General features: G+C 40.3%; 2 protein-coding genes across 12 annotated transcripts; one reads left to right on the top strand and one right to left on the bottom strand.

The window, feature by feature from the left end:
- Positions 1-12,068: 12,068 nt before the first annotated feature.
- On the bottom strand, positions 12,069-51,385 carry BOD1L1 (biorientation of chromosomes in cell division 1 like 1). Of its 11 annotated transcripts, none has more exons than XR_005103792.1 (25): positions 49,397-49,939; positions 48,821-48,945; positions 47,325-47,515; positions 45,514-46,125; positions 44,898-45,044; positions 43,510-43,679; positions 42,547-42,670; positions 42,041-42,185; positions 41,286-41,361; positions 34,247-40,397; positions 32,092-32,159; positions 30,476-30,545; positions 27,829-27,872; positions 26,838-26,925; positions 25,645-25,724; positions 24,885-24,969; positions 23,834-23,907; positions 22,410-22,485; positions 22,295-22,329; positions 20,289-20,334; positions 17,313-17,347; positions 17,115-17,199; positions 16,523-16,722; positions 14,634-14,777; positions 12,069-13,459 (listed from the first exon to the last, which is right to left on the bottom strand). XR_005103792.1 is itself a non-coding variant. In XM_037384607.1 (25 exons), exons 1-25 carry the CDS (start codon positions 49,592-49,594, stop codon positions 13,351-13,353), a joined length of 9,105 nt encoding a protein of 3,034 aa, XP_037240504.1. In that variant the 5' UTR covers positions 49,595-49,936; the 3' UTR covers positions 12,069-13,350. The 11 variants fall into 11 exon arrangements, 5 of the variants coding, with proteins under 5 accessions (XP_037240504.1, XP_037240494.1, XP_037240523.1 ...); XM_037384607.1 differs by lacking the exon at positions 17,313-17,347 and adding an exon at positions 20,451-20,458 and having other exon boundaries at positions 16,523-16,676; positions 49,397-49,936; XM_037384597.1 differs by having other exon boundaries at positions 16,523-16,676; positions 49,397-49,936.
- Positions 50,065-51,512, top strand: LOC119146661 (oxysterol-binding protein 1-like). Its single transcript, XM_037384661.1, has 2 exons — positions 50,065-50,512; positions 51,380-51,512. Exons 1-2 carry the CDS (start codon positions 50,133-50,135, stop codon positions 51,480-51,482), a joined length of 483 nt encoding a protein of 160 aa, XP_037240558.1. The 5' UTR covers positions 50,065-50,132; the 3' UTR covers positions 51,483-51,512.
- Positions 51,513-72,089: the final 20,577 nt, after the last annotated feature.

The raw sequence follows: 72,089 nt of genomic DNA, 5'->3' as shown, positions 1-72,089 counted from the left end.
TTTATAGTATTGTCTGTATTTTATGAGAGCCAGTTAAAACCCCCACGCTTTTCTCTATGTACTCTCAGCATTTCAACCCCACATAGGACCATGGCAGACTGCTGCCTGTAGGAAGCATTAAAACCCGGTCTTCAGCCAAATAGTTGCTATCATCCATTCTTCCATATGTCTGGAGGACTTTTGATGTGGCTGTATTTCTTCCACCCAGTGTACACTTTGTGCAGCACTTCTGTGTCCCAGGAACTCCTTTTGAGAAGGGTTGTGCACGGCAATGCGCTATTTTGCATGAGATATGATCCCTCATCAGGACATACAACTCTTAAGAAAAGAAAGTGTTATCCTTCATAGCTCCAAAAAGATGTCTGCAGTATAGTCTTCTGCAAAAGATGCAACAAAGCCCTTGTAGTCCAACCTCCTTGTACTGTTGTAGTGATTGTGTGGTTGACTGAACAACCCCAGCATGAATGGTACACACGCACATCGATGGTTGTGCCTGTTATTCATATCTCTGACTTTACCCATAGTTATCATGGAGGGGAAAAACATCATCCAAGGGCAAAAGACCTTCACATACAATAATATTTCATTCACAGGGTTTAATTTAGCTATTTTAGTGGCTCCTCAAGAACTAACTGTAAGAAACCTCTGCAGCCATAAGGTGTGTTGGCTGTGAAGCCCTGAGAACTGCTGGCGGGCTCTGGAGGAGCAGCAGTGTGCTGGAGAAGAGTTAACATCCCTGTGGTCTACGGGGGCTGTGGAAGAGCTTCTGCTACCTCAGATGCCTTGCTTCTTGATCTGCATGTGTCCAGGTGCACTACTACAGCTCCTAGAGCTGCTTTCTAATACATGGCGACTTCAGAAGCAGGCCTGGGCAGCTCCTGCAGCTGCTCTGGTATAAGGTAACAGCTGCTTTTATGGAGAGCATATTAAATGTCAGAACACCTGGATAATGAGACAGTGAGATCCTTTCAGTGAGGAGGAGACAAGAATACTGGCTGTGGAGCTGAAAAGTAGCCTGTCATCTACAAATCAATGTCACGACAGGAATCTGTGCACTGCGTCATTTCAATAGCCCTGGCTTCTTGGATGTGGTATGCGGTAGTGGTATTTCTCATGAACACCACAGTGCCGGACTCTTGCATGTAATAATCTCCTTTTCAAAAAGTGTTGATTCTAAGCCTCATGGTAAAACCAGCTTATGAAAATACTGGGATGTTACTGGCTGTAGGTAGCTTTGATACACACCCCTTATCACATGCCCTAGCATCTGGGCCCCAGCTGACATAGAGAAATCCCCTGTGCCTTTTCTCCAAGATGCAGAGTGTTTGATGATTTCTTTCAAGAACAGGCTTTATTTTCCCACCTGCTGGCTCAGCTGGTGTTGGATGTTGACTCTGTCCCAGTTCTTGTTTGCTGGGTTCTGGGAGCCTGGAAGTTGATTCCAGTCACATCACAGTTAACTGAAAAAAATGAGGACTAAGGACGGTGAATGAAAAGGGGATTATAATTGCGCTACTCAATATTTTCACAACTTGTCTTGTCAACTTCAACTTTCAGTGGCTAGTAAGACTAAATGTAAAGGCCCCTTAGCCTGTGTCTAACCTGTTTGGATGTCAGCACGTCCATGTACTTCTGCCATCCACAACAGTTCTTGGTCATGGCAAGAAGATTGAAAGGAGGCGAAAATGAAGCTGAAGGAAGGACTTCTGGAGAAATCAAAGGAGGGCAAGGGCAGAGAGAGAGGTCAGGTCTGATCCAGGAGTATGCAACGAGCTGATGAGGGAAAGGAAGGAAAGGAAAAGGAAGAGGGAAGAGGGAGAGCAGATGAAGGGAGAACCAGGAGCTGAGGAGGGACCCTGTGAGGGAACTGGAGCACACGGGATGGGAACAAACAGACATTGAGCAACAACAGATGGGTCAGATAAGAGGTGAGGACGGAGGGAATTAGACTGGAAAAGTGCTAGGAACAAGGAGCTGGAAAATGAGAGAAATGGGAAGGTCAGGGCAAGGAAAATGACTGGAACAGATAGCTTCTATTAAACCTCCGTACCTAACTTGTTACACTTGAGAAAAACATGTTACCTGCATTGCTCCTCAAGAAGTTCGGTGTGCCTATAAACATAGACCCAGGTTATATGGAATTTAATATACATATACTGTACCTGCACCCGTAACACCAGATGGGTTTAGACCTCTACATGGTATATTCATGGATGTAAAGCTGAAAAAAAGGTATTCCTGCTGAAACGGGTGGCACCCTGCCTGCGCGGATCGGCGCGGCGCAGCAGCTCAGGAGGAGCTGGTGGACGGCCAGGTCCAGGCAGCGGTGGTCCCGCAACCACCACATGCCAGCCCCTCCCCAGTCCCCCGCCGAGCCCCCCCTCCCCGCCGCCGAGCCCTTGCGGGTCTGGCCCGAGCTCCCCCGGCTCCGGCAGGGGTGGCCGTGCGGGTCCCCCTGCGCCCTCCCCGCCGCGCTCCCGGCAGGCGCCCGTTGCCATCTAGTGGCTATTTCAGGACTCTCCGTCAGCGGAAAACAATTGTTTTTCAAACCAAACTGCAACCCGACAATTGCTTTTCTAGAGGAGTTTTGCACGATTTGCCCCCAAAAGCTTCCTGAGGGCCTTGCACAGAACCAAAGGGTCTGGTGCACGTCACGGAGAATGGGCTTCCTTTTCTGCAGCATGCACAGTTTGGCCTTGCATTGCAATCAGGTGAATTACCTGCCTTCTAGGTGCAGATTTTGCGGGAGGAGAAGGCTAGGAAAGCCTCAAAACCAGCCAAGTGAGAGCCCAGCCCTGCTGGGAGAAGGCTGGCTCTCTTACTGGCAAAACGGCAACGCTTCCAAGGTGTTCAGCAGCACCACGATCTTCACCCCTTGCTTGTAAGGATTCTGGCCCCTAACAGCTTCGTGGAATATGCCGAAAGTTTTTCTTATTATATTTTAGTATATTCACCCTTGCCAGATCCCAACCAGACCAAGACACAATATTCTAAGTGTTGGGCAAGCACAGAGCAAGTATCAGTCCAATGGACATGTTGCACTTTGGCTCCACACCCTCTCTCTTGCCTGGTCAATGAAAATTGAAGAGCTGGTGCAGATGGACTGTTGCAAGTCTGATGCCCTTGAGCAAAAACAAAAGTAATTGGACTTCTTTCCCCTTTTTAAAAGCTGCCAGTCACTTTCCCATTCTTTCTTTTTTTTACAGAAGAAAAGAGGTGATAAAAGCTGAGAAAATTTGAGAAAGGTGTGAAAAGAGGGAAAAGGAGCGAAGGAATGAGATCTGGGAAGGATGCCCTGTGTACAGTGGTGTCTTTGAACAGTCCCATTATCTCAAGAAATCAAATGGACAAATCCCAAGAGAAGAATTAGGTGAACTTAGGAAATAAATAAATACAAAAATTTTAAACAGAGACCACTATGAAGGAATGGAAGACCTTTATTTCTCCATCTCATAGCATGCCTCAGTACAACGCATCCCCACATCCAGTAACGTGATAGTGTTTCCTTGTCTTTGTGTTCACTTGTGATGGATTATTCCATTTTGGATTAATGCCATTGTGGTATATAATTATAGTAGCAAATATTATCCAATAGTACTTTAAGGGCTTAGCACTTACACCCTGAGCCTATTGCTGTTTTCATGAAGTAAAACTTACCCAATTCTGAAAATACAATAAAATTGTATGAACATCTATTACAAAATTATAATGGTAATTGGACAGTGTTTTGTTCATGCAAGAAAAATGAAGCTAGTTAGCTATATGTCTCTAACAGTGAAGCTTTGTGAATGCGTTATATGGCACAGCTGCCTTTCTCCTTTCTTGGCTGCACTTGAGGAGGCTCCTTGGTCTGTTAGCTCCAGGCTAAGGCAAACTAATGTATACCTGCAAAACTTGACTTCAGGGCAAAAATCTGAAGCCTTTGTATGAAAAAAAATCATAGATGTCTTAACATTGGACACCCCTCCCCCCTATTTTTTTAATGCAGAACACTTTCCTTGTTGTATATGTTGATTTCAAAACAGAAAAACCCCTTTGCCTTTTACTTCTTTCTAAACTGAGGCTTTCAGGCTGTTCAGTCTTTTTTTTCTTCAGTGGGGAAAGAAAGTATATGAGACACTGAAAGCTGAGATCAAAAACGGTTTTGATTTTTGAAAACAGAAAAGCAAAAAAACTAGATTAAGCAAAATGCGAGTCTGCAAGGGGCTAGCACCTTGCTGGGAAGAGATACAGTCATACAGGAAATAAAAGGCATAAATTGCAATAGAGAATTTCAGGTTAGCAAATTGTTTTAAATCTAGTCAGCAACAAGAGTTAGGTGACACGGGGATTGCCAGCACTGGAGGTCTATAGGATCTGGTTAGAAATCACGTATTTGGAATAACCTGGAGCAACCTGCCCACCAGCTCGGCCAGTCTTTACCTCCTCCCATGAGAGCACCTCCCTGCAGCTGGCTTCCAGGGCTGCTGGTGCTGGAGTTGCACAAAGAAACGAACCAACTAATTACAGCCTCCAGCTGCCTCTGTGGCAGTCCCATCACACCTACTGCTGCAGGGAGCAGGGAAGGGTGCAACCTCCCAGCACCTCCCCTGGGCTCAGCAGCCCTTCCATGAGTACGTATCCCTGGTGGCTTCTCTCTTCCACTGTCACGTCTGGTCTCTTGTCACTCAGCCCTCTGCTCAGCCAGAAAAGGAGGTGGCATCTCACCGGGAGCACACCCAGGAGTGCGAGAGTCCCGTTTCATTAAAGCTTCCCCAAAAGGATATTTCCTGTGCTTGAAGGCCGAATGGAGTTCTAAGTTCAAGATTAGTTGAAAGAAGTTTTATCATCTGTTTAATTTCTTTTTTTTAAGTGGCCTTATATTGCCTATTTACTTAGCCTGAAAAATCCTGGCTGAATAGAGTTAAATAAGCACTATATTACTGATCAGTTCTTAACTCTTGTTTATATAAAAAGAGTAGAGTGAACTTACTGTCTGAACAAAAAGCCACATTCCAGATCTCTGCTTGCTTTGGGTACCAAAGCAGGGACAACTATTTAATATTAACATTTTTTCATTTATACACTGAAACTGGTGCTGGAGTATCATGAATGTGATCACTGAGCATTTTTCTCTCATATATTTCTCTTTATTCATTCATCTTAATATATGTTGACTTATATAAATCATTGCATTGTATGGGTGAACATGTAACAGAGGGGTAAGTTGTCCAGCTGGCAGTAAGACTGATAGCTTTGACGTTCCTCTGTTATTCTCAATTACATCCCCAGTACATGCACAGATGCCTTTGCTGTCCGCCTGTGTGATCAGCAAAGGAACCATGTTTAACAATATGGCTCAGCTTTGGTCCATTCATGTGGTTTCCTAGTGAGGGAGGGCCCAGACTATTCTGAAATACATTGTAGAGGTTTTTATACTTTAGCTCTATTCCCACTGGCTGATTAAGCCAGGTAAGAGCTGCACCTTGTGTGTGGCTTAGCTGGAGCCAGGTCTAAACATCTTTCCATGAGGAAAAGCCCAGACAGAGCTCACCATGACTGCAGAGTGTATGTAATCTCCAAACTGAACTCGTGACTGACAGAAAGGTTTATATTTCCCCAGTGGAAATTGTACTTATTTTCCATGTCTTTGGTGGCATTAGAAATCAGGGCACTCAGACAGCTTTTCCACATGACAGAGTACCTTAGCTTGCTGGTAAGGTATGCTGATGGTGAGGGCAGAGTTGCACACCCACAGGACACCTGTGTCTTAACAGTCACTGTTAACTCTCAGCAGTTATGCTAGTGCCTGTGAATACTCAATAAATAAAAACCAAGCTAAGCTAACAGCAAGCACGAGGGTGACATTACAGCCATCAGTCCCAGTAAAGTACTTTTAATAATTTTTCAGTACTAGCTTTTCACCTGTATTTTCTAGTCTGCTATACCCATCCTATCTTGCATAGTAGAAGTTTTTTACGTTGTACTAATACAGTTCTAGATCTTAGTGCTAGCAGGGATCAGTAAAGTAACCCAGTCTGTCCTGCATGGACCAGGTCATTGGTTGCCTCTTTTGTCCTTTTGACATCACACCCACAACTGAGGTTGCAAGTTTCACAAGCAGTGGTTGTGAGATGTTGAATAAAGTAGTACATCAAAAAGCCAGTGACATCTCCCCCTGCTGCTCCCACTTTGCCTTTCAAGTGCCAGTATATCTTGCTGCCAACCCCAAACAAACAGAGAAAATAAGCAATAAACGGTCATTGTTGGTGATGCTTTCTTTTTTTTTCTATGAAGTTTTTTTTTTTTTCCAAATAATCTTCGCATAAGCTGTTTCCAGTGTGGGAAAACATTGCCCTGACCTAGACTGTATCTCTAGAAATCAGCAAAAGAAGAATTTCCACAATGCTGAGGCCACAGAGAAACAAGAGGCCTGTGATTATAAGAGGATTTACATTAATAATAGTTAATATTGTAATATCTTCCTTGGAGGCAGATACCCATTGGGTGTCATACCACCTCAGCAGGAATCCTGCGGTGTCTGGGGAAGCAGGCAGGCAAACCAGGTGCCCCATGAGATGTCTGAGCTGGACAAACGACCCTTCAAAGTCTCTTTTAACACCTAACTTGGGGTGGAAGGAGATGCCTCGTCCTGTTCAGCAACCACAGGCATGATGCGTACCTTGGAATTAAAAACATTTCTTCTTGACAAACATTAAATGAGATGGTGGCACACGTATGCCCGTAATAACCATTTCCTCAATATGCTATGGAGTGGAACAGTCATCTGGAATGTGAACAGTGAGACTCAGTCCCCAGCTCTTTTGCTTCAGCAAGTAGGACATGTCATGGAATGTGAAATATCTCAACAGCAGAGAAAGTAGTATCCACCTTTGGATACCCTACAGCCTTGCCTTCCTGAGACATGTAGGTTCCAGTCCCACCATGCTCTAACCACAGCATAAAAAAGCGCCTTCTTTCTTTATGTCTTTGGAAGAAAGGCCAACAAAGGTCCATCCTTGGTGAAAGCTAAGCAGAGAGTAGATGTCATCTTCCAGGACTACATGCTTGTCCTTGAGGAGCTCATCCTAGATGTTTCTTACAGGCCACTGCTGTCAGCTTCCAGGACAGCTTGCTCAACTTTGTGGATTGCATCTGAAGATCTAAGTCTCCTAATACAAGGACATTTGATGCTTCATTTGGATTCCTAACTTCTTCAGTGAGCCAGCTGGCTTAAATTCAGATGTTTAAACATTAGATCCAGTTTCACGTTTGAGCACAGCCCCAATCTTTACATCAATTTTATAAATGGCACATACAGTTCCTAAGAAACCCTGAAAAATCGTGTCCTGTGTTAGAATTTAAAGCAAGCCACCAGGGGAGAACCCATCGCACCCCTGCAAGTCATTTCACTGTGAAGTGGCACGGTGCATTACAGTTAGTCTAAATTTGTCTGGTTTCAGCTTTCAAAAACCGGATGATCTCTTCCTGGTACACGGCACACAGCAAGGATCCCTGACTAGCTGGACAATCCGAGCTTCTTGCAAGCAGCCTTCTTGTTTTGTCACTAGGAAGAGAAAACCCCCACAGATTAGCTCCCTGTTGATTTATACACAAATTAGTTGGTACAGAGGTACCATACATGCATGTGAGAGCTAATGGTGCACCTGGATGACCAGCTTCAGTGTATCCAAATCCATAGTGCAATGGAAGGGTGTCCTGGTTTCCCTTGGGATAGAGTTAATTTTCTTCTTTGTAGCTGGTGCAGCGCTGTGTTTTGGATTTGGTGTGAGAACCATGCTGATGGCACACTGATGGTTTTAGCTGTTGCTGGGTGATGTTTATACCAAGTCAAGGACTTTTCAGCTTCTCAGGCCCTGCCAGCGAGAGGGGGCACGGGGAGCTGGGAGGGGACACAGCCAGGACAGGTGACCCAAACTGGCCAAAGCAATATTCCATACCATATGATGCCATGCTGTGTATATATAGGCTGGGAAAAGAAGGAGGAATGGGGGGACGCTTGGCGTGATGGTGTTTGTCTTCCCAAGTCACGGTTACCCGTGCTGGAGCCCTGCTCTCCTGGGGGTGACTGAACCTGCCTGCCGGTGGGAAGGGGGGAATGAATCCCTTGTTTTGCTTTGCTCGTGTGCGTGGCTTTTGCTTTACCTGTTAAACTGTTTGTATCTCAGCCTACGAGTTTTCTCACTTTTACCCTTCCAATCCTCTCCCCATCCCACTGTGGGGGCAGCGAGTGAGTGGCTCTGTGGGGCTCGGTTGCCAGCTGGGGCTACACCACAACAAAGGGTGGTTCCACATCCCCTCTCTGCCACATGGCCGTCTTCTTTGTGTGGGCAGCAGTATTTGCACAGCCCCATCAACAGCTTGTTTAGTGACCAGACTACTTTGAACACTAATCTGCAGTTTTGTTTTGCAGAGGAATTTCCAAGCTTCCTGGTCCGGCAGTCCGTGGCTGTACAACTTGGCACCGGCATGGAGGAAGGCACCGGCCAAGGGGCAGGAGAGGGAAGGTGAAAGGTGCCTTGCAGTTGCAGCCTGGCCACGAACCCCCACCCGAGGCTAATTAATTGCATAGTCAGTGCCAAAAATCTATTCCTGCCTTACTAAGTTACGGCCATTTCAAACCATATTTTTCTTCCCCAGTTGTTTGGCAAGAGTGTTATGTTCCTAGCTTTAAATACGGCTATCTAGGGACTCTCGGAGAGACATTTATTTTTATCGTGTTTTTCTTTTGGACTTTATTCACAAAGCCAGCAAGGATAACAGCTAAAAAGCTGAGATTTGAAAGAAGAAGGGAGTTTAAATCAGAAATAGCCTTTCAAGGAATTTTGGTGAAACATCAGAATCTGGAAACAAAGACTAGAATGTAGATAGAATTTCCTTGGTGTTTAAACTTTCATGTTTTAGTAGAAAAAAACCACCCTGCTTGAAACAGGCCCAGGATTTTTGAGAAGCTGATGGAAGTAATGGAGTGTGACGTACATAGCTGGGACAAGGAATCTACTGGAAGAAGCAAGCACGGTATCTTTAAGAAGTTGCCAAAACCTGCAGAAGGCTGACATGGGCAATTTCCTCTGGACTGAAGCTATAAGCAAATGATATAGATGTAAGGCTGTTGAAGTCGTGAAGGTAAGAGTCGTCTGAGCTGGTATATGCAATCACTGAGCAGGCAATGTTGAGAATGCCTAAGTTATCTAGAGCTTGGAGTAAGCGTTTGCTACACAAATGCATAGTTACCTTTGTTATGATGTTCACATTAAATCTGAAAACCAAAAACATTTCACATGGAATGGCTTCAATGGGAAGAGAACAAAAATCTGCCAGTGAAATTCACTCTTTACAGTACAAACAGGTACAGCTTCAAGGAAATAAAACCGCTCTGGAAGGACATGTAGGAGTCACTCAGCACATCCCAGCTTCAGAGCAGCAATTATCTTCAGACCACTGACTGTCAGCACCAGAAAGATCCCACTACCTCTCCCAAAAGCAAGGAGCGACAAAAGTCTGTGGTGGCAAATTATCTTTTCCCACTGCAGAGCTTGATACAGGTGTCAGACTGACCACTTTAACTATTGACACCTCAGCCTGTATGGGAGCTGCATCACAGTGGGTGTCTGTTGATAGTCACTATGACCAGGAGCACTTGCTGCTCTTGGTTCCCAAGTTTTATGGGACAATTTTTTACTGAGTTTCTGGACAGATGAAGGGAGCTCAGGACAGTACGCAGCCTCTGAAGGATCAGAGCCAGAGGTTGTTCTGTACGTGATGCTCTCACAACACAGGCTGAGAGACAAGAAACAGTGGATGTGTGTATTTGGGATGGATGTCACAGACTGACAAAAAAAACCCCAAAACCCAACTGAGAAGTGGATGTGTTACTAGAGAAGCTGTTGGAATAGGAAATTGAGGCAGAGATCTGCCAGCATCAGCAAAAACTTTGCCCCAGTTGCTGACTGCACCTACTGACTTTGGACCAGGTTCTAGAGGGATGTTTCACCAGTTTACAAGCTTTCCAGAACCCATAAAAAATGAAAACTGCAAATGAACTTTTACTGATGACCCTTTAGGTGGTTTAAAAAAAGCACTGCTACAACCCTCCCCCCCCCCCCCCCAATTAAAATTAATTTGTGATTTAAAAGATAACCCCACAGTACTTTAGGTTGAAGACAGGAAACAAGTGTAAATAACCTTTAAGTAGAATGCACTAGAAAATAGGAAAAGATACTGACAGCTAGCCCCCAGTCAGCTGGTAACACTGGTAGCCAAGGTACAGCAAGCAGGACACAAGTTCTTGTTCTGTAACACTCAGCAGGGGGGAACCTGAACTCCATCCTCCACCACAGCATCTCTGGTTCACTCAGTATTTTAATATTCAGAAAAATGAAGCAGTTCCAATAGAAGGAACTGGAATAAAACCAGCCAAGTGGTTTAGAAAGTTATTTGGGTAGCAGGGTAGCCATGTTCTTGCACTAAAGGTGGCAACAAACTGCTTTGAACAAATCTCTCCATGGAACACTTCCAAGACATTGTTTCATCACATTGCAGAAGTTGTTTTTTTTTTTTTTTTTTTTTTTTTTTTTTCCCTCTGAACTCTCTAAGCTCACACAGGGTAGGAAAGTGCAGTTGCTTTATATGGATGTCAAGGTTCAAGTTGAACTACAAACCTGATTTCTGAACAAGATGGATGGGGCCCTTGCTGCACCCAAGGGAACAATGGGATTCCTCTGCACTCCCTCTTCCCCCAGGAAGGGCTCTGGGAGACAGAGCACACAAAACACGTGGAAGCTGTGAATATTCAATGCCCAAGTCATGCCCAAATACAGCAGACCACTACTGTACCTGTAAAATACAATAGTAATTTTGGTGACAGGCACTTGAAACTACTAAGCAAAGAAAAAACCCCACCATTCCAAACATGCATCGACGGTGATGTGGCCTGGCAGGATTGAAGGAACAAGGAGCTGGTGTCCTCATACATCACGCAGCAAGTGAAGCATGCTTAAGTTAAAGGTTTGTGGAATTATCACTTTTTCCCCCCACTACTTGTAAGTAAAAGTGTCTCTTGGTGAAGGATAAAGCCTTTAATGCCTTCATATTATGGAATAATTTAATGAATGATCAAAGATACAGTCTACAGATAAGACGATTTTCCTAAATGCTATTCCTAAATGTTATCCGTCACACTAAGGGGAAGGACAGATGGCGGCCTTCCAGGAGGTTAGCTCTGCAAGACTGTCATTGATCTTCAGGGCTGTATTTCTGTACTGGTCACGAGACCACAGTCAAGAGGATCTGACAAGCAGGAGCTTTGGCAATCACTGTAATCCATCAGGATGTGTCTGTGAAACTGGCAAAGATAAACTGCACTGCAGCAGGAGAGGCACGGCCAGCGGCGGGAAGATGAAATGGTAATACCATACAGTGCGCTGGGGGGCTTCCTTAGCACCTCCTGAACAATCTCACAACTGCATTCAGGTGCACGGAAACGACACTGGAGACAGGGAAGGATTCCAAATATGATCAAGTCTAGAAAGCACTAACTGAAAAACAAACAGTTCAGCTTGTTTACCTTTACAGAACAAAGGCTGAGAAGAAATCTATGATTTTGGTCTATGCATACTGCAGGGGGCAAAGGGGGAAAAAAGGTAAAAAAACCCCAAAACAACTCAACTTATCCTGCACCTGTGTATGAAGCAGTGCATAAACATCAGAGTTAGTAATATATAGGTAAATATCAGCAGCATGTTAGCAAGGTACATATTAGTATGGCAGCAGAGTTAAGGTAGAGATCAAAAGGAGATAATTTTCAGAGCAAAGAGGTTTTCTTTTTTTAGACTCAAGTTTAGTTAGGAAACTAATCATGTGTGCACCTGCTTTTACCCAGCTGTACTAAGCCAGGTAAGTAAATATTTAGGTCCTTTCCCTGCTGTTTGTATCACTAAAATATAAGCACCTGTAAACATTTAAAGACACTGATCAGGTAAAGCTTATAGATATGGCTCCAGCCCAATACATTTGTAACAAGCTCCACAGCAATACAATGAAAGGATAATAAAATATGGCAACTCAGATTTTTGGCAAACATTTTATAATTTTTATATAAAAATCTCAGTAAGAAACCAAGCAGAATATCTGACGGAAACATCTGCCTTACAACAAGTTGAAAAAACCTCACAAAAGAAAAAGAGAGAAAAAAAAAAAAGAAAGTAAAATTCCACCCCCCCAGAATGCTTTATAATTATAAACCAGAATATCAACAAAACACTTAAAATAATCTCAGATTGTTTGGCAACTCATCACACCATAACAAGAGACACATTTGATCATAAGAAAAGTTTAACTTTATATACAACGTCACTTGAACATTTGCTCTTACCAGAGTTAATATACATTAAAAAAAAGATTCTGGCAATAATACCAGGTTCTATTTTTAATACCTGTGTATAAAATGTAACATAAAATGCTGAAGCTCTATAGTTAGGAGTAGTGAAATTCGATTTCAATGGGTCCCTCTTTGTTGAAAAAGACAAATACTGAAAGAACAGATGTTTAGTTGCAAAATAAAACTGTTTCATTTCAGGGTGGTGTTGGCTGACTGTGAATAAATCTAACCTAATACTATTTGTTTCTTGAGATTGGTAGTAAACTCACAAGTGAAAATATAATCTAGTAAGATTACATTTTAAATGTTATACTTTGTCACAAATGTGGACAGAAAGGAGCCAAGTCCCTTTCACTATGCTAAACTACTTTAATGCATGCGAGAAAAATACTTTACTGACTGTCTGAGCATATTTTAGAGAACTTCAGGTTTTAGACAGCCCTGGGGGAGTGGAGGGGAAGTTTCCTACGGACATCTGCATAGAATGTAAAATATATAATTAAAAAAACCTAAGGTATATACTAAAGTTTACAGACCAATGCTTTCCATATAATAAATAAAATGTCCATCATCGATTAGATTCATACACAGAGTAAAATACAACCTATTTTTACAAGTTTATATACAAAGTGTCTTAGTAGGCCCAGGGGTGCCTCATGGGTTGGAAGCATCTGCATTAGCATGTCACATTGGGAAACTCCAACTTTCCAAGTCAGTGATAAAATATATAACTACTTTGTTTTTCATTCAGATACAAAGTAAACTTATTTTTCATCTGAAATAAATGTACATAATATTCTGTATAAACAATAGTTTATAAAGCTGTTTAAAATGTAACTTAAAAGTACTGCATTGATTAACTTAGAGCTCTGAAACAAGCACGTGCAAATCCCTTTGCTTTAAAAAAAAAATAGAAGCACAAATGTTTTTATTCTTTTGACTCTTCCATGAACAGTACTAGCTGGTAAAGATTATCGTTTTGCTTTCTTTAGTGGCGTTTCCTCTGTTTTCTGCTGGCCTTTTCTCCGTACTACTGTTGGGCTGTCTTCCCTCTTACGCTTGGTAGACTGCACCTTTAACCTGAAAAGCAGGATTAATAATTATTTTAACAGAAAGGGTCATCAGGCACAATCCTGTTTAGAAGATGGAACTTAGCTGTCTATCTCTGATGAATTATAAGGATATATTTTTTAAAAGCTTACTACTAAAACATTTCACACAAGCACAGACCATAGGGAACCCTTGCACGCTGCCATCACATCTTAGCAGGATACTGCATACTCATTCTGTATGTTGGAGAGTGCTTCTGATGTAGAATATGGGGCTAGACCTCTCCTCCTCCCTCCTCTTTCTTTTGGAAAGACTTGTGGATTATAACAGAATATAAGGAACTACATTATCTCATACCCTCTCTCACGGGAGAATAGCAATGGTGACTTCAGTCCTGCATACACAAGGGGGAGTAAAGGGCAGACATCATGTACCTTTACCTCTAGTTAAGCATCCATATATAAGCCTGCCACAGTTCTGCTGCAACTAATTATAAGTGTGGCTTAAACTCTTGGCTATTCATTACCATGCAGTAATTAACATGAGGCGAACTGTGACAGCCGATCAGTGCATGATACACATGTTCTTGAGGTTCAGTTGGAAGATATTGCAACATTTCAGAGTGGATGAAAACTAAATTTGGCATATAACTAATTTTACGGGTAAACTAGCAACTGTGCATCCCATTTATTACTCCCTTGGGATTCTACACTGTGACCTCAAATTTAAAAATTAGAAAGTGTACCAGGGAAGGAGGGAAAAGGAAATATTTTCAAAACTTGACATAAGGACTCTCAGTTTCTTCTCTTTTATCAGCTGATCTTAGCAAGACCTTCGAAGCATCAGAATCATGTCATTGTATGTTGCTTTAACCTGAACTACAGCTGCTCTTCCCACAGTATTCAGGAAACAATCACAGCTCAAGTTAAAATACTGCATAACAGCCTTTTCAGATTCTCCTAAGAGGTTTCTGAGGACAAAGAAAAAAATTCTAGCCTTCCAAATATTAAAGAAATGAAGAAAAATAAAAAACATAAACCAGAAGAAAATCCTTCAAAAGCTTTTGTATATTACAATGGAGCAGAATGCAAGAACAGCTAGACCGCTGTTCAGATTTTGAAGCAGTACTATTACATATAAGGAAACTACCAGTGCAGCAGCTTCCAAAACAAATAACAGAAGTGGATTCAACTTAAATACTTACTGTGTCAATGGAGGAGATTTATTAATTTTTATATCACTTGGAGATCTTTTTTTTGCTGCTAGGTTTTGTCGTTTTCTAGGAGAAACTGAACTTGGACTGCTGCCTTTAGAAGTTGCACGTGTGGTTGGCTTGCTGGGCTGCTTTCTGTAATACAAAAGAATGATGAATGTATGTATAACAAAATACTTCTACCAAGTCACTTTCTTCTTGTATTGCAAGCCCAGAAAATTAAGACTGCATAGTATTTGCAACAAGTAAATCAGAGTTACCAAAAGAAACTGAAAAATACATTTGCATGCTTTGAGACACAAACTGCAATGCTGAGCTGTGTATTGTCATATCAAACGCAGAATCAAAAGGCTACTTTACTGACAATATTTATTATTTAACTAAATAAAAATCTTCGTTCCAAGTCTGCAATAATTCTGGTACATAACTGACCATGTTTAAATAAAATAGCTTGTAGTACTAGCAGAAAAACAAAAGCAAAGGCAAACAGGCTGCAGAAGAAGAGAATTTGTTTATTCAGTGTAAAGAAAGAGCTCTTATCAGCTTCAGTATCCACCCGTTCAGAAACATGAAAAACTGGTCACTAGCAACCTAATTCATAGTTTGGAAAACAGGTTACTTAAGTCAGAGAAAACTATAATCTAGCAATGCTGAAGATGAAGCAGCCTCCCCTTCCACAGAATTATTCCCAAACACTACTTACAAAATGCAGACTGTTTGCAGCACCTTAGGATAGAGGTGCTTTGTTACAGTCAGAGCTACAAAGATAGCATTGGAAATCTGAGACACCAACCAAACAAATCATAAATAAAAGAGCAGATGTTTCCACAAGCTATCAGAAAACTAGTAATATCTATAAACTTTTATTACAATTTTAAAGTTAAAAATTAAGTGGGACTAAAGGAAGTCCCTTTGCCTTTACCAAAACCAAACCGTTGTTTACTAAGTGGTAAAGTTAATCCTTCACAGTTTTTATTTAAATGAAGACTACGTAACTGCTTTCTGATTCAGCTCTGAAATTCTGAACTCAAGAGCATACTGTGAACAGTGCTTCAAATAAGCTCCAAAGGCTAACATACAATACAATATCCTTAAAAATGAAGCAAATCCATTGAATTTACAGAAATTGCACGACAAACAAGAAGAACACAGCCTGGACTCCAATTTTGTTCAGGAAAGCAGCAACAGGAAATCGAAACTTCCCAAAGCTGATATCTATCTTTGTTTCCACAACCAAGTCAAGAGGATGAGCTCTGCTATAATACAGTTTGCCTGCAAAAAGGCAGGCCTGTGCTAAGGGAGATGAAGAACAGCTTCTTGAAAACAGAAATCTTGCTACCACACGAGTCTTGCAGTAAGTAAGGTTGCCCTCTGAGCCTGCAGACCACCATACTAGGAATCAAATCCTCCACTACTGCAGATTCACCGATTTAACTTGGATAATGTTTGGAAAAAGAGAAAGACAAGGGTAATTATATTTTCACCTTGTTCCAACTCCAAATATCAGATAGTGAATTGCACAGTCAAGTCAGAAGTCCCTTTTTACCTATCAATAAATAATGCGCTTAGTTTCAGCTTTTGAGACATCACTAGGATAGACTGCCAACAGCATCAATTCTTCCTTTCTGACATGTTCAAGTATGTTTTTTGAGACCCTAACAGTTTCCCCACCTCCCCTTTGTATCTTCATCCCTAGAAGAGTGGTACTAGAATTAGAATCAAAATTATTTGAGAAGCTGTCATCAGTTTAAAAAAAAAAAAAAAGTGGGGGGGGGGGCAAAAAAGCAAGCAACAAAAAAACTTCACCCCCAAACAAACCCCATGACAACTGAGAACAATGTAGAAAAAAACGTGCTATCAGTGTGTCTACACACAGTTACCTTTGAGCCTCTAATCTTGTGGCTGATCTAGTTGTGGCCCCAGAATGTGCTTCATCATCTTCCTCACCATCTTCTTCCTCACCTTCTTCCAGCTCTTTTAGTTCGTCCTCAGAAGATGTTAATTTCTGACGTTTTCTTTCTGGCTCCAGTGTTTCTGTCCATGTAAAATGTTACACATGTGCTATAATTTTCCAAAAGCCCTCCAAAAGGATATGGACACTTAGTTTAGAAAAGGTATCCTATTCATAAATCCCATTTTAAGTAAGTGATTTTCCATTTCCTTTATGCTTCAACATTTTTAATTCACACTTGTTTGACTTAATCTTGGTAACACATTCACCATAGTTTACTTATGCAGCTCATAGCCAGAATTCATAGAAAATTCATGAGGCTTTATAGAAGCATCTGGGATGTAGCAATTCTGACATGAGATTACAGCAATTTACACATATTTACATAATATTTACACTAGCTGTAAGTCAATGATTTTTCCTCAAGAAAGGAAAATTGCATAAAGCTTATCTTGTTGCTATTAGTAAACAAAAAGGCACAGTACTATCGTCTATTAGGAACAGCAGTTTTATGTTTTTACCAGTTTCCTCTGATTGAGCCAGAGAACGCCTAGGCTTTCTTCCTCTTTTACGCACAGTCATTTCTGCTTTCTCAGCTTCATCTTCCTGAAAAATAAAATGGAAGCGAGTAAAGCAAGACCAATTTAATTTAAATAGAAGACAGACATTTTTCATTACATACTGCTTATAAACTTACAAATTAAAATGGTTGCACTTACATTTGTTGTTTCTTTCTTATTAGATAAGTCTGTACCTAAAAAGAAAGAACAAAACGTAATCCTGAACTTCAAATCTTTCGCCAATCAGTTTAAAAAGGAGTTCTTTCAAACTCTGTCAACTTTGCATAAACATCATGGAAGCTCAGAAAACATTTAAAGTCTCTATGTAATTTAGAATATGGCTTTGTTGTATTTTGTTGTTATATACAGAGACTTGGACAATGATCAGGGTTTTTTTTCAAGCAGTAAGGCTTTATATGACTGACATTATTTACTGCTTTGTTGTATATGCTGTTTTGTTTTAATGGAAAAGCAAAAGTTACTTACCCCTTTTAACTACTGTCAACCAATTACAGAATCACAGAAAAATTTAGCTTGGAAGGGGCCTCTGGAGGTCATCTAGTCCAACCTCCTGTTCAAAGCATGGCTAAATTAATTGATCTGCTCATACTACTGAGGATCCTGTCCAATCCAATTTTGAAAGTCTCTGAGAACATGGTCTTCCAGGCAATCTGTTCTAGTGCTTAACTATGTCCACGGTGAAGCACCAAGATGGCTGTAGCTCAAAAAGACAATACTTAAACCCCATCTAAAACCTGGTATGCAAATTACACTACTTCCTCTGCTGAAGTACTTCTTACTTCCAATTCAGTACTTCTCAGAGTGGCCTACGGATATTAAAACACATTTATAACTCTACAACCTATGCGTCAACCCGGCCTCTCTTCTGTGGTAGATGCTTACCACTTCTACCCTGACTAACTCTACAATAAGATTATTTTACAAAGCTTTTGAGCTTTGTCAAATGGAATTATCTGCAACACTGCAAGAATGAAAATCTTTAGCAATAAAAGGAGAGAAGCAACCTACAGAAAACCAAATTTTTATACCTTTTTTCCCCGGCCATAAAATTACTGCCTATTTTTGATTTCTGAAAGCTACACAAGAGATGACACGAACTGTAAACCCATTACCAATTAGACTGATAGAACAAACAGAAGAATGTCAATGCAATGGATCAAAAATAGATCTCAGAGCAGAAATATTCTAAAATCCACATGCAAGTTTCCTGGACCTCCTTTGTTAAGGTTATGGGGAAAAACCCCTACACAAAAGCAAATGAAATAAAACACAAAGATGTTTATCTAATCAACAAAGAAATGCAATAAAGCATAGGACTGTCCACTGTATTAAGTCCTTAACAAAAAATAAGTCTAACAACACAAACAATATTTATTAGCACTGTTGTGTTCAAAAGACAGATACTTCACGATTCTGGCATGTTTTGGCAAATCTGCAGCAAAATGATTTTTGATTGAAGAATACTCCATGTAACTACAAGATATGCCTTTTAACAGACATTTAACCCTCTCTTTAAAATATACGAGTGTAGTACTTTTGCCTCAATATAAGTATAAATACAGTAAGCTATAGTATTTAAAATTCTCACTAAATTTTCAAGAACAACTACTGATTAGCACAAAATAGTTTCAGTTTCAAGTTCAGTGTCAGTGTTATGGGAGGCTGCTGCCTTCAGAAACCAGATGTCTCGTAACTGCATGAGTTGTACTCACTGAAAAGAAACTCTGCTTCCCGCTCTACATGGAGTCTCTCCCTATTGCAAATGCTTGTGTGGAACACCCAGAAATTACCAGAATAAGTGAACTGCACAGGGGGATTCCACTTTGTTTTCTTTTCACTGCCAGGGGTTTTCGACCCCTTTCCTCACATGAATGTTAACATATGATGAAAAGTTTAACAGGATATTTCATCCACTTTACACACTCTTCTTATTGTTGCTTTGATATCAACAGTCTTTTCCCTGGAAAACGAAATGCTACTTAACACACTAAATTTAAGCTTTAGGTACAAAATCAGGTGTCTGTCCTTTTCAATAAAAAGCAAACCAGAGTGCACTTTTACACCTTTTTCGCATTCTTGTCTGTTCTCTTTGCAGTTGGCAGAAACCAAGTACAACACAACCACCTAATCCTCCAGAGACAATTCTGAAGCATGCGGATTAAAGCTGACATTTTAAAAAATGCAGAGAAAATAGGGAATAGTCCATATGTGCAATGCAGCCAGATTAATACCTCTGTAGAAACCTAAATTTTTGGAAGCTCCAGAAGATTTGTTTTGAAGACTTGTTTTCTCAGATTTGTTGCATGAATGTTTGCATTTGTTTACAAACTGTTTTTTAACCTGCCTTTCAGGTTCATCTGCTTTCTGAATGTATTTTAAAGTCTATTTTATGAACGGCCATAATTAAAAAAACACATTTAAACCAGTACAGTTCAGACTCCATACACATGAAAAATTAACTATGCCATTTAAAATTCAAAGTCTGACCTCTTGCAAATCGTGTTTGAATATGAGAGAAATAGAAGTCACTCACTTTGACTTGTTTGAAGAGCTAAAAGTACATTTCTGAGTAAAGCTAAGCAGCCATCTTCTAAAGATCTTACAGCAGTTGTGAAAAAGGAAAGAAATGTCCCAAGCTACCACTAAGCTCTTTATACACATATCCACAGATAATCCAATTTACTGAACAAAATTTGAAATTTTTAAAGCATTTAATGTAGTAAGTATGACTGATAGTTGTTGCACGCAAGAAAATAAGCAGAAATGGAAAGCAGTCACTAAGAACCAGTTTGATGTGGTACCTACCTTCCTCTGAAGCTCTACCATGGGCCTATCCACACAAACTATTTGGTATGTTCTGCAGTGTATTATTCAGCACTTAACAGTGCTGCTGTGTCTTTGAAACAAGTTCTTATCAAGCTGCTCTTTTTTAAAATTAAAAACTCAGTAGGAAATAGGGACAAGTCTTCACTGTTCTGTTTACTCAGATGTTTTCATATGTCGATAATACGGACTGCCAGAAATGATGTTTTGGACGGACCCATGTGATTTTCTGGAAAACTCTCTTCTATTTCTTCTGTCTTTTATTTGTTAAAGCAGATACCATTTGCTTACCCGTTTGAGGTGTTTTCCCTCTACTTGCAAAGATAGGAAACTGCAGCTGAAATGAACAAAAAACCCAAAAACGGTGGGGTTTTTAATTCAAAGAAAATCAGAAAACTCCAGAATTATATTACAAAAACACAGAAACTTGCTTCCATTCATAGTAGAACATACCTGCAAATCTAGAAAACATGAACATTCTAATGAGCATACAGAAAGTTTTTACTGAGTTTAACAGTAGCATGCAGTTTTCCATTCATGATGAAAATTTGAAATGAGTCAAATCAGCCCATAAACAAATCATAGCAGTTTCTGCAACCTGACGCTAAAGTCACTGCAATAAAAGACACAATGTTAAAAGCAGTTTCAAACATATTTCTAAAAACTTAATTATCAACAGTACAAAAAAAGTGCAGTCCCTTTATATAATCACCAACAGGCTTGCAGAATTACAAGATCACCAGAATTCTTTATTTACTCAGAATGCAGAAAGAGCTATGTGTAATTACATAATCTCCTATGTTGACTGTCAAAAAAATCCAGCTGCTTTCATCACTGAACTACACTAGGACGTCTATGCTTCCTTTGAAATAGCAACATGTTCTCAAAGCAGCCTAGGGGAAACTGTCATGCAAAGATAGTATCTCACCTTACAGAACCATTTTTTCAGATGAAGGGCAGATAGCGCTCCTCCTGGAGCCAGCCCATAGCTGACTAACACAGCAATCAGTCATCACTAAGAGGTACAAGGCCTTTAAATAAGCAGCTGAACTAGAACAAGATAATTTTGTTCCAGTACTGAGGGTGCCAACATGTATCTATTTCTGAGGGGTAATTTAAAATCAGTTTTAAATTTATTTGAAAAACAGAACAAACCACAAACAATGCCTCCCTGCCAAAATACCAAACTCAAAATAAAAAATCCCACCCACCCAAACACCAAAAACCACACCAGTTCAAACTGCATTTCAAACTGCAATCTGAACTTGAGGGGGGCGGGCGGGAATCAATTAGGAAAAATTAGGAATTCTGAAACAAAACTCCACCAGACGTAGAAAGGACAGGACTCAAAGGGCCACCTAAATGCTGTGGGGACAGAACAAGCAGGGATAAGAACTCCTGCTACCTATAACCTAGGTGAATTACCAAGACTTCTGACACCCACGCCAGCTGGTGCTCACCAGGCAAGCAGGAAGAAAACATGAGTTTCAATACAACTTTGATTTTAAAATCACCTCCTTTCTATGCAATAACATTGATTCTGACATAAGGGAATTCACAAGAGTGGAACCTTTCACCAGAATAAATCCAACTGGTCATACTCCACAAATATGCCTGATCTATTACTACCCTGTGCTGCAATCTAACTGGCTTGCAGAAACACTCCCAACCAGAATACTTTCTTAGCAGTGAATGTACTTCACAGGGGTTAAGAAATCAAGATATTGCTGAGCTTTAAAAGGCAGTGGTATGTTCCATGAGTTTTTAAGTTACTAACCAGCATGTTTCTATCTTTTGAATGAACTGTACATACTGTAAAATACAGATAATACAACTGATTTACACAATACTTTATTTTACAGATATTAAGAGTTACTATGACCTATTATTATGATAGGTTCAGTCAAGGGGAAAAAAATTTCAAGTTTTCGAAACAAAGTCACCCTTGCTCTTCAGGCCAAAATTATTCTCAGCAAAAATTAAAAGACATGTGCGCACGCAATCAGAGTTTCACCCTGCGTACAAGTGTATTACAAATCTAAGTGTTTCACTGGCTATTATTATGTATGTTGTACTAAGTCTGATCCTGCTAGGTTATTTGCCATATTCTGACTTAATAGTTTATTTTGCTTACAAATTCTGCTGTATTAGGAGATACTATTATTAGTTTTTGTTTGCTTAGACTGAACTCCATTACCAAGTTTTCCATGTGTCTGAAATACTGTTAACTGTTAAACAGATAAATAGCTCTTGAATTACTGTGTTTAAATACACTCAAACAAAATAAAGGCACTTACATTCCCAGTGCTCATATCAGCTTTTGACTCCCCACCTAAGGGAAGAAATATGAATTCAGAACTTGAATGTCACTACTTGTGTTGTTTTTCTGCACAGGTATTATGAACTACTTACCACCAGGCTGTACAGCTTCAAGAGGGTGTTTACGAGGCCTTCCCCTCTTCCGTTTCAGTATTACAGGCTGGTTTTCCTATTAAAGGACAAAAATAGCTCAGTTGCTGTAATTGACACATAGCATTTGAGCAATACAATACAAAAGATTGCTGCTAACTTCATGATGCGATAGTGGCAGTACTGCTTGTCAGTTTGAAAATATAGAGGCAGGTTTCATAGGAAGAGACACTGCCTGTTACAAAATCCATTGATGTAGCTGAAAAGAAACCAGAGAACTCCCAATTATACAGAATTCTCTGTGGCTGGCCTTGGGCACAAAGCATGCCTGAGAACACAGTGCCTTCTGCCCCCTTCCCCACAACAACTCTATCACTTGGTCTTAACAAATGCCGCTGCCTTACGCTATATATCCCACCACATCTTTTCAGTCCTAAAAGAACTCCAAACTTTGCATCTCGTGAGCCCCTTTCCCCAATGCCATACAGCACAGGCTACATTTTATAGCAGTTGAGCAAGTGCTATTAAAAAAGTCAATATACTAGTTATCCCAATGTACAGATTAGTGATGTTCTCTATATAAACATGACCTTTAGTAGAAAAGGCCCCTTACTTTGAAGTTTAAGCTTTGAAAGACAACTCTAAGTAATGAATGTGGTCAGATGTTCAGATCACAAAGATCCCCAATCTCAGATCACAAAATCCCCAGTAACAGATTTTCTCCTATTTACAAGGAAAGAAGGTTAAAGTGCCTCATTCAGCATTACTGAAGTGATGCCTCCCCCTGCAAGGCATCTAACTCAAACTCTAAGTGAACAAATGTAACCATTTATTCCTTAAGTTTTCTTCTGCTTCCAGGTTAGAAGCAAAACCCACAAATGACAAAAACTCAACGTCTTTATGAGACCTATGTCATTTCTAGGGGCCAACAGTTTTAATCTCTAGGGTTCAGGCATTTGTTTACAACCACCACCATAGAATATCACAAGTATATGTGCCTATGAGATAACAAAAGGTTTTAAAATTGTTGAGTGATAGTATTTTTGTAAAACCAAGTCGTATTTACTAATGACTAAATGTTCCACATCTCAGTTACAAGGTTTTCAGAAAACATGATTTTTAAACAGTACAACCCTACAGAATTGCTTTCTACACAATTTATAAGTACTATTAAATGTAGGAAGGGAGTTACTTCTACTTCAATAATCAGCCACTGGTGCTTTATGGTCTGTGAGTTTATACCTTGTGACACAGAATTACGTAAGTCTTTGGTACTGTAAAGTACCAAACATAAATTTCCACAGTTATTTCTGTGTTGGTGAAGTCAAAGTTTTAGTATTCCTATAAATAATATACAAAGACAAAGCACTTATTTTCAGTGTGAACCTGCATTATCTCAGCTAGTTAATATGAATAATACCACTCACCTCTGGAGAATTTGCATTTGATTCTAGACCATGCTTTTCCTTTTCAGACATTTCTTGTTCAATGGTAAATTCATCTTCACACATACAAAAAAACCCAAGAAGAGAAACTGTACACCTTTGTTTTATTAGACAAAGAAAAAGGTAAAAGGCACAACCTCTGCACTAAAAGCATTATTTCAGTTTGCAGCCCCAAATTCCCTAAAAACATCCATCAGAAATTAACAGTTTGCCTTGCAGCAACAAACTGGTCTACCAAAATGCTTCTCTAACATTAGATGAATCAGACAGGTCTACTAATTTAAGGTAAAACCAAAAGCTCAGGAGTGTGACTTGCTGTAAAATGGTAAGATAAATACAAGCTACTTAATTTTCTCCCACATGTCATGAAACAGGGAGCTGAGGAGACAAACTCATTGCAGAACAGTTTCAGACTTGTCAACATGCTCACTGGAGAGACAAAACTATTAATAGGTCAAACTAACATTAGAGAAGATACTCATGCTGTTCACACAAAGACAGAGTGAAGTTACATCAAAGCCAAAATTAACACTATGGACATATAATCTTTTATTATTTATTTTAGCGCAATTAAGTCAATTACGACAGTGGAACCTGCATGCTCTTTCCTGGTTGGAAACAAACAGGACTGATTTTGATGGTGAACATGTTTGGGTGTTTTTTTTTTTTTTTCCATTGAAGGACACTTCTTATCTGTGGTTAGAGGTAGGAGAAGTTTTTCTTGTCACCTACCCTGATCATGCTATTTCCCTATCCACCTGTTTATTTGCTATTAGCTTTCCTACTCAAGGTACATACTGAAGCAGTAATGGAACGGATGGGTGATGGCACAGCAGAAACACCAAACCTGCTCTCACTGTTGAAGGAACTGGGATTAATCCATTACTTGACAGCAACTAGAGAATATACACAAACATTTGCTGGGATCAAACTGTGATCAAGTCCCCAATTTCTCTCAGAATCATTCAAAATGAGAAAAAATTATCATTCAGTATGGGTTCAGAAAATTGCCCAGAATGGGCAGTTTCATTACCTTTTTCTTCCATAGTACTTTTAGGAGGTGTATACATTACATCAATTTCTTCGGACACTTCTGTTGTATCACCTGAAATAACCTCCTATGTTATTTTGAAACAACAAAGAAAAGAGTGTCTTACTACAAAATTAAAGATCATTGTCAGTTACTTATGCTAAAAAACCCCAACCAACGTCCCAATACATAAGTAGTTATTTTATTCACGAAGATTTTGTTAATGTCTCTTAAAAACTTTGATGCTGAGAAGCTTCATCAAAATCAATGGGTGAGGTAGTCCCAAATATTCTGGATGTACTCTTAAAAGGAACATCTATTTTGACTTGAATTCCCACTTTGACTTGAGAAGGAATCAGTGCAAACCCAGAACTCAGGTAAAGTCTGATACCTTCTTGCAGATCTCAGATCAGTATGACCATGAAGATGCTGAACTGTTTGGAGAGCTGGGATCCAGCAATACTCCATGTGATCTCAAGCTCCCAACTATTGTGCAAATCCGTCTACTGCATCTTGAAGGAGGTGCTGTGCATAACGCCACAGACCTCTGCCCTATTTATTTTTTTTTAATTGTCTCCCTCTTGAAAAGTGAGTGTCATTCTATAGTCAGTTATTTTGTATTCAAGACAATGCAAAAGTAGTTTACAGCTAATAATGACAATACCTCCCGAAATAAATTGCTATAGAAATAAAAACTTAAAAGACTTCCATTGTATTTACATTACAATTGCAGAACATTAAATAAAAATGTTCTTGAAAATACCTCGATGTTACCAGGTTTTGCTTTGGAACACTGACTTTGTTCATCATCTTTTCTCAGATCCTGACTAATCAGCTGGTTGCCTGCAAAGACAAACAATAGCTCAAATGTATAAATAAGTGCTTTCTGCATTTGTCAGATTTTGATGCCACTTTTACATCAGCTCATCATTACTGCTATTTAAAAGATTCCGAATACACAGCACCTTATTTACAAAAATATGAACAGAAAGTTATACTAAACCCTCTTCGAAAGGGAAAGACTTAACAACTGTAAAAATAATTCCATGTTTCTTGTATCTTAGAGGTGGGGTTTGTTTTTAAAAATAAGCTCAAAATAGAAATTTGACAGGTACCAGATAAAAAAAGAAAACATCAACCTTAACTTCAACTCACCCAGAGACAGAGAAAACAGTTAATGCTATATAGGACTCTATAACAAATATGGCACGGCTTCTAATTACTCATTTAATTAAATCAAAATTCTTAGAAGCAGAACAAAACCTGTTATAAAAACATGACATTACTAATTATTCTACTGTTTTTTTGTTTGCTTTATTTATTTTATTTTAATAGTCCTGACATTGAAAAAAAGACAAAAGCAGCTGAGGGCAGAGTTTGAACAGATACTACATAGTCAGTCTCAGAATTGCATCAACAAGATGTTTAATTTACTTCTATGTTAACTTTATCTAACTTTAACTTAGAAATGTTTATGCCATTCAGTGGATTGACTTCCTTCTCACTTTTTGCTTCTACACAGCTGTTACACTAAAACTTAACTCTTCTTTCCAATCTAACAGAAGGAAGCATCCAGCTTCACACAGTCTACTGAATGGCTAGATTTTGCTCTGATGGTCATCTTTCCTCAGCTTCATATTCCTTCCCTGTGTTTTATTTAAAAAGGATAAAATTAGGAATTATTTTAAAGACTAAATGAAAAAGTTTGTTCACCTATAATTGAAAAAGTTATTATAATACTCTTCTGTGCAGTACTAAATTGTTACCATATTTTTTACCAAATATATTAAGAGTAATATTAAAAGATGTTTTAGGAAGAAAAATTTCTTTGGAGCTTGGAATTCCCGGTATTTGATTCTTTCCACCAAAATACCATTTTATAGCCTAATCGCAGTAGAACATTTTTTTTGCTGCAGAAAAGCTTTACACAAATTCATATAGTTCTGTATCACTTACATTTTCCTTTATCCATTATTCCTGAAGATTTACATTGTACTCCCCTAGATCTATGTTCTTCAGTTATCTGGGTATCCAAGTTTTCCACCTAAACATAAAACGCAACGAAAGATAACTCTTTATCTTCTTTTCTCTTAAAGTCTATAAACACAGAAGGGAGAAAGCTTTTCCTACTTGCTACTTTCAAGTACAACATGCATTAAAATGCAAAGTAGCAGTTTTACAAAAGCAGTTTATTCCTAGAGTTCAAGTTATGTTACTGCTATAGGACAGCACCATGAGAGAACTTCTGACTCATAGTATTTTCACAATTTCCAATTGGCATTTTTAACAAAAAAAAAGTCTCAGTTTTAATTAAGCACCCTACTATGTGCTTTAAAAGCAATTTATCATGGCAATTCACACCCCCCTTTTTTTTGATTTAAAAAGTTACTCTCCTACATGCAGAAAAAGTATCTCACTGGCACCAGAAATGTGGCCAACCAACATTACATTATAGTAATAAATAAATTTACTGCTGAAGTTTAAGAAACCACAAACATGTTTTTCAGCTTGTTATCAGCGTTAAATGTCTTGTTTCTGCTCTGTAAGAAACACTTCACCCCCTTTATATTTTAAAAGCTCTAGATTCTTGTGAAATCACAGTAGACTGCATTAAAATAATAGGTTTCTAGTTTCTTGATCAAAAGCCCCAAGAAGAATCCCTATTTTGTCCTCTGTTGTCAAGGAGAACAATCAAGTTTCTCTTTTCTGCCAGTTCACAACAGTACTGAAATAATTGTGAAAGAATAAGAACATTTATTTACTGACAAATCTGAAAGAATAATTGAGACATCAATTTGTGCAGCTGCACAGTCTCAATATACATATGCTCTGAATACACAAAAATAGTATTTTCCTTTAGAGAATATTTAATGTAAATAGAAGTAAATGCAAGTAAAAAAAAAAAGCAGCACAGACTTAGAGAGTGAATTTAAAACCATGAACTTACATGAAAAGTTTCTCTTTCTGAAGCAATATTCCTCTGCAGCAAATCTGTTAAAAAAAGTAATTACAAGAGTGATCACAAAAGCTAAGCAAGAGTACAGTATCATAGTAACCTCTGCTACACCTCTCTGAAAGGATTCCAGAGTACCTGAAACTACGTAACACTTTCAATATTAGAAAGAGGCATCCAGTCTTCTTTAACAATATTTGAACAAAGAAACAAAACTAAACACTATGGATTTGTAGGATAGGATAACTGAGAATAATTTTATAGCTAAAATATAGGCAATCAGGGGGGTGTCGTCTTTGACATATATGTTAACTTCTGACATGTCGAATATAGTTCTAGCATTTGAATGAATCAGAACTTTATCAGACACAACCCTAGTTGCTGAATCATGGGATGAAGTAAAACACAATGAAAACTATGCTGTAGTATTATGTTTCCAGAAAAGTTTGCATAATTTTACTAGTGAGACCTGTAGCTGATACTGTACACACAAGGAAACTGTCCAATTGCTAGACTCTGCTGTACTCTAACCCTGAAAAAGCACAGCCTTAGCCTTCCATATCACAAAAACGTGGAAAATAATTACGCATTATGGGAGCAGATTAGTGCTCTGAACTTCTGAAAAAAATTCCGTAACTTTCAAAGCTATTTCATATAGATGCATAAAGAGAATCATAAAGAAGCTGCCTCATTGAGCATTCTACAAAACACTTAAAAGTCTGATTCATAAAAGCACTGAATTCATATTTTAGCAACTTCTTCTTTAATTAAAACATTACAAGCTAAAAGGAATTTCAGATACAGTAAGAACATAAACATATGATGCAATCAAACCAATCATTCTACACACAATTTTATGGAACTTGCAGGTAATTTCTTAAATCTACATATTTTAGCAACAATTCTTCCACAGCTATACTGTTTAGTTGCACAACATCTTTCAATTTTTAAAGCAATGTCAAATGAAGAGCTAGACTCTGCCCACTCAAACAGCAATGACTTGTTTACATTCCAGGGAATCTTGGACTACTAAACTACTGTGTCTGCTGTTCATACTCATGACAGGACACACATTTGTCTTCTAAACAACTTCCTTTTACGTACGTTGAGCTATATGTATACATGTATGTATATATATATATGAAGAGAGATTACTGTGTGGTGGAGGAGAAAAAGAAAAACCTCTCTACCAAGAGCTACAAAGCATTATTCTTTAGTGCATGTCATATCCAACATGATTTATACAACAAATGGATTTTTGTTAAACATTTTACATGGAACAAGACTATCACAACTAGTTCAATCTGCACATTTTACATACTGTCTGGGTGACTGAGTGATGTGAAGTGGCACAGTTTTTCAGGGACTTCAAAGAAACCTCACAGTACAGAAAAACTGGTTCAAGTTTTGGATCTGCTGTCCTGAAGACCACATTCTTCTAACCCATTCTCAGGGTTTACATTTTCTTTCTTGTGAGCAGAGCATGTCTCTTATCACTTAGATAAATATACACCACGATTAAACCAGGTATGTGAATTTGACCTAACCCAAGAATGAAGAGGAATCCATGTAATATGAATCTAAATAATAAATAAATAGGAAACTCCTATTTCTATTTGGTAGATGGTTATTTTGGTACGCATGTCTAAAAATTTACACATAAGCTTAAAAGTGTGTCCTTTTATAGCATTTAGGTTTTCAGCTGCAACTTTCCATAAGAGAGGAGACACCTTTAACCTTTTTGGACTCTATATGCAGCAGTATCACTGGTACCTCTTGGAATTCCCTTTAGTTTTGCTTGTTACTTCATTAACCGAGGATTAACTCTCATCTGGTAGTGTTGTAAGTATCTCTGTAATGCATCTGGAGCACAAAATCCATCAAGATGGGAATAAAGTAGGGTTTGTTTCTGCTTTAACAGGAAAGCCAGACAATTGCAACACATTTTACAATCATGTGATTTTAGGAAACTGGTTTGGGGTTTTTGGTTTTGTTTTTTTTTTTTTTTTTTTTTTTTTTTTTTGGTCCTGTTGAAGATTAAATTTAATTACATGGAAAAGGAATTACTGAGCACAGATCCAAGTTGGCTGATTGAGATTTCTTGCTAGGTGGTTATCTACTTATATGCAAGTGCTCTTCAAATTTCAGTGGATGACCAGAAAGATTTTAACCTTCTGGAGAGCAAAAAAGAAAGAAAAAAATCTCTCCGTAAGGTCTCTGTGACTGAAATCACACAGTACTTACTTTTCTCATATCCTCACAGGGCCTGTCACAACACCCGAAACAAGGATGTTCTAAGTTTGTAAGAATAAAAGCCACTCTTTGGAGAAGTTTCTGTATCTTTCTTAGGCAAATGTTTTTCTGTATTTATTGATTTTTAAATAGAATGCTAGCAGTCTACTTTTTCAAAATCCTAAATGCTTTCCACCTTTTGACATACACTGGAAGAAAAGGTTGACCCTCCCCCTTTCCCACAAACCAAATGCAAAGCCACATGAGCTCCTAGAAATGTTTCAGTAAGATTTCTGCAGGCTTTGTTTCAATCCCTCTACACATAGCATGTATCACATCTACAATCCTCCCATCACAAGTAACAGTCAAATCAATATGAAAAGTAAGTTTCTATCAGTATAAAAATCACCTTTTTGAAACTCTTTAGTATGAAGATCCACATAACCTTCTTCACTTCTTGGACTTTCAGGCTGTTGTGGCTGAACACAAAAATCAAAACAAACAAAAATATTGCAGACATCCAGAACAAGTATGCCTCGTTCCCCTCCCTCCTGTCATGATGAACATTGTCTCATCATGATATATAAAAGTCTTATTCTAAAGCTTTCTTATTAAGACAGCAGTGCAAATATTAAGGAACATCAGCAGCGCTAAGTCAAATTACTGGTGAAGTGCCTAACCTTGACCTTAGAGTTAATGCTGGTATCAGGGATTAGTTTAAAAAAGGAGATCTCAAGAGAACTCTCGACATCAAGGTGCAACACCTACTTAACATGTGTTCCAAATACCAGCAATATTTTAGAACATTCATGTATACAGAAAAATGTGTCTGCAATTTATAACAAGGTACAGCGAAGTCTTTTCAACTCATGTGTTTTGTGGGATTTTTTGTTTGTTTAGGTGTTTGTGTTTTGTTTTTTTGTGGTTTTTTTTTTTTTTTTTTTACATTCAAGTTGCAGATCAGCTATATGTTACTGACATATAGACAGTACTATATGGAGCCAAGTGTATTGAAGTGAGATCTGGACATTGTAAACTCAGACAGTGCCACGTGAACACGGCTATACTGACTGTAGGACCATCTAATGCTGGCAAACAGTACAGCTGTTTAAAGGCAGAACTCCATTCAAATCAAGAAATCGCACCAGAGTGATGTTGGCTTAGATTTTCCTGAAGTGCACACCAGGCGTGAAAACCATGGTTCAGCAATACTCAGCCGATCTGCCCTTGAGCTGCATCCAGTATCCCTGTGCAGATCCACCCTTTCAGAGATGCTTGAGAATCTCTGAACCATCTTCTCCTTTAGAACGCTTATTATCAGATTTTGGCAAAATATGAACACACTGATCATTCCTGTATCTGAATGAAGAACTAACCCAGCTGGATTCCATCTGGAATCCTGGCTAGTATGGACCACAGCACAGACACACAAACAGACAGGCTCAGCTTTGGTTTTACACAAGCTATGGGTGACCACGAGTCCCAAAACCCTGGGTTATCCAGGATGCCCTACTCTCCTGTTAGAGCAGATAACAGTCTGTAGTTACTACAGTACAGAACAGCAGCAAGTGCTCCTCAAACACAGACAATGGGCCAGTCTGGAGACTGGCAAGGAAGTGATACAACAAAATGCATGGCAGTGTAAATTTACTGTTTTAAAGCACTAAACTAACAATTGCCAACTCTAACAGCTAAGGTGTGTATGACTATTTTACAAGTACTATCACAAGCAACATGCATACAGCATGACCAGTTCTAAAAAAAGCAAACTTGGATGTCATGGTCATAGAAGGCACATGACTAAGGAAGGGAGTTGGTTCTACACAGAATAACATGGACAGCCCACAATTAAAATGCCAGCTGCTTAGAAAAGTACAGCTGAATAATCTGAAAAATGACCCTTCAAAAGTTTTGAAGTTCAAATGCCATTTTTGCTGCACAAAAATGAAATAGTAAGAAACCCTGGCAAGACAGGTAATTATACAAGAAACAGTACAGTCAAAATTTTCAAAATAACGTAAATACCTCATCAGTTCTCAAGTTACTTTCAAATTCTAGTTCTTCTGCCAACTTTGGTAAAGCTGCGTTATTGCCTAATGAAATACAAATATGTTAAAATTATTAGATTACATTATGCTGTATTTATCTCATGCTACAGTAGGATGCTATTTCTCAGTATCACTTCATGAACACAATACATAGAATTTAATCCCTTCCTGTAGGCAACAGAAACAATAGCAAGTCTGTCTGCAGCAAACCAGCTCAGAAAACCCAATTTAGCATCTGTAAGAACACAAGTATTTGTGTTTTGCTTAAATACAAAAGGATTGGAAAATATGGGCTATCGGGATTTACCACAGCCTATTTATGAATTGACTTTGGCTTTTTTTTTTCCTTGCTTTTCCTTTAAAAAACCCCACCAACAGATCTTCAGACCAAATTTCAAACAGCAAATTACCTCTGTATTAATAAATGCAGAGCTAAGAGTTAATACGAAGGATAATATTTTTCTTTAAGTAACAATTAGATCTGAATCCATAAGCTCTAGAACCATATCCACTGAAATTATCCAGTTTCCATAGAGTCTGAAAGCTCAGTGGCTCCAGTTAATGTCAATGTAATTTCAGAAAACCTTAAGAAACACCACCCATTTAATTCCCCATGGGAACAGCTGTATGCTTATAACCTCTGAAAAACAGGCCACGCAGACTGCGTCTTCATATGACTTCTACAGCCTTTGTGGCCGCCTATCTCAGACGCCCGTTCATACAACTTTTCCTAATCAAAAAGAAATGGTTATAACATGATAATTCATCAATGATGCATGTAAAGTGATTAAATTGTGATTGCAGTCCACAGAATAACACTACCATTACCTTACGGAAGCTACATCAATGGACAACAAAGACCAAGCAAAGCACCAAGACAGAAATACCTTAGTATAGCAGTTTACATTTTCATGGCTCATGTTTGTCTCTTGTATAAATACTGAATAACATTTTTCAAGTTAACTAGATTGACATCTTTCCTTGAAAAATTCCTAAGATCCCAAAATCTGCAGAGTGAGTTTTCTCATACCAAATATCAATAAAACCAGAGAATAAAGCCAACCTTTGAGAAACTAGATCTAAATTCACACTATAAAATGATTATTGAAATAACAGCAAAGAGAAACATGAGAATGTAAATGTTTTAGAAGTAGTACTTGATTGGCACCATTATACTTTTTGGTATAAAGAAAGCTAAGCAGATTTCTCTACAGTTTAATTCCTCCAAAATTTATAATGAAGTCCTAATCTTGACTTCATTATGGCATCTACAGAATTTGTTAATTTTCATTAACTTGGTGCTTCAGCTGCTCTGGAGGGTCAGAGAGGAGAAAGTCTGAAAATAGCAGGACATTCATTACATGGTATTTTAGGAACCAGCAACCATGCAAGTTCATTTCAAATGTTAGCTTCAAGAAAAATGGATACGGAAGTAAAATATGGTATTCCTTAATGCCATACAATCATAACTTTTCTATTTAAAATAGACACCTATCATGATTGCTCACTTAAAATACTCATTTATTCAGGATGACTGTTTGATTCCTTTGTAACACAAAGGAGGACCATTTAAAATGTATTAACAACGCAAAATTCAGCATAAAAGAGTGAATCTAAATATGACCATTAAATAACCATCCAGAGAAAATCTGTTATGATTAAGGATGGCCACTCTTAACTGTCAAAATTAGTAAGTTACCTTTTTAAAAGGTTGAACCTATGTCTAAATGAAGTGTCTGCTTTTTCCTATAAAAGCATTTTTTAATTTCAAAACATGTTAATAACAAAACTCATCAACCGCTTCACAATTACCCCTTGCAAACCACTTTATATTAGCTCACAATTTTAAGTCAACATTTTAGAATTTCTGTACTCTAGTAGCATTTAATTCTTTTCCAACATACCTCAGATAATTGTGTTCAGTCACTCCTACAATCCCAGAATCACATGCTTATTTAAATACTTGTCACCAATTCTTAAATACATTAATAGCTATTTTGCAACCAACAAAGAAATCAGGTATATTTGAACAGTGCAAGTTATTTCTAACTATAATAATGGTAAAATGCATTGATTTATGACAGCTTATAAACTGGAGTAAAAAAAAAAAAGAAAAAAAAAGAAATCCTCACCTGAATTCAAGGTTGCATTACTGCTTTGAAAAGTAACTTCAATTCCAATATCATTTATTTTGACCAAGTTTGTTTTATCATCGCTGCCATATAGTTCTTCTACATGCAACAAAGGAAAGTCACTTTTTTCCCCTAATTCTGCTTCTATTGTCACTTCACCATGGTTGGTATTTACAGTCACTTCATTTGCAGAAACCAAGGAAAGAGCCTGTGCCCTAGGCAGGGGAGTCCTTATTTCAGAAAAATCACTTTCTAAAAGCAAGTTTGAATTAAATTTATAGTTTACATTCCTTAGAGTTTCACTCTCTACTGCTGCTTCTGAAATCATACAGGAGAGTTCTGAAGCAACATCCTCATGCAAAACTTCTTCATTTTGCTCATCATCCTCACTTGCCTCCGAGGAAGGACTTGGACTCACAGTAGTCTCTGTACTAATCTCCAGACAAAGGGCTTCATCTACACTCATGAGGTTCACAGAATTTTCATCTGTTTCTGTGATTTCACTCCCTACTGTCTGAGATGCTGCCGATTCTCCCCTCACACCACTCTCCTGGGTTTCGTTCTCTCTACCAATGACAAGCAAAGCATTACTGCTTTTATCTGGACCTGTAGTTGACAGGATGCATTCAATCTGGTTAGCAGTATTAAAAATTTCCTCACTCTTGTCTTTTACTTCTGGACTCTCAGCAGCAAGTTGACTTTCTTCTATGACTGTAAAAGTGAAGAGACTATCACATTCTTCCATTGTGCTCAGAGTGATCACTGCCCCTTCCTCTTTATCTCCTATACTTGAAGCAGTGTGTTGATCTTCACTGTTGGTGGCAACCCTCAGCACAGGAGCTCCACATTCTCCCACAATAATCACAGAACCTTTGCTTTTTGCATCTGCATTGAAAGCAGATAGTCCAAACTGTTCATCTACAGTTGCAGTGGTCTCCACAATCTTACATTCCTCTGATGCATTTGGAGAGATAATGGCATCTTCATCTCCTTCTGCAACGATGAGCTGACTTTCAGCTTGTGGTGCTGCACTGATCAGGACTATCTCACATTCTTCCGTCATGCTTGTAGTGATCATAGCAGCTTCGTATCTTCCTTCTGTTTCTGAAGCAGTGAGTTTGTTTTCATCTTGCATAGCTACACTAGACATAGGAGCTTCAAAACATTCTGCTGTACTTGTAGATATCATTACTGTTTCATTTTTTGACTCTGCGTCTGACATATGTTGAATTGCCTCTTCTGTGACTTCACCTGACATTAGGATTACTTGTTCCTCCACAACACTTGTGGAAATCATAGCACACTCATCTTTTTCTTCCTTACCACTAGCAGTTGGGTGACTTTCATCATCATTATCTCCTCCTGCACTGGATTCACTTGGCATGGGAACCTCATATACTTCCATATCTATAGAAACCATAGCATTCTCATTTATTTCTTCTGTTTTCACAGCAGGGAGCTGACCATCATATTCAATAGCAGCACTTGACATAGGAGCCTCAAACTCTTCCACAATACTGGTGGAAATCATAGTGCACTCATCTTTCTCCTGCTTATTGCCAAAAGTATGTACACACTCCTTAAACTCTGCAGCTGTACTGGGCATAGGCACCTCTGTGTCTTCAGTATCTATTAAGATCATGGAGCTTTCCCCACTTTCATTTGCTCTTGCAACAGCAAGTGGACCTTCCTCAGCATCCATGGCTGAATGTAAGGGAGCATCACTTTCTTCCACTGTACTGGTAGATATGATATCACCTTTTACTTTTTCTTCTCTGTCACCAGGAATACGAGAATTCTCATCTTCCTTTGGAACTGCGCTACTTATAGAGGCATCAAGTTCTCTGCTGTCAAAGGAAGTCATGACATTCTCATGTTTGTTTTCAGCACCAGACTGACTCTTATCTTGCACTGCCATAGCACTAGTCATGGGAGCCTCACATTCCTCAGCATCTAAGGGAATCAAGGTACCTCCCTGTTTTCCTATATGCACAGCCAAGGCACCCTCATCTGCAGCACTTGCACTGGTTACACTGCTTTCAACAATCCCTTTATCATTTTTGCAGTTTGTACCACAATTAGCTTCTTTTTCTGCACTTGTCATGCTGTCAACAGTAAGCTTATTTGTATTTGTGCCAGCCATTCCTGACTCTGCTTCCATTTGTTCAGCAACTATGCAGATAATTGAACTTTCACCTTCTTCTGCACCTATACAAAGCAGTGCATTTTCACTTTCCATTCCTGTACAAGTAGAAGCATGCTCATTTTCTTCATTTCCTCTTCCTGTACTGGTCACAATGCCCTCACCTTCTTCATCCTCTTCTTTTGAGCCTGTGCTAGTCACAAAACCTTCATCATCACATGGCCCTACACTGACTGTGGTGATACCGGCTTCTTCCTTTGCCCTTGTACTGTCCATTAGACTTTCACATTTTTCAGCTTCTAAACAAACTGCAAACCCCTCATTACTGTCTTCCAGCCCTGTGCAGACTACTGAAATTTCAGCATCATCTTCTGGAGTTATGCCTGTGCTGGTCACGGCACTTTCACCATTCACAGTATCCTCAGATTTGTCACCACTAGTTCCAGTTGTGGCACTGTTGTTTGTGACCATCGCAATACATGCACCAGTTACAGTGCTTTCTCCCTGGGCATCTGTACCAGTCACTGAGCAGATGATGAAGTTATGACTTCTTTCTTCTGTACCTGTGCAAGTCACAGTACCTTCGTGTTCTTTTACTTGGCCAGATCTCACACTGCCCCTAAATTGACCTGAACTGTCTCCACTTGTTGATCCTTCACCTGTTTCCGTCCCTGCACTAGTTACAGCTCCATCACTCTCAACTTCACCTAAGCAGGATACAGAACTTTCAAGTTTGCCTGTATCTACACAAATTGAGGCCTTTCGCTTTTCTTCAGAGCCTGCGCTAGTCACAGCATCATCTTTTTCTTCCGCCCCAGCACTATTCACACTGTCTTCAATTTCAACTCCGCTTGCATTGACTAAATTCTTACTACTTTCTTCTGCATCAACCATGGTACAGTCACCAATTTCTTCTCCTTCTGTACTTGTTAGGAAACTTTCACTTTCTGCCAATCCTTCAGTGACAACACTGCCACCACCTTCTTCAGCTGCTGCAACAGTACACTCACCAATATCTGCTCCTGTGATGAAACTGCTGCCCTCACTACTTTTTACCCATATGCCTGTTGTGAAACCTTCATCAGCTTCTATGCTTGTACAGATTACTGTCACTTCACTCTCTTCTGAGCAAGTTGTTGTAGCATCACTGTCCTTTTCAGAACGTGACGCACCTTCAGCTCTTTCTTCTCCTGTACTAGTGGCCATTACAGTGCTCTCAATGATCTTTTCTGTGCTAGTTCCTATCACAGTGGCTGGAGTTGTTTGTAGGCTGCTGTACAACAAACAAAGTTCACTACTTCCTGCACTGGTACCTACTGCATTGCTTTCATTTTTATCTTCCATACCAATCACACTATTCCCTTCTTGCCCACTGGCTACAACTGAGCCTTTGACTGTTTCCTCAGGAACTCTGTCAGGCACCAACACAGAGGAAGACTGTATCATATCATCAGTATCATGCACCTCACTCTTTTCCACATTATCCATCATTGTGCTTCTTTCTCCCTTTGTGGAAGGATATGTATCCAAGCACTCTCCCTCTTTTCTTTTTTGGAGTTGTTCTTTTGTTGTTACATCTCTACAATCTTCAGTTATGTCAGTCACCAAGTTTTCCTCTTTTATTTTCAACTCACTTCCCCGAGTGCTTTCTAACTTTGCTGCTTCATCATAATCTTCCTGACTAGGTAACCTAGCTGTACTGTCTTCCATTACCTGTTCATCAGGCCGGAGCATGTTGTTACCTTTTCCTATACTGTTTGTCACAGTGGTGTTGTCACTATCATCTTTCATGACAGAACTCAGCACTGCACTACCCTGTTGCTCCATGTATACAATCTGTGCTGCATCATTCTTCAAAATGAAAGTACCTTCAAATAAAGAAGTCCCATCTGAATTATGGCATTCTCTAGACATACCACCCAATGAATCCGTAAAATCAGAGATGTCCATATCCATGGACTTTGCATCAGCAGCATCTTCTCTGGAAGAATTAATTGCTACAGGAACATCATCTGAATTAGAATTTATCACAGTTTTAAAATTCTTTGGTTTTCTGCTGTCTTCTGAAGCTTGATCCTCACTGGGAACATTTAGTAAGATTCTACCACGTGTTTCATATAAAACACTCATTTTATAAGTCCCTGGTTTATTGGGTCCTTGATCCATGGAAGCTTGTCTGGACAAAGTGTCTAAGGCACCAACTTGTTTATTACTGATATCTTCTTGTTTAACAGTTTTTTCAGCTGCAGGCAGAAACTGCGATTCACAATCTTTAGGATCTGCCAAGCTGTGCTTTAATTCAATATCTGAAATAGAGAGAGACACTTTGTCTTTTGCTGCATACTCAGCACCTGTGGTTTGGAGTGAGTTTTGAATGTTTTTTCCTTCAGTGTTAGATGATTCCTGTGCTTTTGGTTGTTTCAAGTCAAGTTCCATCAGCTCTTCCTCATGACCAGAATGCGAGTTGTCATTATGCATACCTGACTTCTGAGGGGTTGGAGCATGACTGCTTTCAGTTGTACTAGCTGATTGCTTTTCCTCTCCAAGTAAATCTTGGTTCAGTATACTGCCTTTTCTGTTTTCATAGGGTATCTTCTTACTTTGTTTTTTATCCATTGCTACTGTGACACTCAATACTTTCTCATGCCCACTATCCATTTCTTTAATATCTTTATCTTCCAATTTGATACTCTCTTCCTTCTTCTTTATTTCCTTGTTGCTATGCTTTAGGTTTCTGCTTTTGTGACCTTCAGCAGAGAGCCTTCTTTCTAGTTTGGAATTGCTTAAGTCTTTATCACCTCTGTATTTCTCTTTTATAGAACCTCTTTCTCCAGAATGCAACTTAACTTTGTGACTAAAGTCTTTTTGTGATCCCTGAGTTGATTGTGTGCCACTTACAAGTTCAAACTCAGCACCACCCTCCTCAAAACCTTTGTCTTCATTCTTAGATTTGTGTTGCTTATCTGAATCATTCTCTTCCATGCTCTTATCTTTGTCTAGTTTCTGACCAGTCTCTTGTTTTGTTAAATTTTCCTGTAATTCTGTTTCAGATGCTTTGAATTGCTTACTATTAGTATGACTCTTTGACTTAGACTTTAACAAAATCTTGTCTTCTACAAGGCTCTTAGATCTTCGTCTATCTTTATGAATGCCATCTTCTTGTTTCAAATTACAATCAGAGTTAGCTGATTCTATTTCATGTTTATCTTCTGAGTAGCTTTCGCTCCTTCTGTGTGATGCAGAAGCAAGCTGCTTTGAGGCACTTAGGGAATCCTTTTGTGGCCTAGAATCACTCAGGGACCTTTTGGACTTGTATTCTGCTTTTGATTTTTCTGTTGAGAGATGTCTGTCTTTTTTATTTTCCTTACGCAGTGATTCTTCAGCTCTTAAGGTTGATTCAGAAACAGTTTTTCCATCTTTTCCTGTTACTGATATTTTCCGTTCACTTCTGTGTTTACTTTTTCTTTCAGATTTGTCATCTGAGGAAACCTTTATTTGTTGATTATGTTTCTGACCACTATCCTCTCCTTTCAAACTTCTCTCAAATGAATGGAGTTCAACATCTTCACTTGATTTGTGAATACTGTCTCCTTTATATTTGTGCCTTAAAGGAAGTTTATCTTCCAAAGCAGTTCTTTCCTTTTCATTTTTATCTCTGTAAGATTTGGCTTCTTTTTTGGCAGCATTTCTCATATGTTGAACTTCTGTGTCACTATCTTTTCTAGGGTGTTTTTCATTTTTACATATGGATTTCTGCTTCTGTAGTTCTTCAGTATTGACTTCTGCTCTATCCAGTTGCTTTTTTGGATCCCTTGTTTCACTGTCCTGCTGGACTCCTTCAGCCTGAAGAGAGGTGGAGGTTTTTCTTTTATGTTCTTTTTCTGCTTTAGAATCACTTTTGCTTTCCTCAGTTGAATGCACCAATTCTGAAAGTCTTCGAAGCTGTTTAGAGATATCACTTTTCCCATGATTATGCTTCAAATCTTTGGAGGAATTTTTTTCACAAGTCTACAAAAGAAAATTTTTATATATATTTAAGCAAATGTTACATAGTTCCTTCACTACATCACCAAACAAAGGGCAAACTCTCCATAAAAACAATACATCAGAGAATACACTTTACACTGCAATGAAAATGCACCTGAAATATAGTAAGAAAATGAAACTTGCTATTTTCATTTCAACTATCTGCCATTGTGGGAAAACCCAAAGAAACAGATGTTAACCTTAAGCTGTTTGTTTAAACTTGCATATCTTTTCTTTATAAAGTGATTTTTCTTTCTAAAATTATTTAAATGGATTTCAAAAATGGACAATCACAACTTCAAGTACTCCATAAGTTAAACAGCCATTATGCTGTTTAGAAAAATAACCAAAAGAATACAAAAGCAAACGCCACCCAAAAATTCACAAAAGATAAGTCGAGACTTCCATTTGAACTTCCAACTACCACTTTTTACTTGTTAATAATGTTGCTAGCAATAAGAACTTCCAACATAAAAATTCTCTTTCCTTTAGTGTTTGGACTACATTCGTTTTCTTTTAACTTCCCAGTGAGAAGTTTAAATAGCTCAAGCTCCTCAAGCCTTTGCATGCAAGACACACTTTGCTCTTTTTACAAACACAACAAGCTTCACAGAATAGAGCTTAAACTGTATCTTGCGTTCCGCTATAACAGACATCACCACCAAAACCAGACTGTATATTCTAGCAGCTACTGGAACTCAGAAAACATTACTACAGCAATACCAGATCACTAATGCAACGGAAAGTACTCACAGGAAAAAAGTAATTCATGAGAACGAATGCAATACTATGCAGTTTGGTATGGATATATCAACAAGTACTATTACAATTAAAAAGGAAGATCAAAAGGTTTGTATTTGAGACACATACCTCGTTTGTCTTTTGCACCTCTTTAGAGTCTTCTTCAGATGGATCACATTTCTTTCTGCAGCCATCTTCAGCATGCCTGAAACAGGTATTTGGACAATTAAAAAAAAAAAGAAAAATTGATATCAGCCCAACATTAGTTTATAAACCTTCTGCTTTTAAAGCTGAAGGGCAGACAGAAATGCCCACTAAGAATACTGAAATGGAACATGATCACTCAGCTTTTGACCAGCTAATATGTCCAAGCTTTTTTCTCTTGGAAAATTACATGTACCAACTTCAAAGATATCCTCTGGACATCAGCGTCTTAAAGCTGAGAATATTAGTATGCCAACGTTAGTACTACAATTGTCCCCGTAAAATGGATAAGAGCTCTCCTTGCCCCATATATACCTGTACATAGACAGACACATACACATGCATGCATCTGTGCAAAACAACAATTTAAAGACCAAGCCAAGTTGACTTACATATTAGATGCACAACATCTAATGCTCTCCATGCTCATGCCTTTATTACCATTCTGTGTGTGAAAATCCACAAAGTCTGCTACTGCAGTCTGAGCTGTAACTTATTTAAGTGGCTATAATTTGATTTTCTGCCTGAACTTCATGCTTACTAGTAACAAAATGATGTGAATATTTCATAAGGAAATTGTTAAAATGGGTAAGGCTAACTGCAAAGTTGAGGAGAACCATTTCAATCTGCAAAAATGAATATTCAAAGGTTTAATTCCTTTTGAGCAAATAGATGAATACCTTGAATCTCTCTTTCTTTTTCTGCTCAAGGCTACTTTTTTTTCTAAAAATTTCTGTTCTTTAAGCACTTCCTTAATGCTGGTACCAGTAGCTTTTGACTCAAGACCTCTTGATGAAGATTCTTCTAAGTTCAAGCCACTTTTTCCTAAAATAATACACAAACGGTGAAATACATAAGCGTGTCATTGTATTATTCTTTCAGCTATAAACGTGACTGAAAGCAGTACAGAGAACACTAACGTGTAGCAGAGAAAACTAATGTATACAGGTATTCATTGTGTTTAGGCAATGCAATGATATATAAAAAGATACACGCAAAAGTGAAGCTATGGAACTCTGTATGAGTAATTTGCATTATACATTTTTCTGTTACATCACTGTTGAAATGTTGGGTTTTTAAGGGAAATGAGTAGAAACATATTACCAATATTTTAAGCTGAATGTTTTTCCCCCAGAGATAGTGAGTGAGAGCAGGGTGGCAGGGGCTAATGTTGTATTTCTCATACCTTTAGCATTTTGATTTCCAGTTTTTAGAGATTTTGTTTTTTCTGCAGCCTTCTGTTTCCGTTTTTCTTCAAGTCTCTCTCTGTTAATTTGTCTTCTTAGAAGTCTCTCTTCTTTTTCTTTGGCCTCAAGATACAAAACCAAGGAAAACAATTAATTTATCATTGGGTCAAAGAGAATTCTTTGACTACATGTGTATGTCTAAAAGCCAAAGAAAACAGAACAGTGTAGCTTGAGGCAAACTAAAAAATAAATAGCCCTCAAAAATCATTATATAAAAGTTAATGGAATCCTCTAATACTTCTGTGAATTGGAATTAGCTGAGTTCCAGAGTTTCATTGCTGCTTAACACCAGACTCAGGCTATGATACCTACTCAAAGAATGTATCTTGGGTTTTATTTTACTTAGATATAATATATATAATTTAATACATACATACTGTGTATATAACTATAAAAGAATACAGACTTAGCCAAAGGAAAAACACCTAAAAGAACTGCTGCTCCCTATTCTGTGTGCTGGTCCTTCTTCCACAGAACATAGTGAACATGCTTAATCCTCTCTTTTCATTCTTGACGACTGCAGACATGCTAGAAACTACTGATTTCATAGACAGCAAGAACTACATTTGTAAAGAGATGATGTGATGAAGTAGCCTGCAGCAGTCAACACAAGCCTGAACTATACAAAACCCTGCTGAAGACAAGCTGCAGGTAGATAATAGGCTACTTTTTCCACCCAAATTGTGGAGTGCCTTCACTGGAGAGCAGATCATGCAACATTCGGCGGAAGTCTGAAGGAGGGGCAGCTGTAACACAAGGTTTAAAACAAAACAAAAACCCAAAAAGCAGTGAGAAGACACAGAAGACTCCCACTCACAAAACACCAACAAATGAGAAATAGGATTTCTGTGCTAAAATGTTTAAGGAGCCAGAATGCAAGCAGTAACACAGTCTACACTTACAATGGACTGACGGCGTTGCTCTACAGTTCGTTCATCATCAGAATCACTGAAGTATTTGGAGTACAAGAAAGGCTTGCGAACATAAGCATGACGAACAGGCTTGGCTTTCCCATCTCTCAGCTCATTAGCATGAGGCTTTGTCTTACTTTGACTGTTTTTCTCTTCTTCATCTGAAGAAAGGTTAGCAAAGTATAGAGATATTGATAAATTGGGACAGTGCTTTCAACATAACTTTTTAGAAAACAAAGCTACTCAAAGCACATTAACAATTATATATTCTAAAAACATAAACAGTTAAAAAATTAAACCATTTAACATCAAAATATCACTAGATTATGAAAAGCTGAAAGGTATATTAATGTGTTCATGCACACCATTCAGCCAAAAAATAACAAAATACAAACCCCGCAATAAACTGGGATACAACAATTAGGCTTACCCTCTTGCTTGTAATCATGTTGCCTTTGTACATATAGTATTTAGTAGTTAACACCACATAAGAAGTTAGAACATAGTTTCTACTATGTATTAAATTAAGCTTCTTCCCTACACCACAAAACCCCTGTACAATATTTGAGTACATAAAAACTAGGTAGGTTTACTGAAATATATACATAAAACACATTATTGTTTATATTCATTTAAGTATTATTCAAGTAAAACCAAATACATCTATTTTGGTTTTATCAGGATTATTAGAAATAAAGTGAAAACACTTGTGCTCCACACTGTACTATTTATTTATAACCCTGAAATATACTTAAAGTACGTTTTAATTTCACAAATCTTTTAGTCATAGCTGAATGCAACATATCGTGTTTCAAGGTAACACCAAAGCCAGAGAATGTGCAAGTAATACAATGCTTCTAAATAATATTTTTAAAGCAGAAAAGATAAGCTCACAGCATATTAGAGACAACTCATTCAGGTACGAAGGCACTCTGTATTATGAAGTGGAAAGTCTTATAACAGCAAAAGCCACATATCCACAGAATTTGGAGTCTAAGCTCTGCTCTAGACAAGAGCACAAGAACGGTAACCCAGCATTCCAATGTTATACTAAATTCATAGCAGAAGGGAGGGGAAAAAAATCCATAGGGAAGTGACACATCTGTCACTTAAGTGGTTTTTCTTGCCTAAGAAACACTGTAGTACAAATAGGAGTTACAATGCTTAGACTATATCAAGCTATTGAAAAAATATTCAAAAAGTATGTCCACTACTTGTCTTTCGTAATTGCACGAATACTGTCCATTCCACATTCAAATTCCTTCTTATTTATAAGTACAATAAAACATACTGCAAAGTATCCAATTTATTATATGATGCACTTAACAAAAGCATTGCATTTTCTTTCTTGCTACTTAACAATCTAATTATTTTACCACCTGATGTGATCTCCCCCTCCTCAGTGCTGTCAGACACGACAGTCTCCTCTTCACTCTCCTCTTCAAAGGAAGAAAGGTCACTGGTATGGACAGAGCTGACAGTGATGTCACTGAGTACATCCATATCTGAATCTACTGATGTATTTTCTTGTAAAGGAAAAAATAGAAACAAAGGGCTGTAATGCAGCACTCTGTATTTCAGAAACTTTTCTTACCAAAACAGTGATTTTGCCAATGAAAACAAAATTACCTTAAGAACAAGAAATAAGAAAGGAAAAAAAAAAGTGTAACACCTTAATAAAATGTTATTAGGCTAACTCTGGTTTACTCAAACCACCACCACCAACAATCACCCAGAGGTACAACTAAAGACTTTAAATGCAGGCTGGAATTGTTAAAGAGAACTTGCAGATGACCAATCACACATCTGAGGAATCAAAGCTCGTCTGATTCCTAGTGTGGGTACCTGAGCTAAGGGAGATTATCCAAGACCTAGCTGTGGCCAGAACTAGTGGAGAACCTACATTCCAAATTTACTTCCAATTCAACTCCTGAATACACTTAATGCCCCCTCCCCATATCCGTATTTCAAGGAAGAGGATTGCCCACACCATACCTTCTTTAGTGCTTTCAGCTGTTTTATGTTTATTGCTATTTTTTTCTGGAACTAACACTTTCACTGGTTCAGACTCTCTTGCTTGCTTTTCTTCTTTAGACTTCGTAGTATCATCACTTTTCTTTGAATGGTCAGACTTCTTATCGAGTTTTTCCTTCTTTTCTTTTCTTCTCTCACCTTTTTCACTGCTGTCTGGTTTCTTGTCACATTTATCTAGTAATTTACTCTTTTGATCTTCACTTTCCTGTTGAATTTCTTTACTTGTAGAAGTCAAACTATTAGTATCCTTTGCTGAATTTTTTATTTCTTCAGTTTGGCAGGGAAGCTCATTTAAATCTTCACACTTTGCAAATGTTTCAGTCCCTTCTCCAGAAGGGTCACAAATTGCTTTCTCTCTGTCTGGCAAGTCCTCCCCATTTCTCTCTCTATCAGTGCTACCATCCACACTCTGCTGAGATGAGAGCCTTTTTACAACTTTGTCATTGTTCTTGGGATTTGAGTTCTCTGTTGAAGCCCTGGCAGCACTTGCTTCTTGGTTAAGAGAAGTTATTGTTTCCAAAATGGACATTGCATCACTAGCTACATTTCCACTAGGAGCTGTAGCAGACACACCTTGAATAGTAAGAAAAAAAAATTATTTTAGCTCATTTAAGTTTCTGTAATTCTGTTCATACAGAATTTTAAGCAAGTGAAAGAAAAAAAAAGAGTAATTACTCTATTTAAAATAATCTGAAAGGCTTTACTAATTTTGCATTTAGAGATTTGGTTTAAAAAAATATTTTAAAACCCCCCCAAGAAGTTACATTTCTGCAGCAATTATGATCTGACTACTGGAGACTCATTTTGCTCCGTGACACAGTCAGCTAAAGCATGCAGGGGCTGTCAATGGGAAGGATGTTCTGAACGCAATCCTTGTTCAAGTTTACCATCACCCTAAATGCAATGACGACTCTGGAGAATCACAGTATAGAACGCTACAGCAGAAAGTCTGTATTTCATGCCTCTGGTATCTCCATAAATGACAGGGAAAATGGACTCAGCATAGTGCCTGTATAACAACAGGACTATCAGAAATACCTTATCACTTTCCCATCCTCTTAGAAGTAACTATGAAGATGGATGGGAAAGAGTTAACTGGACTAGCATTAAGAGCTGCAGCTGGCTTGTTAACCCACTTACTTTAAAGGAAGTGGGCCTCACAGGAAAAGGGTTAGGATTTAAATAAAGGGTCTGGTTACAAATAGATGAACTGCTTGGGAGTCTCTTAGGAAGGGAAAGAATGGACAATTACCTGCAGGAGCCTTTAGAAGTCAATACCAGGCAACAAACAAACAGGTAAAGTGCTGTGTTTATAAACAAACTAAAGATTGGCTGATTTACAGCAGAATTTAAGCTCCTGAAAGGACCTTAGCCATTCAGGTTTTACTGCACACACCAATTGCATTGACAGGTCACTGTTTAATAGGTATTTTTTTTTCCAATCTACCAATGCATAAAAAATTCAATCATCCTTCTCTTACAGCTATGTCTTATCCGATCCTGTACCAGTCAGAGGGCCAAACCCTGAGACCAACTTTTTTCCCTACAGTAAACTGATCCTTTATAATCTCAAGCAGAAGTGACAGAATAACATGGTGACATCTCTCTTTCCTTCTACCTTTATACAGAGGCAAGTAGTATGGTACACTGCCTAGAGCTCAACTGGCTAACACTGATGGCTAACAATTCTGTGCTAGCAGCAAACCTAGTCAACCTTTCTGCTCTCTCAACAAATATTTGTTAACAGACTGCTCAGAGAAATGGTAGAATACCTTGTACTGTAACAGAAGTATCTGTTTTCTCTTCACTTGGAGCTGTACTGGGGCCTGCCTCCTCTTTGTGATTCAATGTAGCTAAAAATTCATGGACAGCTTTTTCCACCTGAGGTCTGAATGTGTGGTTGATCTTTGGGTCCACAACCTGAGAAATAATTCTGTCAATTCCAGATTCCAACATTCCAGACCTGGAACAAAGTTACATGAATACTTAAATAAGGAAAATGACTTTTCAAGAACATCTTAATGAAACAGGCTTATCTAGATCTGATGTAAACACTCTTAGGGCCTCCAACGAAGGATTAACGTTTCCTGAGCACCACTACAGCCATGTATTTAGCCAGCTGCCTGTATTTCAACAGCGCTTTCTATGCCTTATGAACTAAGAAAAAAACCTAAATGCCAGAGAAACACAGCAATCCAAACGCACGGAATTAACACAACAGCCTGTGGTTATGTCATTACTGGTTATGCCTACAAACCTTACTTACCTGTAAAAGCGACATTTGTGGGAAAAATTAAGAAGAAACTTGGTGTTATCAACTCCCATGGCATACAGATGATTTATGGAAGGCATGAGGGACAAACAACTACTAGACCAGTCATCACCACCCTAAGTTACTTTCTGCCCAATACAGTGTGACATCTCAGAGTGCTGTGGCTTTATAGAACACCCTTAATCTTCAGTAAAATTGAATAAATAGAGAGCTTTATATGTATGGGTTCGCTCTAGAGCTGTGTAACCTTTTGTGGGACATATATTGCCTCTTGTCCTCATTGCTTCTTTAAAAAGAACTAAAAAAAAGCCCCCAACAACCAATGCTCCCTTCCTCCCAAACAAGACAGTTCTTCAGTACAATGATCAACAGCACCACTACAGCATAACTGAGTTCATTCCCAAATTCCTTGTCTGACTGAATTTAGCGACCAAACTCATGCTACTTTAACAAAGTTTCCTTATATTTATGACTCAAAGTTTTGAGAAGAAGAACTAGAGAAACCCTAATGAAAAAACGTAACGTCTGATTAAGTGTTGGACATCAATTTGACATAACAGCAGTTCTGAAAAACCTCTGTCTAGCCAAATTTACGTCCAGTGTCTTGTTTGGTGACCTCAGCTTTGTACTCCGCAGAGCTGTGTTTGTTAAATCCTGTCGATTTTCCTTAGCTCAAAACTTGATACAGGCAATTTTATTAATAGCTCCTTTAAAAGAAATAGTAAAGATAGATTTTAGCTAGGGTGTTACATTCCTAGTTAGAAGCAAGCTTTCCACCACTGCATCAACTTGGATCACACAAAATAATACTTGTAGCCTAATTCTGACTCATGCTGATGGCAAGTTGCTATCTGATACAATACCACAATTTAAATGCTGAAAAAAAGCTCCTTCAGAAGTTTCTGAGAAGAAAGTAGACACTTTACCTTGAGCCTCTGTCGCCTACCGGGGTACACAAGCACGTTCACACAGAGAAACCCCAAAGCTGCCACTTACTTGAGAACCTGCTGCCTAATGTTATTTCTCAGCTGGTTCTTGTTGAGATGAGGACTCCAAGTATGAGTTGCCAAATGATTGGAAACAAAGTTGTCAACACGCTGTCTCAAATTCTGGTAGGCAGGCTAAAAAGCAACAACAGAGAGGTTGGACAGGAGGGTTTTGATACTCAGTTAGCCTCCCGATGGCCGGGGTGGAGGAGCTGGGAGCCCCGTCGGACCCCCCCAACGCACTGAAGGCGCCGCCGCTCCCGCTCCTTCCCGGCGACCTCGGCCTGTTACAGGCGCCCGTACGGCTAAACCGCTCCGCAAAGCCCGGCGCGCCCGCGCCGCCGGCCGGCCCACGCTCCCCGCCGAACCCTGAGGCTCCAGCCCTGCCCCGGGGTCGCTGCAAAGAGCCCCGGTGCCGCGGGCCGAGCCGCAGCCCCGCGCGGGCCCAGGCGGCTGCTCGCCACCCCCGAGAGCGGGGCGCAGCGCCCCGCAACCCGCCGCCACCCCCGGGCCCGGCCCCGCCGCTCCCGGCCTGCCACTGACGTGCCGGGACTGGGGAGAGCCACCGGCGCCCGCCCGCCCCCACCTTGGTGTCCACGTCGGCCAGGCAGTCGCGGCGGAACTGGTCGAAGAGCCCCTGGCTCTTGAGGTGGTTGACGATCATGGAGACCAGCTCGGGCTCGGCCGCGCCGCCCCCAGGCAGCGGCGGCGGCTGCTGAGGGGGCGGCGGCTGCTGAGGGGGCGGCGGCGGGGGCGGCGGCGGCGGCTGGGGGTTGCTGGCCATGGGGGCGGCGGGACGGCGCGGCCTGCGCAGGGCACGGCTACCGGCTCTCCCGGCCGAACCCCAGGACGGGGCTTGTTACCGAGCAGCGGCCGCGGCAGCACTGACCCCGGAAGCGAAAGGGAACGGAGGGAGGAAGCGCCGGGAGACGAGAAGGGAAGCAGGGACGCCGCCGCCGAGAGCGGCGCCATCGGCGCGGGGCGAGCACTGGCGGAGCCGCGCGCAGCAGCCGCGGGCCCTTTAAGGGGACGAAGGGGGGCGGAGCCGCTCGCGGCCCGCTCCAGTGGGGCCCCGATCCCGCGGCGGCGGCGGCGACGGCGGCGGGCGGGGGGCAGGGGGGCGGCCGCGGTGGGCCCTCGGCCCCCACCCGCCTCGCCGGTAGCCCCCCGCGCGGCGCGGGCGCGGCTGGGCGCTGCGGGCAGCGCGGGGTCGCCCGCCACCCCCGCCGCCCGCCGCCCGGCGCCGCGCCGCTGCCGCGCTCCCCGGCCGTGCCCCCACAGCCCCGCCCCGCGGCCCGCCCCTTCCTGCGCTGGCCGCCATCATGGTGGGGGCAGCACCGCGCGCTTCCTCCCTGAGGCGCGGGGCGGGGCCGGGGCCTGCGGCCGTCCGTGGCGGCGGGCGGGATGTCGGGCCGGGGCTGCGGGCTGCTAGTCGCCGGGGCGGCCGGCCGGGCGGCTCCCGGGGCGGTGATGCCGGCGGGCTGTACGGGAGCCGGACGGCGAGGGACGGGCGGCCTCCCCTCAGGGCGCCCGGGAGTTGTGAGTGGCGGCTCACGGACGCTTCCTCTTCGCCCGCCCCGGGCCCTCCCTCCTCTGCGTCAGGGGGCGCCGCTGCCGCCCCCCCGAGGACCGCGGGCGGCTCGGGCCTGTGTGTGGGGACCCGGGCCTTGCCTCAGCCTGCCCGGGGCCGCGAGTGGCCTGGGTGAGGCACCTGGGGAGGTGACATTTAACATACTTGGGTTGAAGCGTGTTTCCTTTGGCTTTCAGCGCGTTCCTACGTCCTTTTCTAATGCAAATGTTTTCAGGCTGACTCGTTTGCCACTTGCTTTGTCATGCCTTCTTTAGTTTTTCTCAGTCACAACCGTTTAATGTGCCGTCCTGAAGTCTTGTCAGTGGCACTAACCACTCCTCGCTCCTTGAGTGTCTTCTGTTTCCACAGTCTGAAGCCGAATTCAGCGCAGGCTGTGGGCTGGCAATTTGCAGGCTGACCTGTTATGACTAAAACAGGAACCCGGAAGCAGTAAAAAACTGGAAATAGGGAAGTTAATTTCATTATACTTGGGACAGTGACTGAGGGATAGTACTGTCTTATTGGGTGTGGTTTGGCTTTCCAGTGTCTTGCATAGGTGGCTGAGCTCTTGTCCTACCCAGCATGGGTAAGGATGAAAGGACGTGTAAAAATACACTCAAGAGAAAGAATGACTGGCTTACAGAAAAGAAAAGGGACTTGGGAGTAACAGTGTTTTGGTTACACACATGTTGTGGCATGATGAGTGGAGATCTTGTCCAACTACAAATATTAGGAATTTCCCTCTGCAAAAAGTGTTAAAAATCAGTTTGACTGTAACGGCAAGAGTGTCAGGATTGTTATTGCAGACTTAGAAGTAGGTTAGAAGTGTAAAGCCTGACTAGTTTTCCTATTGTAAACTAAGTACTCCTAGACTATTTAAAATTCTACAGAAGGAAACAAATCTGACGAGTATTTAAAAGTATTGTGAGATTTTTATCTCTGGATACTGGAGTAATTAAAAAAAACTAGCTTCTCTGTAGTTTCATATTTTCTACACAGATGCCTGGAAGGATTAAAGCACGAAATTCAAGAGGGATGGGGAGTCTGCAGCTTGGAGCTTGGTACAGCCCCTACTGGTATATCCAAACGTGTGATATACTGACTTTTACATCTCTTCTCATTGAAGAAAAGTTCCTTTGCTGCTGACTAAAGATCATGTAGCAGTAAGCAAGAAAGGGCAGAAGCGAAGGGTATCATTTTAGTAAATGCACCTGCTAATTTTAGAAATAGTGTGTGACTTACTGTGACAGTGAACAAAAATTGCAGACTTTACTGGGAAATTACCATTTTCAAAATTTTTTGTTAGGAAAAGGCACTGCAACTTCCTTTTTTTTGGGGGGGGGCGGGGAGGGCAGGAAGTGGCGGGGGGTGGATAGATGTCCATTTTGGTTCCTCCTCCCTCCTCCCAATCAGGGGTGGTACAGAAAAATGAGAAAAAAAATTACTCTATTTTAACAGTGCGAGCAAGATACCTGCCTCACAGGACAGTATACCATTAAACATACAAGATGTCATGGACAACCTGGAATATCTGTGGCCTTTGTCTCTGACTATGTTAATGAATGGACTGTGAAAGATGCATACTAGGGGGCAGGAATCCGTTAATGGGATTTGGGAATTTAAGGGCTATCGGGGATCAGTTATGCCCAGGGGTCTGAAACTATTGCAACAAGCAGTCTGTACCCCAATTGATTTAGCAGCTGAATGTACAAGGTTGTTCTGTGCTCTGAATTGCATACTATCCCATGTTTCATCCAATTTACTGAGTGTTGCATGCTTGTTGGATATCTTATTTATCAAATAAAATATATTTATCCTAAGTGCTGGCTGAAAATGGCTTTTTTGTTGTCTGGGGCCAACTGTACATTTTCCTATGGGAAGATGCTGTAAAGGAAACTGGAAGCATCCTGAAAATAAAACAATGAATTTAATTAAACCAAAACCAGCCCTTTGTGTTCTCAGTTTGTTTTAAGGATGCTTTGCAGTCTTATACGAGCTGAGATATGGTTACATGAAGCCTTGTGTGCTAGTAAAGTTACATTATTTATTGGTTGTTCTATAGTATAACTATACAAAGAATTATGAATGTGCGACTAAATGTTAAGCCATCTTGCTGTTTTCAGTGAGCTCACAGATGAACTTACATTTTCAAGTGTAATTGTTTCAGTTGTTCCAGAGCTATTCAGTACTTACCGTTGTTTATTTTGTACTCAGTATTTATCTTTGCAGTTTACTGTAGTTGTTACAGTCATTTGATGTACTCACTTAGTGATGCCTGATACCCAATGCTAGTAAAATGTTATTTGTGAGATAACAGCTTGAAAAAGGCTTGTCAGATAATTAACAGAAACAGTTTGGAGTGAATACAAAGGATTTCTTTTTTTTAGTAGTTTGTCGTGCTGAGTCGAGGACTCCTCTCCTTGTTTGCTGTCATAGTCCCAGTTAAATGTCCTAACCTGTATTGCTGTTATCACTTGAATTTACACATACTTCATAGCTTCCCTTATGCTTGGAACAATTATTTTTCCGGACAGTCCTGAGTACCTCTGCTAAACTTTCTGCTTTTTCCATATTCACCTCATTCCTCAATTTTCACTTATGTAAACAGTTGAATTACATAGAGTGTCTTGCATTTGCAGATTTTCTGTACACTGAATTATACTTTTTCTAACATAATCTGGAATATTTCTAGTGTTAACATCTGTGATCCCTAATCACAGTATGAGAATCTTCATTTCATACTCTGGGTTCTGACTGTAGTGCGTTTTACTTTACGTGGAATTTTCAGCAAAATGTTTCTGTTTAAAAAAAATAAATCATGTTGCTGTTGTTTATTCATTTTTTTATATCCTGAAACCTACAGCCCCTGCTGTGGGTATTTACACACTGGTAATGACTACACTTACGTTTACATTCTTTTTCAGGGAAACAGTCTCATTTTAAAATATTTTTGACATCTATTTAATGTGAAAAGTCTCAGCAAAGTTTGTAATATCTTCTTACTTAATAAAGTAGATAACAGATATTTCTTAATTCCAGCTACAGTTCTTGAAGTGCAGGCAACATTTAAAGTGCTGGAGAAATACTAAGATATGAGACAAAGAAAAAGGAGGTGCATATGATATTGTGGGAACAAGAAGTTTATATGGCTGCAAGAGGAGACTGGACAAGTACATGAAAGTAGGACAAGTCACGAAATTCAGGGAAAGTGCTTCTGGCTCAGAGTGTACCTGCACTGTGTGCTGCTGTGGGCTGGGAGAATATATCGTTCTCTTTCTCGCTCTAGGCTTGCTTTTGGTCTCCTGAATCAGATGCAGGACTGTGAGGCTGGACAGAGCAGTTTCAGCCGTTGATGTCATGGCAGCAAGCCACGCAGCTTGTGATTTCAGATTAATGTCTTTTTGTCTCAGGTTATGGTTGAGTAATTGGGGACATAAATAGAATAATTATGCCACCTCTAAAGCAGGAAATCTACCTCTAAATAGCAATAAAATAATATATTGAATTTGGGAATAGTTATAGGTAGTAGTCTAAGTCAGAATAAAGCACCTGCAATAGCTCATTTTTAGACAGTGTCGCAGCAATTTTATTCTGTGAATGCCTGCCACAAGCATCAAATTCAGACTGGCCAACATCACCAACTGATTTAATGAGTGTTAATAAAATTAAATTTTCTTCAAGTCAGTTTATACCGTAGCTGGTAAAAGTGGTAACAGAACTTGGCAGGTTAGCTGATGTTTTCCGGGTTTGGTGGGGGTTTTTTTGGGTGTTTTTTTGTTTCCCCCCAGTGAAATGCTTTATTTGTGCAATTTTTTCCTCCATCTCAAAAAATTTGTTTATGCAGTATATGCTGGTGATGAATCTAAATTTATGAAGTATCTGAAATCCAGGTGACAACTGGATTAAGGAGGTAAAAAGAAGGAAAAAATCCTTCACTTTGTGCAGGAGTGAAGTTCCGATCTGAACAAGTTTGATTTGGATAAGAGATGCCCTTCCTCTATGATGAACTCTATTGCAAGGTTCTGCAGCCTCTAAAGATGAAGTGCTGCTGGCAGTGTTGAGCTTACAAGGGTGATGTTCCTCTTAAATCTGTAGTCTTTTACAAATGAGGGTACACAGAAAGGGGAGCTGTTTAGAAGCAATTCAAGTTTTCTAGGAAAAATGAAGACACTTCACCGGGAATGACTGAAATGCCCAAGCAGATTCTTGGATAATTAAAAGCTCTAACACTGCCCAGCACCTAGCTGGAGATCTGCCCCAGATGAATTGCTCACTTCTTCCTCCACATATGTGGTGGTACCACATCTGTGCGTTGCACCATCTGTGTTAACCACTGTTCCATTCTCTGAGGCTTGTTTTCTTCTGGTGTGTAGCTTATGTGTTGTTTATTGTGGCACGATAAAATCCAGAATAATCGGTGATGAATTGGTTTGTTGTATAAATGTACATCTCCTGATGCATAGTTCACATTTGCTTCTCTCTGTACATAAAGGGTATATTTAATGATTATTTCTAAAGAAAGTCTCAGATTTTCTGATGCTTGCTGATACTGGATTTTTTCAAAAAAAGCCAAAATTACTATGCCTAGGAGCAGCACCAGTAATGACAATCTAGTCCCCCCTGGTTTGAAACAGCCGAAAAATGTTGCCAGCATCGCTGAGATTTTATGCTTTGTCAATAACAGCAAATGTGGCTTCAGCTAGGCTGCAGCATGAAATGCTCTAGTTGCAAGATTAAAATGTAGCCTAGACATGGACTATACCTTCAGCTGTGATGTGATCTGAGTGATGTCCGTATCCTTACATGGCAATAGTTGCAACGGGTGAAATGCTCTTGGACTTCCAAGACTGGAGAATATGATTTTGTCATCTTTGTTTTGGTAAATAAAGAACATTTGGATAAAAATAAAGCTCTTCCTGGCTTTGCAACCATGTTTCTTTTCAGGTGTTAGTAGTGGTTTTGTTTGTTCAAGGAGGTATATACATATGTATCTTTTTCCTATTTGCACTGGCAAGTAGGCCCTATATAAAAGGTGAAATTTGGTGGTTTATGTGTATTATCCATGGAACCGCAAATGTGTTTTTCATTCAGTGGCAGGCAGCCTGCCCTGTGTTTTCCACAGGCAGGCCTTTGACAAGCAAAAGACTTGGCAGAAGTGAAACCAGTGACTAGATAACACGTTTTAAAGTGATAAAAGGAGAGCTTTTATTTAAACTAGCCTGTCATGACTTTGTGTGACACCTCTAGAACTTTTCAGTCACTTCTAAAGGGATGCTTTGAGCAAAACTAAAACTGCTGAGGGGTCCTGGTTCTCCCACTGGAGCTGAGCAGGGTGATTGTTGTTAGTGACAATTTAGTTTGATGGAGAAAGCACATGGTGGCTCCTTAAAGTGGCTAGTCAAATAGATGGACTGACGTGCTCTTTAAAATGCTAAGGTTTTTGTGTTCAGTGGGAAATACTACTGGTTGTATTTGCTGGGAGGATTGGTTAAAGTTTGAAAAAAATTTGTAAAGTCTTCTAAGTCACATTTTGACAAACCACATCTTCTAATACTTTTTCATTAATGTGCAGGTAAATGAACTTATCTTTATTTATCTAGCTTTCCCGTGTAAAAGCCATTTAAATTTAAACTTCTGAGTGTAACTTTATCTGAAAGGTTAGGATTATTTTTTCCAGTTTCAGAACTTCAGTGTGACACCTGGTTTGCAGATGATGCTTTTAAAGTATGTTATTTTGAAGGTACAGCTACACCTCTTCTCCCTTTTTTCTCATTTTATGTCTCTGCCAAGGCCAAGGAACGACTTCCTGGTTCCCTGAGTTTTGTGAGAAGATGAGTAGAGCATGCTTAGTGAATGGCATTTGAGGGCAAAAAAAGATTGCTGTCAGAAATAGCTTTAATACACAGGCTTACTTGATTTTTTTTTTCTTTCTGTAACCAGAAAGAAATTTTTAAGGGCAGACAGAGCCTTGACCTGCTGGTGGAAAGAAGGCTCATCTGTGTGGCCATGGGTGTGACTGGTGGTACAGCTCTTTGTGCTGCACTCTTCCGTGGCAATGAGAGAAGGGAGAGAAAGACTAAAGCTTTTTTACCTCTTTGCAAGCAATCAATGGCTAATTGATGCAACATGGTTGGGATTGTTATTGGCATCTAAGGGATTGGACATCTAATTCCCGTTAATGTGCTTGATCATTTCGGCATATCTTTTTTTAAATTTTATTTTTTTTATTTTTTGAAATGTGCATTCCTGTCTGCTGGAGAAATACCACTTTATTTCTCCATTCAGATGAAAATTGTTAGAATGAGTGACTGTATTCTCTTTAATAGAGTTTTTACTTTGCTGTTTGTTTTTGACTGGAAAATACATGGTTTTGCTATTTGTGTAAAGGGAGACAGAAAAACTTAATGGAGGCTTGTTCTCCAGAGAGAGCACAAGAGATTATACACTCTTTCTACACTCTTCCACTTTTTTCCTAAGTGTAATTTTAATGGTAAGGTAAAATGGTACAGCTTAAACGTGAAAGAGTGAGTGGATACCCGAAAGCACGACACCTTTTATATCAGCATTCTTTGCTGACTACAGCAAGGTGAAATCAAGGTGGAGGCATTGCTTAAATAGGATGCATGAAGCCTAAAGTAGAGCTGATGGACTGAGTTTTGCTTTAATTTATACCTAGTGTAGTTCCATTGAAGTCAGCAGGGAGATGGATCAAAGCAGGGCTTTGCCGCTAAATAATAGGGTGCTCAAAATTGCTCATGCCATCATTTTTGTAGCTTTGGTTGTAAACCTCAAGTAAAAAGGTTATTGTATCTAATACAAAAATAGTAATTTCCATGGAAAATTTTGAAAATGTTGTTTAGGAAGATAAAAATTAAAAAAGAAAAAAAATAATTTGGACTTTTGACTTGTTCTTTTGTGTTGGGGGTGCCACATGTTCAGAGGAAAAGGAATGATGAGTCACCTTCAATAGCATTCCTTTAGGAGAGGTGGGGTGGAGGGAGTGAACGAGGTGGGTCATGTTGTTGCTGTTGACCTACTTTCAGTGCCTGTTTCCCTGTACAGCTGGGCAATTAAGAGGACTATTGGAAGTCATCGGTAAGGTGGGAATGTGCAGAGAAAGGGCTGCTGTGAGGGGAGGGCAGGTAAAACACCACCCTGCTGGGTCTGGCTGCAAATCAAAGCTGTGGGTCAAGTGCAGTCAAGGTTGTTGCCCCATTCCTAGTCTGCTGCAGATCCCATGGGATACCCCAGCAGCATGGCTGGCATCCTTGCCTGGCTGGCCATTGAGCAGGGAGAGAGGAGGAGAGTGTTGCCCACCTGAGTCTGGTTCCACTGTGAATTCATGTGGTATGGCTGAACAGGAGCCTGGAGATTTTCTGCCTATCCAGAGGAGTACCCCAAACTATTGCACTTCAAGGCCAAGGGCAGCCCTCGGGACTCATTCTGAAGAAGGTGAAACATGGCAGAAAAAAAATGTTCCGTGAAACAGCAGAAATAATAATGCTTGCTCAAAATCTTTCCTCCCCACCTATTGATTTGCACAGAGATGATAGGAATGTAATGCCTTCAAGATTTGTGCTTTCCTGCCAGATTTCAATAAAATTGGCCAACTGTTTCAAAAGTTATGGGGCAGGGGTTGGAGAAAGACTGATAAATAGCGAAATAATTGTTTCCTGGGGAAAAAAAAGAACAGAACTCTGGATCCGCTAGGATATATTGTATATGGAGATAACCAGCTCTGAATATATTCAGAGACTAGCTGCTCTCTGAATAGGAACTGATGTGGGAGTCAGACAAGGGGAAACAATCCTGGGCTAGTACGCCTGCTCACTCACACTGGAGAGAGTGAGAACGCAAGGTTTTCTTTTTCAATTTTTTAACCAGGGGGGAAATAGGAAGTCAGGGAAAAGTATCAGTATTATCCATGCTAACCCCAAACGTTCAAGCATTCCAAGCTCCATTCTGCATTAGGAAGAGAGCATTTTAAAAAATTTATTCTTATGAATCTGTGGAAGAGTAAGACATCTGAATGTATTGGTGTTTTTTAGCTTTTATATTTGCTCCAGCAAGGTTTGAAATCTTCCTGAAAAGGAGAAGTATCATGTTTTCTCCAGCAGTAGGATTAGTCAAAAAAAAAATGAACATTTTCTGTGTTCAGTAAAAAGGAGCCATTGAGGCTGTAAAGGAGGGAAACAACTTTGCAAGAGCCTTTTTCTCCTGTTTTAAGAATATGCTGGCTGGAAGGAGGATGGGTGGCTGAAGCACAGTTCTGCTGTAAGAGCTGCTGGATCCAGCTGGCTGGTCTGCAGCCCCTTCTGAGCACAGAGGGCAAGACTGCTTTGCCTGCAGCCTCTTCTGCAGACATAGTCTCAGGTATCATGAACGTGTTCTTTTTTATTTTACCCTGTGGTCTTTATTGCTGTGTGTTAATGATCATCACCTGACTGGCTTTGTTAATGTCACACAGTTTGTTTTATAAAATTAATTCTTAAGAGAGTGGTGTTGCACTTCGGCAGATTTATTTTGTAGTTAGAAATGTCTTAAAGTTATCTCCATTTGCCGCAGGCTCTTTTAACCAGCTGTATGGTATGCTTTACATAAAGGCAGTTCTAATTCTTTTTCACTGTACACTGACTGAAAAAGCATATTTTTCTCTTTTATCAGTAAGGTGCTGGAAAATTTTGGGCAATGCCTCTCTCCTGTATGTTGTTATGTGACAGTGGATCACTGAAAGGAAACCTGATCATCTGAAGTACCTGCTTGCTCAAAGGTTCTCCAAAATGTCTTAGCACTTCAAACTTCAAGAAAGGCAGGTTTAAAAAAACAATGAAAGACTTAGACAATGAATTGAAATACAAACTATATGCTAGTAATCCTCTGCTTTCTCCTCTGCAGCCTGAACTCTACTTGCTCCTCTGTCCTAAGGACTCTTTGGTAAGAACCCACTCTCCATCTCTTTGTCTTTTGCCACCAGTGTTTCCAGCTAGTGCCAGTAGATGGTTTTGTAGAGAGAAGGAAATGCTTCTGTATGCTGCAGAGGGACAAGGTGTCTTTCGGCCTGCTGAAGACATGTGTCAGGTTCAGAGGCTGGTAGCTGGGGCACTGCACCTCAGAAACGAGGACAACTCTCCTTGGACCTCAGGCTGCTCTGCTGCCCTCAAGTGACACATGCAGTGGGATGTTTTACAGTGTTTATCACTGATAACAAAATATTCCAGTCCTGCCAAGGCTGCTGGCATCAAAGGAAATGCTCTAAAGTGGTTAAGGTTTTCTCAGTCTGAACGTTGAGTATAGATGGAAATTTGTTTCTTTGACTCTCCAGTCTGAAGTTCTTTCCCAGGACTATTTGATTCCGCTTGTGAGAAAAGAGAGTCTGAACTTTTTCAGAGTTTTGATTGTATCTACTTCTGTCCATTAATGAAAAAAGCACCAGCTTCCCACTCTCCCTCCACTGAGACAGAATGAATAATTGCCCACATTGGACAAGGATACTTTAGCATCCTTTTTCTTGCTTTCTAAAGTAAAAAGGAGGGAGGCCATGAAGCTGTTTAGCTGTTGAGAGTGCTAAAGGGAAAAGGAGTTTCTCTGGACTGGTGCTACAAAGTCCTGCCTCCAAGCTGGTCTGTTAGATTGTGCCACCCTCTGTCTATTTGTACAAGCAGAACAATTCTTAGTATCCTGCCTGGTCTGTGTGTCTTTCCTGGCATGAGCTTGGGAGGTATTTTTTTCAGCTTTGATTACTGGGTGATTGTTAAAATCAGCTTGATTTAAAAAATAAGACAAAGATCTCCACGGCAAGATTTGGAAAATTTTTGTTCATTTAAAGTATCCTTCTGTACTTACTTGTTTCAGCCGAATTTGTGATTTACTGTGTGTTGAAAAGAGTCTGAAGAGACAAGCTTATAAAAAATATGATGTACACACATTCCCCACAAACTAAAATTCTATACAGCATAACAGAACTTTCTTTACAAGCCTGTAATAAAATATCTCAAGAAAGGAAGGGAGTCAGGAGAAAAATACATGAACTTTCACAACTCAATAAAGGCTGGTAATAGTGAAAGTCTGTGAAATCTACTATTCCCAAAAAACATCTAAAGCACTACATTATGCCTTGACTTTTCCTGCCAGTTCCATTAATTGTAGTGGTAGAGTACTGCACGTAAATCAGTGGGATTTTACCTTATGTATAGCAGAGGAGGGAAGGACAGAGTTGCCATATACCAAATTTGTCACTTTGCCTGAAGGACGGATTAAAATAATTTATTAGACAAGTACTCCAAATCTCTGGGGCAGGTGAAAGTATTTCTAGATTCTCCTAGGATGTTTATTATAGATTACTTTTCTGATACTAAACCACTCAGAGTAAATGGTGTATGTCTATGTCCATGTCTGATTCCTCTATAGAACTATTCTCAAATTCTCTCCCTGTCACTAAATGGCAGAGAGAGAGCTTTCTGACTGAGAATTTTGAAGACCCCTCCCTCCCTCCCCCTTTCTCTCTCTTTTCTCTTTCTCTCCCCTCTGTATCTTTTAAAACTCCAATTTAATTGCAGTTAGAATTTGCTTCTCACAATTACATTTTATTGAAATACTGCTCTGTGTAATTGCAACACTATTTGGGATGGCTATTTGCACTAGCATATGAGCAAGCTAGGAAAATGTAAATAGTGCATTAAATGAACAGGGAATTTGGATAATTTTAAAATATTAATTTAATACTTTTTTTTTGATCCTTTTGCTCATGGGCAGACAAAGGAAACTTAAGTTATGGATACTAAAATTACTCCATATACTCATCCAGGCTTATTCTTCCGTTCTTCAAACCAGCTCCCCGCAGACACATTTGTATAAACAGAAGCATGCTAATTAAAATTGCCAGGGAGACATGATCTATTTAAAGTCTCAAAGCACACTTTTACTTTTAGGCTTCATATTGTGATAGTCTAAAAGAGCCTAGTTTCTCTTCAAGGTTTCAATATAATGAAGTGAAAATTTTCGTTAAGTATGTGCTATTTGACTGCATGCTGCTCTTATCTCCACTAACATGCACCTGATTTCCTTTTCTATCTTGCCTTTGTTTGTTGTTAAATCTCCAGTGATCTTTCATGTTTTTTAAAGGACTGCAAAACTCATTAAAAATTTGCAATTGTTTATTTCCTTGTGTTTTCTCATTTAACCCTCCTTTCAGAGTTCCCTGAGTTTGACATAAAGTTACAATCTCTAAACAGTTCAGATATACTGCTGTCTGTACTGCAGTATTTACATGTCTATTTATTATAAGTCTATTTATTTCTTCTGCCAACATATAGACTTATATCTGATGTATTTTTTTTTAAACTAATATTTTAATTTTCCAAACAACAACCATATAGTTCCATTTCTTCTGGTCTGGAACAATGGTCATCACTTTATTTCCCAGGATGACAGTTCCCTTTTGGTTTTCTCCTTATGTCTTCTCCAAGATGCTGTGTCAAGTTTTCCCTTGGGGACACTTGTGTAACTCAACAGCTAAGTATATTTAAACCTAATTCCTTAGGTCTTCAGAGGAAGAAGCTCTCTAGAATTTATATAAAGGGGCACAATCCCTCCTGAAGCCAGAAAGCTTAAATTGGTTGTTGAGGAAAGCGTTCCCACATTCCCTGTAACAAGAGGCAGGCAGTAATCCACAGAGCTCATCCAGCCTTCCTCAGCCCCACATTCACCTCTGCAGCAAAGTGCTCTGTTTGTGCAGTGGTGTGTGACTTACGCATTTTGGCTGGACACTCTCTGAAGTGGGCAGAATTTTTGGGCCCTCGTCAAACCTACACATAATAGCCAGTTTGGGATTTGTATGCCACTTGCCACAAAATGACAATTCTGAGACAAGCATCAATAGCTTGTTTAGTGGGTGATAGGCTGTTGGGGTTGGGGGTAGGAGAAAGCAAAAGAGTAGATGAAGAAAGACTAATATAGACCTATACAAAAAGAATTACTTGCTTAAAAGTCAGGAACAGGAGGAGTTGGTGGTGGGAGACCTGCAGGTTCAGTATATATGCTTGTGCCTGCAGCACAGAAAAGTTCTTTTCACTTGGAGCATTACTGCAGCAATGTTTGTTCCACGAGGATAAATTGTTTACTAACAATTTGGGAACTCCTGCTTTTCCTTAACATACAGTTTTTAATAGAACAGAAGTATTTCAGGTGGAAGGGACCTACAATGATCATCTGCCTGACAAATTCAGGGCTGACCAAAAGCTAAAGCACGTTAAGGGCATTGTCCAAATGTCTCTTAAACACTGACAGGCTTGGGGCATCAGCCACCTCTCTGGGGAGCCTGTTCCAGTATTTGACCACCCTCGCGGAAAAGAAACGCTTCCTAATGTCCAGTCTAAACCTACTGTGGCCCAGCTCTGAACCATTCCCATGTGCTACCACTGGATACCAGGGAGAAGAGCTCAGCACCTGCCCCTCCACCTCCCCTCCTCAGGAAGCTGCAGAGAGCAATGAGGTCACCCCTCAGCCTCCTTTTCTCCAAACCAGACAAAGCCAGCTGCTCCTCACGGGACACTCCTTCCAGCCCTGTCACCAGCTTTGTTGCCCTCCTCTGGACACACTCGAGCACCTGAACATCCTTCTTAAGCTGGGGGGCCCAGCACTGCACACAGTACTGGAGGGGAGGCCGCCCCAGCGCTGAATACAGCAGGACATCACATCCATGACCGGCTGGTTACACCGTGTTTGCTGCACGCCGGGACGCGGGTTGCCCCCTTGGCTGCCCGGGCACACCACTGACTCGTACTGAGCCTGCTGCCCACCGGCCCCCAGCCCCCTTTCTGCGGGGCTGCTCCCCAGCCACTCCTCTCCACGTTCATACTTGAGCCCAGCATTGCTCCAGCCCAGGTGCAGAATCTGGCATGTGGACTTGTTCCATTTCATCCCATTATTAGTTGCCCAATGCTCCAATCTACCTAGATCCCTCTGCAAGGCCTCCTGTCCCTCAAGAGAGTCAACAGCATGTTGCAGTTTGGTATCACCAGCAAACTTGCTAAGGGTGCATTCAATTCCTGCACCCAGACCACTGATAGATGTACGGAACAGGACCGGCCCTCAATTCAAACCCTGAGGAACACCGCTGGTGACCAATCACCAGCCAGATGTACCCCCATTCACTACAACCCTTTGAGCTCTGCCCTTCAACTGGTTCCTCACCCAGCACATTGTAAACCTACTCATCCCACAGCTGGACAACCTGTCCAGAAGGATGCTGTGAGGGACAGTATCTAAAGCCTTACTGGAATCCAGAAAAACAACAACAGAAAAAACCCAAAAAAACAACAGACTTCCCTTCACCCACGAGTCGGGTGACCTTATCCTACAGAATACCAAATGAGTTAAACAGGACTTTTCCCCTTGTGAAACCCGTGTTGACCGGGCCTGAAAATTGTGTTGTTCTTTACATGCCTTTCAACAGGACCCAGCACCATCTTCTCCATCATTTTCCCAGGAGCTGAGGTTAGACTAACAGGTGCGTAGCTCCCTGGGTCTTCCCTCACACCCTGCTTGTAGATTGGAATAACACTGGCTAGCTTCCAGCCAGCAGGGACCTCCCAGACTCCCAGGGCCTTTGGCAGGGGATCAAGAGGGGTCCTGCCATGTGTGTGAAGCTCACAACATTGCAATGCCCGGTTTGCTTCCCTTTAGATTTGAGATTTGTATTTTAATTTAACTGATATGAACTCGATCCAATTGACTTTTTATGCAGTCAAAAAGCATTTTGCTGAAAGAATTTGTTAGTAGTCTCTACATCGGTGGATTCCTAATTGAAGTGTAGGTCAAATCTGATGCTGTTGCTCCAGATTATTGGATACCAGCCACAACTTTTTGATTCTGTAGTTCCATGGTGTTCTGACTTTGGCACTGAAGCTGACTTGAGGAATTCAGAGTTCCTGCCAACTGAGATTGCTTGTTCGTACATTTGCATCACTGTTGCACCTGCCACCACAGAACTGCTAGTGGGTCTTCGGTGTAGGCCAAAGCACTGAACTTAGCCACTGTCCTGGTTTGGGCTGGGACAGAGTTATTTTTATTTCTCAGTGGCTGGTGCAGTGCTGTGTTTTGGACTTAGTATGAGGATAATTTATACTAAGTCAAGGACTTTTCAGTTCCTCAGGCCCTGCCAGTGAGAGGCCTGGATGGGCACAAGAAATTGGGAGGGGACACAGCTGGGACAGCTGTCCCAAACTAGCCAAAAGGTCTGCCAATCGCTGCTTGGGGACTGGCTAGGCATTGTTCAGCGGGTGATGAGCAACTGGATTGTGCATCAGATGCTTTTTTTCCCTTCCCTTTGGATTTTATTCCTCTCCCCTTCTCTCGCCTTGTCATTATCGTTATCATAATCATTATTATTACTATTATCATTATTTTAAACTTTATTTTATTTCAATTGTTAAATTGGTCTTATCTCAACCCTCAAGTTCTACCTTTTTTCCTGATTCTCCTCCCCATCCCATTGGGAGTGAGTTGGGGAAGTAAGCAAGCAAGCAGCTGGGTGGTACTTAGTTGCCAGCTGCGGTTAAATCATGACAGCCAGGTTAAAAAAGTCTTACCCCTCTGCAGAAAAGAAGTTTGGATCTGTTCATTGAATCAGTTTGCAGTATGGATCTGCACCAGGAAAAACTGCGTTGTGCTGCAGGCACAGAGGTAGGAACATATGGCTGAGATATGGGAGAAAGGGAGGGACTCCTTAGGACAGTTAGGAGTTTGGCATAATTCCTGCAGCATGTTTTAATACAGAGGTTAGGTGCTAATGACATTGTACAAGTCCACACAAGGTCTTTTGGGACCATACAAAAGCAATCTCTCTCCAGATGTGCTCTAACTTTCTTTGTGTGGCTTTGGCTGTGTGCTAAGAGCCAGGCAAACTCACATGGCCCTGGTCCTGTGTCCAAGTGGCCTCCTGCAATTACCTCTGAGCACATCAGGCTGGATTTTCTGTTTTGTGGAAGATTGTGATGTTTTGCCTTCAGTTTAACCCTGAATAAATAATAAATCTCCACAATCTGAAAGAAAAAAAAAAAGAGCATGCTGAAATTTATATTTTAGGGTTTATATTTTTACATGTCTCTAGTAGTGCATGCAATGCATCTCTTGTTGAAGTAGACTTGTGTTTCAGAATGAAAACACAGCAGATATTTCCTTGATTATTTATTCTCTCTTGTCAGTATGAAAAGGAATTATCAGCATAACACAATGATGCCTGGTCTCCCTGGTAAAGAGGCACTGCTCAGATATAGTCTGATTTCCAGAAGTGATTAGCTTTGGTGTTTAATAAGGTGTGAGCACTGATTTGAAGGTTCTTCTGTGGCTGAGGCATTTACAAGGTCCCTATTCTATGTGCATTCATTCTCTCGTAGCTCGTGAGGGGTGACAAGCTGCAGCCCCTCTTAGAGCACAAAGCGGGTTCCCCTCTCTTCCCTCTTTCCCTCTATTCACTGGGAAATGCAGTGCAGTCCAGGCCTTGCATTTCCTGGTAGCTACAGCCATGCCAAGTGTGTGGGCAGCCCTCTTTCTGGTGTGGTGAGGAGCCTCCACACTTGTCCAAGACAGAGCAGCAACGTGTCCCTGACTGCGGTCCAGTGCTGCCTCTTGCCTCCAGCAGCCATCTCATGTGGGGCCCTCACACTGCTGCAGAATCCCACTGATCAGACATCCTCCTTCACCTGATCAACTGGTAGATGAAAAATGGGACACATGCCAGAAATGTGTGCTTGCAGCCCAGAAAGTCAACTGTATCCTGGGCTGCATGAAAAGAAGCGTGGCCAGCTGGTCAAGAGGGTTGGTTCTCCCCCTCTACTTCACTTTCAAGAGACCCCACCTGGTCTCTTGACAGCATCCAGCTCTGGGGTCCCCAGTACAAGAGAGGTCCAGAGAAGTGCAATGGAAATGGTCAGAGGGCTGGAGCACCTCTGCTATGAAGACAGGCTTAGAGAGCTGGGGTTCAGCCTGGAGAAGAGAGGCTCTGGAGAGACCTTATTGCAGCATTTCAATATATAAAGGGGGCTTATAAGAAAGAGAGAGAAAGACTTTTTGCCAAAGTTTGTAGTGACAGGACAAGGGGTGATGGTTTTAAACTGAAAGAGGGTAGGTTTACATTGGACATAAAGAAGAAATTCTTTACTGTGAGGGTGGTGAGACACTGGAGCAGGTTGGCCAGAGAAGCTGTGGATGCCCCATCCCTGGCAGTGTTCAAGGCCAGGTTGGATGGGGCTTTGAGCAACCTGGTCTAGTGGAAGGTGTCTCTGCCCATGGCAGGGGTGGTGGAACTAGGTGATCTTTAAGGTCTCTTCCAACCCAAACCATTCTATGGTTTTATGACACCATAATGCTATGACTCTTTGACAACATGAGCTCACCAGCTGAAGCTGACAGAACCAGAGACCTGCAGGCTGAATATGCTTCTTGTCCCGTCAGCTGTTTTCCTGTCAGATAAAGTGGACAGTTTTGGGGGTTTATGAGTACACGTTTTGGTTTGGCTGGTGGGGCAGATTAAGAGCAAGGGTGGAATGCGGGCTGTGCTGAAATCAGCGGCAAAATTCCCTTAATTTCGGCAGGACCTGGATGTCGCTGCAAGCGCTGGTTCCCCGTCCCCGTTGCTACCCTCCGCGTGGTCAGCAGGTGGCAATCTCTACTTTTGTCTGAACTTCGGAAAAGTTCTGCCTGCACAACGAAAACTATTCAATTAGCTGTTTCTACTTTGCACCGGGTATTCTGACTGGGAGCTAGGCGAGATCTCATTCCAAATCTCTCTTAACATTTAAACGCTTACTTAGTCATCATCAGAGTATTTTTAAAAGCAGAACTTAGAAAGGCTATTGCTTTACAAGTCATAGTTGTTCCTTTCCCATCCGCAGCTCTCAATTACAGACAGAATCTCCACAACTCAAAACTGAGGCATATAAATTGAGTTGTGTGTATCATATCTTTTACTGTGAACCATAGACATTAACTAATGTGCCAGTACTCAGACCTTATATACTTGTATGTTCTAGCATTTGGACTTCATGTCACAATAATATTTCAAATTAATCTTGTAAACAGACGATGGAATGAGAAAAAAATACAGGTATTTCCATGCCTGTTGTTAAGTGCTTGCATTGTTTCTTAGGTCCAAGCAATTTAATGTCCTTTCCTTGTGGAACAATTGGCCAATAACATACCCAAGGTCAGCAAGTCCTTGAGCTCTCTGCTGTGTAAAGTGCCAGGGTTGCAAAGTAGCTCTGTCTAAGGCTATTGCAGTATTGACATCCCCTCTCCCTGCCCCATTCTGAGACCTCTTTTGCATACCAAAATGTACAGCAGTGCATGGTTTCATATGAAAATGAATGAATACTGTTTTTTTTGCCCAAGCTTTGTGGGAGATTTGAATTTCTCTTTGAAATCGGGAGAGACATATGTAAGTCTTTTCAGAACAGGTTTAGCCTTGCTGTCCAAGGCACACAAGCAAGCTAAAATACCTTATTGATTACTTATCTATTGGCACTGGCAAGAAAAAAGTAAGTTTTTCATTATTTAACTGCCATTTGTTCTGGACTATTAATACTTAGGATCTGTCATTTAAATATGGTTTGTATTCTGACATCTTGAGAAATTTGATGAAGGTTGTTAGGAAATTAAGTTAAGTTACAGCTAAGTTGAACAGTTATACTAAGGGCATGCAGTCCACCAGAACAAATGAACCTGCACAAATTCATTATGTCTGTTGGTGGAAAGCAGGGTATGAAACACGTGTTTAGTTAAAGAAGCTCAGTGATGGTTTTGTGGAGTTTGTGTAGTTACAGTAACATTTAAAAAAAAAAAAGTGCAGGTCATTACATTTTCGAGTCTAACTTCTCAAAGAGAGTTGCTATTTTTAACATATACTTTGTTTATTACCTGCCTCATTGTTCCACCTACAGCCGGGTGTAATTCTGTGCTACTTGTGATGATACCCGAGCATCCACTGACAGCTTGGGAAGTGCTGCCTGCTTTCACCGCAGGCGGGCAGCTGGAGGTTTCATGCTGGAGTGGAGTCGCCCAGGTTTAGGGTGAAATAAGAGCATGGCGTTAGCTGCTGCCAGCTTGCAGACGCACTGGGCATTGTGTTGTCCCTGACTCCTCATAGCTGTGCTGGGAATTGCCTTTCCATTTTGATATTGTCCCTTACGTAACGGTTCCAGGTGCTTGGATGACTTCAGTCAAGACAGATAAGTAGGAATGATTGCTGACTTAAAACCAGGGGGGGTATTTAGGACTGGAAAAACTGCTGTTCTGAGGCAGCACTTGAACAACAGATGTTTTACTATGCACAGTTTGGCTGGAGAGGTTCTGCAGTCTCCATCCTCATAGGTTTCCAAGACCTAACTAGATAAATGCCTGAGTGACCTGGTCTGATCTCACAGCCGACCCAGCTTTGATAAGGAGGTTGGACTGGAGCCCTCTGGAGGTCCCTTCCAGCCGGAGTGGTTATGGTAGTGCACATGGACTGCTGCAGTGTCTCAAGGCTTGAACCTAGTCAAGCCTTGTTGTGCCTCTACAAGTCCTGGCCCTAAGAGTTACACCTCTGCAAGTACTCTTCATTTCCAAGGCATGCTTCAGTTAACCTTCAGTAGTTGTATGAGCAGTTATCTCATGTTACTGTTGGGGAAACCATGGAAAAGCTGACCCTGGCTGAAGCCCCAGGGAGGCCTCCATGAGGGCTGAGATCAGGATTTGGTAATGCAGCTGGAGAAGGAACTGTTTTCTGACCCCAAATTCCTTTCTTGTTTTGTACTAGGGTGAAAGCAGGGCATATAAAAAGAAAAATAAGAAGATAGATCTTTTTCTCAGGGCTAAGAATCACCAATAGCTACCTGGGAAGGGCACTTATGGGACATAAAAGAGACAAGGTTAACATCTCTGGACCAAGGAGGCACACCACAGATCTTTTGACCCTTAGGTATTTTGAGGTTGCCTACTCTTTTTCTAGTGGTTATCAGATGTTTCTACAGCTTCTACAAACCTCTTGGGTTCCCCCACCCCCCCCCCAAAAAAAAAAAATAGTTCTATTAAGATTTTCCCTTATAGTTAATCTGGCTTTTTATCAGAACATGCATTTTATTAAATTCCATAACCTCATCTAGTTGGGAAACACCAGCTCCTAATCATGAACTGAAAGCATTAAAAAACATAGTATCTTTCTTTTGGGAATGGCATTGTTTGAACTGAGCAGTTGATGTAGGTGGAAATCACAGTTCACTTGAGCTAGCAGCTCTGGTTATCAGTGAATGAAATCCAGACACCACAGTGTCTAGCAGAGTTTGCATTCAGTTGAATTAACATCCCTTAAACTGAAGTCTTGCTCTATTTCTAGTTCGCCTACAGATATTAATGCTGTAATCATTTCCTCTAAAAGTAGAAAGACAAAACATCCCATTTGCGATTTGCCTGTAATGCAAAGCAGAACAACTCCAAAACAACTGCCCTTGTCTTTTACAGCATTTTTAAAATTGTTTTTAGATTTTTAAAAATATATTTTCCTTTTGAATGCACTCTGTGGTGCAAGAACATTCCCTCAAAAAATTCGATAAAGTGACAATAATCATCCAGTCATCTTTTTCCAGCAATTTCTTCATGCAGTTACTCTGTCAAAGTAGTAGATGAGATTCAAAATCCAACAGCAATGTTTCACTTTTGAGACAGTGTCAGCTTCCACAAAGGTGTTTCAGGATGTTGTGAGCTCCAATTAAATGTGCAATAAATGGCCACAGATTTGTCTCTGATATTCAGACCTAAGAAAGGCAAAATGGGGTATAATAAAACAGGCTCATGAAGAATAGATTCTACTGGAGTTCTCTGATGTCACTTAAAATAAAAGCTTCTGGAGCAGAGGCTGCCTAAGGGAACTGGAAGGCAGAGAACATGGCAATGTTCGTCAGTGCTGGGAAAGGAAGTATCAGAGAGAGAATCAGATATTGTTCATGGTGCTTTTCCTATTTCATACCTTCACCAATACTTTCTTTGAAGCATAGGGGGAGCGTGCTGGCTGGCTGGAGTTGGGAGGCATTGCTCATAGAAAAAGGCTGGGCTATAATATGGAAATGAGGACTGGAATAAGAGGAGTGGGATGAAATTCAGTAGTTCAAAATGCAATATTACGTAATTCTTCTGCAAGGTAGTTACCATGAGGAAAAGAAAGATTTAGGCACAGTAGCTGAATGGATCATGAATCCAGTCTTCTAATACGATGAATCTGTGAAAAATATGTATGTGATACATCCAAAGAGGTGCTTCCAGTGGAGACAGGGAATCCTTTAGAAGAATTAAAGCCCGGAAAAGAATATGATTGTTCTGTGTAGCTACATGGTTGTAATACTTCTGTGACTGGTTCAAAACACTGCTGTAGTTTTTCTTTAGAAACAATGCCATTGAGAACTCAAGCCCCATGTTTTTGCAGAAAGCTTAACAGAGCCAGTTGCCTGTGAGAAGGGGACAGATTTGCTCCACGACTGACTAACTATTCTTTTTTTGGTGCATGTTCAGGAAACTCCGCAAGATGAGCCTTGCAGAGTTTCATGAAAATGTCTGTCCCACAGGAGAAGAACAGTTTGGCTAAGCATGAGGTTCATTAACTTTTGGGTGACCTTTTCACAGTTGATACATGGCTGTTGCAGAAGCAGGTAATGAAATGCTGATAATTTTGGAAAACCCAGAAAACATTCCATAAATGTGGCTAGAGGCAACAATGCAAAATCTGAAGAAATAGGTTTCCTACTTCTAACTTATAGTTAAAAAATAAAGCTGAATTCAAAGAAAAATCAAATTGTGCAAGATTATGAATATGATTTAAAGAGAACCAGTGTTGTTGAAGGTTTTGTTTTGTTCTTAGCATGGAGACACAGTATTTTCATTAAATGGATGAATAATAAACGGATTAACCTGTCAGGGAGGAAAATGGCATACTATGCTCAGATTCTGCAGCTATTTTGGGGAAGGTGACAATGTGTGAGCAGAGATTAGGCTGGTTTTCTTTTAACCCTTTCTTCTGCATCCAGAAAATGCCCTGTAACTGCAAGCAGAAAAGGCAAGGCCGGTGCCTGCAGAAGGCTGGGAGTAACTGCAGATGTATATATTTTCTTTTAGTGGGAACACTTGGTTATAAATAGGAGGTGACATATTGAGTAACCTGGGATTCCAGGAGCGCAGGAACAGAGCATGCAGTGCCATGGCACATCTGATTATGTCCTCCTTGGGAAAAGCCTCACAGATCTCATCTTTTGGTAGGGCTTAACAATGATTTGTGTCTAGCAATGCACCCCAATTGTTAGTTTTGTCCAAAACTTACAAATCTGAATGAATATCTGTTAGTTAGTGTGATCAGCTATATGCAACAGTACCATTAGCAACGTTGCATTTTCCATCTGAGTCCAAATGAAATAATTAAAATACACCAAATCCAATACAAAGTGTATTTTTTTAGTGCCACTGTTTTTAAGTAGAATGGTTATTACAAGTAGAAGAAGTGAGACCTCCAGCCTATTTTTTTGTTTGCAATGGGGCTGGGAAAGGGCTGAGAAATTCTGGTCTGACTCATGAATGTTTTTGTATACAGCTTCTTGGGGATTAAGGCAAAGGAATACATTTGTCATCCTCTAGTCCTACAGCAGGAAGTTTTGAAGAGCTATTTTCCATCAAATTAATTGTAAGTACATGT

This window comes from Falco rusticolus, chromosome 1, assembly GCF_015220075.1.
Source record: "Falco rusticolus isolate bFalRus1 chromosome 1, bFalRus1.pri, whole genome shotgun sequence".
Classification (NCBI taxonomy): domain Eukaryota; kingdom Metazoa; phylum Chordata; class Aves; order Falconiformes; family Falconidae; genus Falco; species Falco rusticolus.
The sequence above is the reverse complement of the archived record's forward strand: the minus strand, read 5'-3'. Positions and strand labels throughout refer to the sequence as shown.

Bases quoted from the DNA above. Each gene is read 5' to 3' on its own strand.
- BOD1L1 (XM_037384597.1), bottom strand. From the start codon at position 49,594: ATGGCCAGCAACCCCCAGCCGCCGCCGCCGCCCCCGCCGCCGCCCCCT. The intron at 32,160-34,246 runs GTGAGGATTTCT...GTATTTCATTAG, and splicing joins TAATGCAACCTTGAATTCAG to GCAATAACGCAGCTTTACCA. The intron at 16,677-17,114 runs GTAAAAACATAA...TTACATGGACAG, and splicing joins GGCTCAATCAGAGGAAACTG to AAACACTGGAGCCAGAAAGA.
- LOC119146661 (XM_037384661.1), top strand. From the start codon at position 50,133: ATGGTGGGGGCAGCACCGCGCGCTTCCTCCCTGAGGCGCGGGGCGGGG. The intron at 50,513-51,379 runs GTGAGGCACCTG...TTTTCTACACAG, and splicing joins CGGGGCCGCGAGTGGCCTGG to ATGCCTGGAAGGATTAAAGC.